This window comes from Lactuca sativa, chromosome 9 (assembly GCF_002870075.4).
Source record: "Lactuca sativa cultivar Salinas chromosome 9, Lsat_Salinas_v11, whole genome shotgun sequence".
NCBI classification, from domain to species: Eukaryota; Viridiplantae; Streptophyta; class Magnoliopsida; order Asterales; family Asteraceae; genus Lactuca; species Lactuca sativa.
The window spans coordinates 17,905,198-17,976,129 of record NC_056631.2 but is presented as its reverse complement, the minus strand read 5'-3'; the positions used below and the strand labels follow the sequence as shown (position 1 = coordinate 17,976,129).

The 70,932-nt window shown below is 34.2% G+C and overlaps 8 protein-coding genes and 1 non-coding gene across 12 annotated transcripts in view; 3 read left to right on the top strand and 6 right to left on the bottom strand.

The window, feature by feature from the left end:
• LOC111908444 (vacuolar protein sorting-associated protein 25) overlaps positions 1 to 106 on the top strand; it is a 2,695-nt gene extending 2,589 nt beyond the window's left edge. Inside the window, exon 7 of the mRNA XM_023904271.3 lies at positions 1 to 106. This exon is cut by the window's left edge and continues 111 nt beyond it. Coding sequence (XP_023760039.1) covers positions 1 to 11 — 11 coding nt within the window. The 3' untranslated portion in view covers positions 12 to 106.
• Positions 107 to 2,814: 2,708 nt separating this feature from the next.
• Positions 2,815 to 7,972, bottom strand: LOC111908443 (ABC transporter B family member 25, mitochondrial). 2 transcript variants are annotated; one of them, XM_023904269.3, is made up of 19 exons: positions 7,469 to 7,972; positions 7,002 to 7,223; positions 6,719 to 6,905; positions 6,500 to 6,605; positions 6,315 to 6,417; positions 6,121 to 6,228; positions 5,933 to 6,016; positions 5,770 to 5,830; positions 5,544 to 5,689; positions 5,339 to 5,455; positions 5,108 to 5,193; positions 4,942 to 5,030; positions 4,734 to 4,789; positions 4,046 to 4,126; positions 3,823 to 3,888; positions 3,633 to 3,725; positions 3,468 to 3,532; positions 3,252 to 3,387; positions 2,815 to 3,147 (listed from the first exon to the last, which is right to left on the bottom strand). In XM_023904269.3, exons 1-19 carry the CDS (start codon positions 7,760 to 7,762, stop codon positions 3,007 to 3,009), a joined length of 2,241 nt encoding a protein of 746 aa, XP_023760037.1. In that variant the 5' UTR covers positions 7,763 to 7,972; the 3' UTR covers positions 2,815 to 3,006. The 2 variants fall into 2 exon arrangements, with proteins under 2 accessions (XP_023760037.1, XP_023760038.1); XM_023904270.3 differs by having other exon boundaries at positions 7,002 to 7,220; positions 7,469 to 7,971.
• Positions 7,973 to 13,106: 5,134 nt separating this feature from the next.
• Positions 13,107 to 14,429, bottom strand: LOC111908445 (50S ribosomal protein L17, chloroplastic). The gene is made up of 2 exons (XM_023904272.3): positions 14,141 to 14,429; positions 13,107 to 13,647 (listed from the first exon to the last, which is right to left on the bottom strand). The coding sequence occupies exons 1-2, from the start codon at positions 14,349 to 14,351 to the stop codon at positions 13,238 to 13,240; spliced, it is 621 nt and encodes a 206-aa protein (XP_023760040.1). The 5' UTR covers positions 14,352 to 14,429; the 3' UTR covers positions 13,107 to 13,237.
• Positions 14,430 to 20,346: 5,917 nt separating this feature from the next.
• Positions 20,347 to 23,061, top strand: LOC111908447 (bifunctional bis(5'-adenosyl)-triphosphatase/adenylylsulfatase FHIT). Its single transcript, XM_052767530.1, has 6 exons — positions 20,347 to 20,405; positions 21,165 to 21,276; positions 21,388 to 21,496; positions 22,283 to 22,431; positions 22,580 to 22,678; positions 22,805 to 23,061. Exons 1-6 carry the CDS (start codon positions 20,347 to 20,349, stop codon positions 22,919 to 22,921), a joined length of 645 nt encoding a protein of 214 aa, XP_052623490.1. The 3' UTR covers positions 22,922 to 23,061.
• Positions 23,062 to 32,606: 9,545 nt separating this feature from the next.
• LOC111908448 (calcium uniporter protein 6, mitochondrial) lies at positions 32,607 to 34,991 on the bottom strand. Its single transcript, XM_023904274.3, has 2 exons — positions 34,339 to 34,991; positions 32,607 to 33,294 (listed from the first exon to the last, which is right to left on the bottom strand). Exons 1-2 carry the CDS (start codon positions 34,774 to 34,776, stop codon positions 32,806 to 32,808), a joined length of 927 nt encoding a protein of 308 aa, XP_023760042.1. The 5' UTR covers positions 34,777 to 34,991; the 3' UTR covers positions 32,607 to 32,805.
• A 916-nt stretch (positions 34,992 to 35,907) lies between these two features.
• On the bottom strand, positions 35,908 to 38,765 carry LOC111908449 (uncharacterized). Of its 2 annotated transcripts, none has more exons than XM_023904275.3 (9): positions 38,368 to 38,765; positions 38,096 to 38,248; positions 37,374 to 37,462; positions 37,023 to 37,149; positions 36,862 to 36,936; positions 36,672 to 36,793; positions 36,503 to 36,578; positions 36,352 to 36,411; positions 35,908 to 36,226 (listed from the first exon to the last, which is right to left on the bottom strand). In XM_023904275.3, exons 2-9 carry the CDS (start codon positions 38,210 to 38,212, stop codon positions 36,092 to 36,094), a joined length of 801 nt encoding a protein of 266 aa, XP_023760043.1. In that variant the 5' UTR covers positions 38,213 to 38,248; positions 38,368 to 38,765; the 3' UTR covers positions 35,908 to 36,091. The 2 variants fall into 2 exon arrangements, with proteins under 2 accessions (XP_023760043.1, XP_023760044.1); XM_023904276.3 differs by having other exon boundaries at positions 38,585 to 38,765.
• Positions 38,766 to 55,299: 16,534 nt separating this feature from the next.
• LOC111908451 (ubiquitin carboxyl-terminal hydrolase 2) lies at positions 55,300 to 57,644 on the top strand. 2 transcript variants are annotated; one of them, XM_023904277.2, is made up of 6 exons: positions 55,300 to 55,414; positions 55,997 to 56,048; positions 56,301 to 56,347; positions 56,419 to 56,465; positions 56,552 to 56,654; positions 56,737 to 57,644. In XM_023904277.2, exons 2-6 carry the CDS (start codon positions 56,018 to 56,020, stop codon positions 57,511 to 57,513), a joined length of 1,005 nt encoding a protein of 334 aa, XP_023760045.1. In that variant the 5' UTR covers positions 55,300 to 55,414; positions 55,997 to 56,017; the 3' UTR covers positions 57,514 to 57,644. The 2 variants fall into 2 exon arrangements, with proteins under 2 accessions (XP_023760045.1, XP_023760046.1); XM_023904278.3 differs by having other exon boundaries at positions 55,353 to 55,414; positions 56,003 to 56,048.
• A 6,869-nt stretch (positions 57,645 to 64,513) lies between these two features.
• LOC111908460 (U6 spliceosomal RNA) lies at positions 64,514 to 64,616 on the bottom strand. Its single transcript, XR_002855882.1, has one exon. It is a non-coding gene; the product is annotated as a U6 spliceosomal RNA (small nuclear RNA).
• Positions 64,617 to 65,180: 564 nt separating this feature from the next.
• On the bottom strand, positions 65,181 to 67,475 carry LOC111908452 (CBS domain-containing protein CBSX3, mitochondrial). The gene is made up of 6 exons (XM_023904279.3): positions 67,264 to 67,475; positions 66,081 to 66,357; positions 65,915 to 65,996; positions 65,760 to 65,833; positions 65,605 to 65,665; positions 65,181 to 65,534 (listed from the first exon to the last, which is right to left on the bottom strand). The coding sequence occupies exons 2-6, from the start codon at positions 66,342 to 66,344 to the stop codon at positions 65,392 to 65,394; spliced, it is 624 nt and encodes a 207-aa protein (XP_023760047.1). The 5' UTR covers positions 66,345 to 66,357; positions 67,264 to 67,475; the 3' UTR covers positions 65,181 to 65,391.
• Positions 67,476 to 70,932: the final 3,457 nt, after the last annotated feature.

Here is a 70,932-nt window from a genome sequence, read left to right as displayed (position 1 = left end):
TTTCTGTTTGATTTGTACTTCAATCATTACATTTCTTTTTGCAACACTTATTATATGCTGGATTGGATCATCTTTGTGATGGAAAAAAGATGACACAGTTATTATATTTTGTTTTTTATAATGAGGCAAATTGTAGGAAATAGCCACATGTTTTACTCTCTTTATCAATATAGGCAATGTACTTTATTTTTTACCCTTATTAGCAATATACTTAACATTTATTTACACATTTCTGTGATACATAAAAAATGAAGTACATTGCTCATATTGTATTTTTAGGGATGTAAGTGTGTTGTTATCATGGGTAAAAAAATATCAAGTACTTTGATGTTATAGGTAATAAATAAAGTAGGCTGAGCAATTAGGTTATTATTATGGGTAAAGAAATAAAAATACATTGCTTTTGCTTTTATACATTAAATTTCTTAGTAGCGAGAGGAAAGTAGGTTGCTATTCCACATAATTTGCCTTTTATAATGGTAGAGAAGTTGGGTTTATTTTAGTGGACAAAATGAAAATTGAGCCGCTGTTTACCAAATGAAACGGGTGTTGGGGAGGGTGGGGCCATATTGCCATAATAGCAAGTTGAGCTTGTGATAGATTGCATGTTTTGCATAAAGTTTTTGCAGAGGCCTTTGGATAATAGTAAGCGTCTAAAAAACTTAATGTTCAGATTTTCAAGCAATAAAAAGTTATCAAATATCTTGAATTCCAGTCTCAATTCTATATTTGTCACAATCTCTCTCTCTCTCTCTCTCTTTCTCGGTCTCATGTCACATATCTAACTTTTCTTATCTTTGCTTTTATAAAACATATAGAATAAATGGTGGTAGTATATAACTATAATATCGGGGAATAATATTTAAAGTAACCAATAAAGCATTCATCTTTAGCATAAAACTGACATTCCTATTGCCGTCTTGCAAAAATACCTTCACCCCCGCTTTTAGCATAAATTTTGAATCAAATTCCAATTTACATAAAACCATTCAACTTGCAACAACTTGTCTCCCATCTCCATAAATCCATTATAGGGAGTACTCATTGCATTGATAGTTGTACTATGAATTTATAATAGACCCTGAATATTCATTTTCTATTTCTCTTTTAATTATTTGCTTATAATTGTGGATGGAGAGTATTTTGAATTTTGATGCATAACTTGATAATGGACCCAAAATTTGCACTAAAGTTGACAAAAGCAATTCCTTTAAGACCAGGCTTGAAAGAATCTACAAGCTGCAAAGCCAATATCTCACAAGTTATTTTGAATTATAAGCTTCTATTTATATAACTAGTATAAAATGCTAAAGATTCAGATCATGACATTATATTCTACTTTAAGTGAGGAAGCAAGTGTATCTAATAAGTACATCACATTTGAATCTAACTTTTATGTACCCTTGCCAAAATCTTTATTATCCTTATTGAGATCAGATCAATAAACAATTATCATCTTCCCTTTGATCTTGAGACCCATCAAATCCGATCGATAAAGCATAAAAACATGAGCTTTAATTGGAATGTTCCACCTTGATGATGATGATGATGAGAGAGAGCACGATTAGTTTTGAATGAGAGCAAAATAAAGCAAAGCAAAGAAACACATTTAGCACAAGAAACCGAGACTGTTCTTTTTGTTGCATGGGAAACAGAGCTTGGAATGCTAAAGTGAGATCTTCAAAGCGCATAAAGTATATGTTTTTTATAAGTTTGTCTAATTTTTTTAATGCTTTTTCACTATTCTTCTTTCCGACTAGCCAAACACAAGGCCTATTTAGTGTTTTGCTGCTCATGTCTCTCTTTTCTTACTAACTAAGCAAAAGTAATAATACCAAAATACCCTTCATATTGCCACATGGGTATGCTGATGTGGCAAGATATATATGATGGAGTTGGAGACAATGGTTAATGGTTTGGTCTTTCATTAGTAGACAAAAGCAAAGAGGAAGGAAAAAGATGCCTAGCTTCTCAAGGGTACTGTTCAATTTTCCTTTATTCATCCTAGTCAGATTCTTTTACTTTCTTTATTCTGCTTATAGATTGAAGGCTTATGATTGGAATAAATCTGGAACTTCTTCTATGCCACGTGGGTCCTACACCTCATTTATTCTATATATAAATCCTTGTATTAGATGTACACATGTAAGACTAAGCTATCAGTCTTACTTGTTTCCTTCTTGTTTTAAAAGGAAACACACTCTCTCTCTCTCTTACCACTTATCTCGTTTACATATGAGCTATGATTCTTGGTAGTCATAAACTATTCATATTTCTTACCTTAATTGGGATATTAGCTGTTGAACCGTATACGGTTTCTGGCATCAGAAGTGTAGGGATTGAACTAAGATTCATGAAACAAGACCATGGAATAGTGATGAATCATCGCATGCTTAAGGCAGTAATCGACATGGATGATCTTAAAAGAAATCCATCATCTGAGGAAGCTGTAAACAAGAAATTCAGTCGTTGTCAATCAAGCAAAAGAACAGTTAGGAAAGGGTCAGACCCCATCCACAATCGAGCTTGATGTTTCGAAGACAACTTAGGGAAGAGATTAATTATATGAAGATGGAAGAAGTTGAAAACAAAAGGTCATGTGAATCTATAAATGTTTGTTTTATGATGTTTTACTACTTAGCATTGTGCATAATCAGTTTTTATTAATTTATTTTCTTTTTTGGAATTAAGAGAAGTGCTTGCGTTTTGATGTTGAGAGTTTTAAATACACAAAGGTATTATCTAACATTTCCTTCAACTGTAATGCAATCTTAACTAAAAGTTATAAACACTTACACTCGTTATGTGGCTTAGTTGAAACAAATTGGATGGATATATTGTAAAACTGAAGAAGATTTACACAATGTATCACACAACCATCAACATTAACACAAGAAAAACTATACAAGTAGCTGAAAAATGATTTGACTAGGTATGCTTTTTGTTTTCTAAATAAACAAAAATCCATCAACATGAAGAAGAATAATAATAATTTAAGCTTGTAATCTAATTTGATGGGATAGCTGCATCAAGAGCATCAACTGTGTTGTTTTGCTGTGACCAGAGTTGTGAATATCTACCACCATTTGACAACAGAGCTTCATGAGCACCCTGCTCCACCACCCTCCCGTTCTCCAGCACAATAATCTGAATCAAATAAATATTAATTTATTTATTTACTGATAACATAAGAAAATGTTTTTTTTTTTCTTTTTGAATTAAAAAATAAGAAGAAGGGGAGGGGGGGTTGCCTGGTCGCACTGCATTGCAGTTGTAAGCCTATGAGCAACAAAGACTGCTGTTCGGTTATTGGCAAGTGACCTCAATGCTGTCAGTATCTCTGCCTCTGTTGTGCTATCCAGAGCACTTGTTGCTTCATCACACAGCCTGTGTCAATCAAATGTTACAGTAATAATAATAATAATAAAATCATTTGCAATTACAGTTGAAAAGGGATGGAGACTTACAAAATAGGAGGAGCTTTCAGGAAGGCACGAGCCAGAGCCACTCTTTGTTTCTCACCCCCACTAAGCTGTTAACAATTAAGAATATGAAAAACAAACACATTATTTATGTTCATGTTGTGTATTTTAAGTTATCCACTCATCATCATAGTTTAATATGGTTGTTACCTTGAGACCACGTTCACCAACTAGAGTGGAGTATTTTTGGGGGAAGTTCATAATAGTGTCATGAATTGCTGCTTTTCGAGCAGCATCATACACCTGCATTAACCATCAAGTCAATTAAATTGGTTAGTCAAAAATCAAAATGACTAATACTATTAAGTCAGAAAGGAAGGCAAGGCAATAAGTTAAGCACCTCTTCAGGTGTAGCTGAAAGACGACCATAATGGATGTTGTGAAAAATTGTATCGTTGAATAATACCTGTGCTCAAAGAAACAAAGGCATGGGTGATTCAATCATGCTAAGCTCACTTAAAGACTTAAACACAAATGTAAATAACTTAACAACTCAAAACTTGAATAAATAAGTCAAAAAAAAAAAAAAAAAAGGTGTGTGATGTGATCTTTCTTGAACTTACCGTATCCTGCGGGACCACACCAATATATTTTCTAAGGCTTTCGAGCGTAACTTTTCGTACATCTTGACCATCTACTCTCACCTGTCATAATATATATAGGAAAGTCTTATACTTTCAGATATTATATACCTAGTAAGTAGTAAGTTAGGTGTGACTAAATCCTTTGACAAAGGATTGGAATTATTTATTCCATTGAATGAAGAAAAAAAAAAACTCTATGCATGATGGAATGGAATAGACCACTTTGAAGAAATGTGATCCCTTATTTGTTAATTTTCACTCTTTTTTTTATGGAATGGAATAAAAAACTGCAACAATACACAATTTCTTATTCAAGTAATTTTTAATAGAACAAGTCTTTTCTGTAAAAATAATTAGAAAGTATATTTTTTATTATAATTTCATTTTTTTTAATGTTAATTTGGTATTTTTGTAAGTAAAAAATAAAAATAAAATAATGTATATAGTAGAGTTAAAAATTATATATTGTATTTGGCACAAAATATGAAATATATTCCAGTTCCTACAGACAAACCAAACATCACATCATCATGGAATGTAACAACTCATTCCCATTACCATCATCCCATGAATCAATAAAAGCATAAAACCATAAAATAACATAAACATAAACTGGGGTGGATTGTAAGATTGACATTTGCATGAAGAATAATAAATAATCAGTTACCGTGCCAGAATTGGTGTCAAAGAACCTGAATATCATCCTAAGGACAGTTGATTTACCTGCACATTAAATATATATAAGAAACGTGACTTGATGCAAAAAAAATCAATATGTATGATTTTGAAGCCTGATTGTACTACGATCTCTAAATACATGTAATTCTTTAAAAAAAAAAAAAAAGGAGCAGATCGGATAAGATGAGAAAGTTTACCACTGCCACTAGTTCCAACAATAGCCACACTTTTCCCAGATGGAACCACAAAAGATATCCCATCAAGAATCTTTCTTTCTGGTAGATAACTAAAATAACCACACCAGACCACATATCAGCAACTTAAATCCAAAAATAATTACCTTTTATCAATCATTCTTATTACCTGAAATGAACATCTTCAAATTCAATGCTACCTCCTCCCAACTTTAAAGGCTTTGCATCATCTGCATTTCCCACTTCCGCCTTCTCCTGTACATTCAAAACAAAAAATCTTCTTTACTGACATATTTATCAAATAGGTTCCGATTTATATGAAATATAGGAAAAGTACATTGCTGTTTCTTGCATATATAAAATAACAATAAAACACTTAAAGCTATGGAAATGGAAGTACCTCAAGCAGCTGAAACATGGATTTCATGTCAACAAGACTCTGCACGGTTTCACGATACACACTTCCAAGGAAATTGAGAGGAAGAGAGAGTTGGAATAAGAGCCCATTCACCATAACCTGTGCATAATCTCAATCCATAGTTTATAACACCACTTGCATAAATTATATTTGTCAGAATTAAATGAGACTCAAAAATGTATAATACCAGATCACCAACAGTCATTTGACCATTCAATATGCCATTTGAAGTCAACACCATAGCAGCTGAAAGAGCAGTACTGAATACTAAACTTTGACCAAAGTTTAAAATAGCAAGACTACGTTGTGTCTTCAAGGCAGCATCTTCATACCCTGAGGTAAACATTATAAAACTTAATTTTTTTACCCTTTTCACATAAATAAATTTGTGTGAGGAAAGAAAAACTACTTACTCTTTAAATACTTATCATACTCATCAGCTTCAAACTGCTCATTGTTGAAATACTTCACAGTCTAAACGAGAAAAAGAAAAAGTTGTAAGATAAAGGACAAATAATGAAAGTTAAAATGTGATCTTACATATTAATATATTATACTTGCACAAGTACTCCTCACCTCATAATTTATAAGAGAATCGATTGCCCTTGTGCTTGCATCATTGTCAGCTTTGTTCATAATCTTCCTGAATTTAGTCCTCCACTAGAAAATTAAAATATAGAAAAGTTCACATAAGTGACATATTCTTCTCTCAACTTTCTTTAAAACTTAAAAGGCAATTTCATATTAAAAAAAAAAGGGCATACTTGTGTTATAGTCAAAGTGAAGGCAACGTATGCAGCAACAGACAAAGATGTAATCAATGCAAACACTGATCCAAATTTGTACGCGAGAATACCTCCTACCATCACAATCTGAAAACACATGTTAGAGTATTTTCACCATTTTAACAATCTTCTATAGTGATTAAATCATTATTACATAGATAAAGAAAGGTTACCTCTAATACTGTTGGAACAACATTGAATACCATGGCTGAAAGGATGAAATTAATAGCTCGACTACCACGATCAATAATTCGATTTAATGCCCCAGTTTCTCGACTGCAAACAAAAATATCAATAAGAAACAAATCCACTAATAGGATTTTAAAATAATGTTACATATATGGTTTTTATAATATACCTTAGATGATATCGTAGATCAAGTTCATGCAAATGTGCAAATACTTTCCTTGAAACTGATCTAATGGTCCGAAGTGCCACCTTTGAAAACACTGCAGTTCTCAATTCTGGAGCAAAACATAGCAACATACATTCATAGTTTGTTTTATTATTAGATATAATTTTTTAGATATATATAAATGTGAAGACAAGCATAAGCAATTACTTCATAGTGAAGTACCGTTGAAAGCAGAAGCCCCTGTTCTTGCTATACCATAACCAATCAAAACAGCTGCAGGACTCACGAAAACAGCTAAAGCTGTTGGATTAGAAGCTGCAAACTCTGCAATTGAAGTAGGATTCCCTGTTGCTGTTGTTAACCAATCAACAGCTAGCTTGAACAAGAATGGAACTTGAACATTCATTACCTGAAACAAAATGGGTATGGGTCAAAAAAAAGGTAAACTTTTGGGTCGGGTCAATAGGGGATGGATTGACCCGCCAGCAGGGCCCTGAACACTCACCTTGGCACCAACCAAGAAACCTAACGCAGTGAGTACTCGCAGCTTGAACTCCAAGTTATCTTTCATCCACAAGATTTTTGCAAGTGTACTAAGAATCTTGGTGTTACTAATTTCATCCCCTTTTGTAACAAGATTCTTTTCATCATCTTCCTTTTTCTGCTTTGTTCCTTGTTCTCCGCTTGATGTTGTTAATGAAGCAACCCCATTTGACACTGAACCCTGCTAATTACAATTATGTAAATTAGTAGCAAATTAAAACATGACTCACTTTGTAACATAAAAGTGCAACTTTCTTTTGCATAAATAAGTGTTTTATCTCAATATTAATCATCAGAAAACTAATTTAACTACAAAAAAGCTATGATACATTCGATTTTCATCAAACGCCATGACCAACCAACATTTTAATAACCTCCTGCCCAAGAAATTCTTGATAATCAATATCAAACGTAAACGCACAAACTTACAGGTTTTTTCGGGGGAATAGAGGAGAAATCCGAGACAAACGCAGTTAATTGTCTGAAAAAGCGCGTAGAGTTCCTTGAACCACCCCATGAATTTGGCGGTTGGATGGCAAGCTGTCTGACTAAAACACGATTACTGAAACTCTGTGAACCACTGATGAAAGTTTGTGGGAGGAGTGAACGAGAAATGCTACTACTACTACAGCTGTGGCTCGAACCCATCATCATCTTGTTGGTTGTAGTCCGAAGAATGAGTTCACGAGCCCTAATGCACCTTGTGGCCATCGTTGATTGCATATATGTTCAATTTAATGGAGCTGGCATTGGATTGAAAAGTCGTTGACTACGATGTGAACACGTCGTTGGATTAAAAAAATGGGTAGAACCCTAAATGGGTGTAGGAAAAGAGTTGTCAGCAAATTGAATTCGTGGCGGCGAGATCACCGGCGGGGACTTCAAAGGGTTTGTTTGAAGTATGCAATATTCAATCCGTTGAAGAAATGGACAAACTGAAATTGCTAAAAGGTAAAATTAAAATGAAAGGAGACCGTAATTTCGAGCATTTTGATTTTGATCAAATAATACTAAAAGCAGTTATTTTGAAAATATATAATATATTTAAATAATATGTTTGGTATTTTATTTATCAGATCTTATGCATAATTAAAAAAGAAAACTAAATTCTTGTTTGGTTCGCAAATGTTGAATTACAATTGAAATTGAAAAATGAATTTTCAAAAATTAGAATTCGTCTTATATCCTATTTGGTTGGCATGAAATAAAATTGAAATTAATTTCATATTCTATTTGATTCTAAGAATTAGAATTAAAATCCATGAAAAAATTATTTTTTTTTTGTTTATTTTGCTTAATTTTATTTTCTTTTTTAACTTATATATAAATATACATTATATAAATTATAAAAATAATAATATTTTATTTAATTAATTGAGTGTCCTTGTCAATATAATGCAAAAATAATGCAAAAACCTTCATAACTTAAAATCATTTCAATTCACGTCCTAATAATGTTATCCAAAAAGAATAACTTAAAAGATATCACCTTCTTCACTACATATCATAATATTGTTACAGAAAGAAAAGAAAAAAAAATAAAAGCATAACGTAAAATCTATAGTTACATCCCAATCGAAGACACAAAAACAAAAAAATTACAAATCCAAAATATCAAATCAACATCCTAATTGATAATATTACCCTTCCAAAATATATTTTACCAAAACCTCTCTGTCATCTTCTTCAATTTCCAAAAAAAAAAAACATTAATGAGATCACTTCTTATCTTGGTCAAAGCTTTGAATTTCTCAAGTTGACTTATTGAATTCATCTTTAAAATCTTGAGAGGGGTGTTCTCACTCAACTCGTCGATCTTCATTTCAAAATTAAAACCATGACTCAAGTCCTTTGATATTTCTCTAAGACTTTCTATAATTAAATCAACCGCATTGTTAAACCCCTTGTCGCTCCGATTTTTCCTCTTCTTGGAAGTTGGAACGAACACTTGGTTAATTTTCATCATGTTGCACGGCTAACTTCCGCTAAATCTAGAAAATCATCATTTGAATCTTGCGTTTCTTCTTCTATGTTCACATCTTGTTCTATCTTAATGAAATCTCTAACTCTATTTCCTTAAAAAGCTCTGTCTTTTCCAAAAGCAATGCAGAGATCTTCATAATAAAGAAATGTTTTGTGTTTCAATGTAGTCGCTTATTCATGTACCTCTAGGTACGCCTCCCATACCTGATCCTCAGCAGTAACGCAATGCTTTTCAGGGTCATCACCAAAACCTCTTGTGTTTGAATTGTTTACCATATCATAGACACATTGCCAATTTTTCTTCATGGTTTTTATCTTAAATTCAATATGTGGCTTACCTAAAAGACCTAAGTTCGTAACTGATTGTTTCAATGCTTACTCAAGCTGTTACAATGCTTGTCTCAACTAGCTTCGGTTCTTCATTACTTGTTCATGGCCTATAGTTTCTAATTTGGCTTGTCATACCTACAACATAACGAACAACAACATATAAGCAAAACAACATTTTTTTTATAAAATAGATAAGCAAAATAACAAAATGTCCAATACAACGATTGATATCAAAACGGAAACTGAATATACATTGCTTGAACCCGAACAAATCGATTTTTTCTGTCAGACTGATCTCACGACATGAGCTCAGTAGTATTGCCTGGATTGCTCCTAGCTTTGTTGGGTTCTGCACAAAGTAGTATTGCTTCAACCCAACCATACCATGTCGACATATGCAACTGATAAACATATAACCAACAACCAATAATCATGCAGATCTACCACTTTGACAAAACCAACAACCGATAATCATGCAAATCTACCAGTCTAACAGAACACTACATCATAGCAACATCTTATATACCAGGATACATCATACAACCTAGTGGGTCGACATTCGTGCCTTCGACCCACGAGTACAGTGAGGAAAACTCACATTAATCAGTTGTCATATAAAACACGAACTAGAGATGTTGACTCCCGAACTCCTCACACTATCAATTCACTAAAAAACCTTAAATCAAAACCGAGACAAAAACCTCAAACCGAGAAGTCCTTAGGCTAAGAATAACTCCTCAAAAGGAAAAAGACCATTTTGCCCTTCCAAGACCTACCTTAATAGTTGACTAAAAGTCAACAGGTCAAAAAGTCAACGACTGGACCTCTGCTGACCTACGTGTTGTGTACTCCAGCTCTACACTTGGCGTAGAGCCTTATCCTGAAAACGAGACTCCACCAGGCTATGTTGGGCGTAGCCTAGATTACATGCTGCATAATTACTCAGATTCTAAAACTCACATTAAGCACTTATTTCCTTAAGACCTTTCACCAAATACTCAGATCTAACCCCAGTGAGCATCCTAAATCATAAAGTCTCCAACTTTATGCCTTTTCATGGCTAAATAGAGTTCAAACGCAAAACCCTAACTTGTTACATATTTACAAGCTCCATATCTCATGTATGGATGGAAGGGACCAAGATTGCATTTTTATGATTCCATGAACACAAAAAACGTCTAAAAAGGCTACTAATAAGGCCTGGAGTTGATCATGCCCAATTAGACTAAGAATATGGGACAAAAGGGCATAAATATAAGGACTTACAAGATCTAATCAAAACATTATCAAGTTCTAAACTTTGTACCTCTTGGAGAATGTTTATGAGATGCAAGTTCCAGATCCACAAGGCTTGAAGCTTCCCAAGTGCTCTCCAATGCAATCCTTCCTTCAAAGATGAACATCAAACACTCAAAAAGCTCAAAACTCACAAATGGAGTTTAGGGATTGCAAAGGGGGTCGGTTGGGAGGACAGAGGTTGAGGATGGAAGGGTATCATGAAAGTTTAAGTCATTAAATATGGATCAAAACCCCGCAATTAGGGGTTGGGCTCTGGCCGAGTACGCCCTGCGTAAATCATTAAAGTCTCGTCTCCAAGTTTCCTTCTACACAACGTATATAAGGCTATCTACACCATGCGTAGATCAAAATTCAACACTTACACTTAAGAAACAGAGAAAGTAATTTACATGCAAGGACCGGGTGTTACGGCGCGACTAGTGGCTGATGGTCACAATCAACAGCAGGGTATTGAATGTGATGAGACCTGTAGTCTGATTGTTAAACCAAATGCTACACACATTGTTCTCAGTTTGACTGTTTCGAGACATTGGCTTATTCATCAGCTAGACGTGAAGAAAATATTTCTTCACAGTCACATTCAGGAGATAATATACATGAATTATCTACCTAGATTTCACGACCCGCGCCACTCGAATCATGTATGTCATATACAACTATCTCTTTACACTCTTAAATAAGCCTCATGGGCCTAGTACAAGATATTTGCTCAGCATGCCCTTCATAGGGATTTTGGCACACCGGACAAATTCATCTCTTGTTACCTTTCATCATGGTACATGTATAACATGTCTCTTACTATATGTAGATGACATTGTGTTCATTGCCTCCTCTACAACTCTTATCCAGTCAATTAGTGGTTAACTTAGCCACGAGTTCGTGATGACTGATATCGAGACACTTAACTACTTCTTGGGTATCTATGCTACTCGCACTTCACATGGTATTTTACTCTTTCAAAGAAAATATGCATCATAGATTCTAGAGCGAGCACACATACTTTAGTGCAACCCTGCTCGTACTCCATCCAAGACCATTAATAAGATGGATGCCACGGGCCCTCCGGTCTTCGACCAATCTCCATACCACAGTCTCACTGAAGCGCTTTACATTTACTCGTCTGGATATTGTGTTTGCGGTTCAACAAATATGTCTCTTCATGTATGACCCTAGAGAGCCTCACATGCATGCTCTCAAGTGCATCTTGCGCTATATCAGAGGCACCCTTGACCATATACTCCAACTCCATGTGTCCTCTTCTTCATATCTAGTTGCATATTCTGATGTTGATTGGGGTAGGTGCCTAGTCTTTCCTCGATGCACCTCCAGTTACTGTGTTTTTCTTGGGGATAATATAATATCCAAGTCGTCTAAATGTCAGGGGGGTTATCTCTCAGTCCAATGATGAGGTTGAGTACCATGGTGTAGCCAACACACTAACCGAAACATGCTGAGTTCGAAACCTTCTTCACGAGCTTCGGTGCCCACCAACCAAAGCCACTATTGTCTATTGTGACAACATCAGGTCTGTCAACATGTCCTTGAACTCGGTTCAACATCAATGAACCAAGCATATCGAGATTGACATTCACTTTGTTTGTGATCGGGTGGCTCGAGGTTTGGTCTATGTTTTCCATGGTTTGTCTTCCGCTCAGTACACTGCATCTTCACCAAAGGCATGCTTCACATCTCTTCAATGAACTCAAGACCAGTTTGAACATCCATAACCATCCTCCCGATCAAATTGTAGGGGGGTGTTTGCGGACTCATTTGTATACGTACTTTGTATGGCTCATGTCCATTGTGTTTATCAACCCAAGGCCTCTCCTGTATATGTATTTATATGTTCCTTGTATTCTTCGTAATGGAATGATAATCATAACCATTGTATATGTATTTATACGCTCATTGTATCTTGTAATGGAATGATAATCACAACCATTATCAAACAATCAAATTGATGGTTGTTATAAAACAAGTTTTAGGGGTGTTTGGACATGCATTGGAAATAAATTATATGATATTAATATTGACTATCTAAAAATCAAATTGATGGTTGTAACAAAACAAGTTTTATGGGCTTTTGGATGGTTATAATAATAATTACATAAAATGACCCAAAAGGGACTTCTGTTGAGATATAAGTATAGAACTTCGGAATTTGGCTAAAAGAATACGTAAATATATAAATTTAGATTACCATTCGATAATAATTTGACCTATCATAAAGAAAAAGTATTTGATCAATTATATAATAAGATAATAAGAACAATCAGTTGATTCAAACATTAAAAGATGATAATTGCTGACTTCACATCGGAATGACAACATAACCGGTTCTAAAAAGAGCATCCATAGGCCCTAAACAAAACTCCATATCACATTCAACAACAAAAACGACACAAGTTTGCATCTTTTAAAACAAATGGCCAAACCCGAACGTCAACAACGGTCAAAAATGATAAGTGCATTGAGCATAACCACCCTTAGAACACATTCAAAATCATATTATACACCGATAGAAGTTCAAAAAGAGTCTAAACAGTAACAGTAACAATAACAATAAAGATAACAGAATCACATAACCTAAACAAGCTCAATATATGCCATTGGTGCATTATCCCCTCTCCTAGGCAAAGTTCTTATAATTCTTGTATACCCTCCATTTCTTTCACCATACCTTTCAGGGACCTCTGCAAACAACGCATGCACGATTTGCTTTTCATAGATAAAGCCAAGAGCTTGTCTTCTTTTATGAAGTGAACCTTCTTTAGCCAAAGTGATCATCTTGTCCACATACTTTCTCACAGCACTGGCCCTTGCCCTTGTGGTTTTGATCCGCCCGTGCTTTAGAAGTTGAGTGGTTAGGCCACGAAGGAGTGCTTTGCGTTGGTCAGGTGGCCGATTCAGCTTCGGGACCCGCCTTCCATGTCTCATGGCAGACACACGGCCACCATTGTCAATAATGGTGAAGTTATGCTCAAAACCATTGTTTCCTATACCAAAATTGAACAAGATTATAGCAAGGCTAAACAAAGCTATGGTCAAAACCACTGTTTCATGCTAAAGATTTACATTCATGGTATGGAGATGATTGTTTGAGAAGAAAACATTCTCCAGACTCTGATTTTGCCTAATTTGATGCAAATATGGAATCTTTTTAGGGTAAGGTTTATCAGCAAGCTGATAACCTAAAACTTGCTTCCAATGTTCGACAATCATATTACTGTTTAAGACTATCATCAGCCCTCGCTATGTCCTTTATTCGATAAAACCTAGAATTTCTTCCTACTGTAACATCCTTCTAAGACCAGAATTCTATCCATCAAATTAATCAAACTTATGCAAGCAAACAAGGTTAAAACCAGCCTAAATTTGCACAAAATTATCAGCAATAACCAAATGCACAGCAGAAAATACATCAAACCGACACCATATTCTACATTATAGCACAGAAGAACAGACAGTCGAATAGATTATACACTTTACCTGAAGAAGTGAGATTCAGAAGTGGATGAAGAGGGGCGAGTCCAAGGAAAGATCCAAAAACAGGCTTCGAATTAGGTTTAGACCGCGTAAACGTTGGTGGCCGAAATGAACAGCGAACTGAAGAATGGGGATTTGAAGAAATCGAACAAGAAATCGAAGGGAGGGAAGATTTCAGAGACGACATGCTCCATGTAGTTGTGGCGCTGGCCATCTTTTTGCTTCGATTATGGCCCGAGGAGGGGGCGTTCACTCTGCAATTGTAGCTATGAATTTGTTGGTGATGGTGAAGATGGTGTTTTGTAATGGATAACTGGATATCTTTTCCCCATCCATTTTTATAATCTAACCCCCGAACTTAAAACATATTCTATATAGACCCCGATATCAATAAATTCTTTCATTTGGTGTTTACAAACACTTATCTCAAATTCTCAATACATATAGAAATTAGACAAAATTGAAAAAATGGTACCGCTTTATCATGTCATGATTAGGGTCCAAACATTTAAAAATATATAGATATGGTTTTTTGGCATAGTTTAGTTGTGGTTTTGATATTTAAAAAACTTGAAAGATCTATTTTATCCTTTTAATTTTTTTCCCATTATTTTTATCATTTTACCAAATTTTATTAATACAAACCAAAAAAAAACCCACCCCACCCTCTTCGTGTCCCACGAGGCACGATCTCCCTTCCCTCCCACACTCTAAATCGTTGACATTCTCCCTCATCACAATCCATGCCCATATTGGTCACTACCGCCCACATAATCTTTGACGTACAAACCCACACATGTGTATTTGTTTTTTTAAAACGAAAACGCATGAACTCTACGAACCACATTTATAACCCTCTGCAGCAGAAGATATGAACCAAACGATTGCAACTTATAATAACAAATATGTTTGTTTTTTAATGTCTACATGCTACTACAATAAACTGAAAATAACCATACAACAATTTAAAAATAATTCTAAATGAAAAAAAAATATTTAGTTTAATCATATACAAATCAAATATAAAGACCATTGATATGATATGACTTTTAAATATGTTTATATAAAATAATTAAACATAACATTTGTTAAATAACAATAAATAAAATTGTTAATTTAGCGAACAACATGTTCATTTTATAAATTTTAGAAGACAATAATTATTTTTCCGGTTAAGTTCATTAATTTTTTTAATTTTAATGATTAGCTTTATAAGTTATTAATATTTGGTTATAGACAATGTAACACACAAGAAATATTGATATGAAATTTACCCAACGGTTTTGAAATTATGTAAAATATACACGAATTGTTAATAATATCTTTCATAACATTATTAAAATAATAATCATGTTGTTGAAAAAAATTAAAACAAATTTATGTTGAATAATATAACTTAAAGTAAGGTGAGAAGTGGTTTGAAGAGGAGGGTCCAGTGTTGCGTCACGTAACACACACATAGTTTTAAGTCATAAATATTCTAAAAAAACAAACAATTATGAAATGTCAAGTGTTGTGTGAGTGCTGCTCGGCGTAGCTAGAAGTGGTTTTTCTTAAAAAAACAAACAACCCCATAATCTTTGACATCATCGGACTTGTACAAGCTCACATGTTAATAGAGTTGCGACAGACATCGTCGAAGCTGTGAAAAACCATATAAGCTTCATATGTTACAATCACCGACGCCTTCCTCCACCACAGATATGTCTACAAAAAAAACCTTGTCTCGAGATAATTACATGTTTCAGAAATCAATTTGGGGAAAATACTTGTAGGTTTTCGATAACGTTTTTGTTGGCTTTTGGACTGTTGATGGATTTTGTGTTGTTTATTTAGATAAAAGGAATTGTAAAGCACCAAAGACATTAAGTATATTGGAAATTAGGGCCTGTAGATTTTGTGTTATTTGGGGGGAAGGGCGAGAGTGGTTGTTGATGAAGGGGAGGTACTCTCCGGTGAAGGAAAATAGAAAGGCGAGGAGGAGATGCGGAAGCAAAAAACCATACACGCAATGTATTTGTGTGATTATAGAGAGAGGAAAAAAGGAAGGTGTTTTACCAGAGTTGGCCCAAGGGTGGTGGTGCAAGGTGACTACTGGTGAAGGCGGTGTGGTCGGGAGTTGGTGATGGGGAGGTATTCTCCGGTTAAGGGAAAGAGAATGGTGAGGGGGAAATGAGATTTGAAGAAAGAGTGAGAGGGCGTTGGTATTTTTTTTTATTTTAGTAATTATTAAATATTTAGAAAAATGTTTAAAATCATAGAAAATAAATAATTATGGTAAAATAGTCTTTTAGTTTGGATAGGGACAAAATCCAAAACTAAACTATGTTAAAAATATACAACTTTTTAAAAGTTTGGACCTTAACCATATAAAATTAGAAACCACAATGATCATTTTTGCAATTCTGTCTACAATTTATTGTAAATCTTCCTCGTATCAGTAGGGGTGCTAAAAAATATCCGTATCCGGGAAAACCGATCCGAAAACCGAAAGCCCGATCTGAAAGTATCTGTAAAACCGGATACCTGATTTTTCGGATATCCGGTTTTCCGGATACGGATTCGGATATTGATATTGAGGATTTTTGGGTTTTCGGATAATCCGAAGTATATATATACAAATTTGATATTTTTATGTTTTAAATAGGATAAATAATAATAAATATCATCATAAAAAGTAATAATAAAACTCAAAAGTTAAAAAGGGGTACGATGATCGATGGGGTTATGAAAGAAAGTTATCGACGTTTTAGGGTTTAGTCTGCACTCTCCAGTCTCCACTATTCTAATATCAAGTTCTTGCACTTCTTAACTCTTAAGTTGCTCAATTGATTCAAGCCTCGAGCATCGACTGGCGACATTCACCGAAGTCCACCCAAGTCCAACAGCCACCATTAAGGTCACCATTCACTCGCTCTAGATTTCACGTCATCGTTCCTAAGGATTTCACGTCATCGTTCCAAATTACTGTCGACTCCGAGTGCCGACCGGTAAAACCTAAAGGTAATTACTAATCACTAATTAGTAACTATGTTATTGTATATTGGTCTCGATTACATCATCAAATGTTGTGATTTCACTTAGGTTCTTGGATTTGAGCCTTGTCGGGAAATATAGAATGTGTATTGGAAAGAAACGCTATATAATATTATACTTAAGTGGGATGGAATGCGTATTTGTTTATCACATGTATTACTTTCAGTTACCACTTTCAATTTGTGATTCTAGATAATATTACACTTAAATTGTGATTCTCCACTTTCAATTCCCACAATATATTATTTATAGATACTTTCTAATAACCTATCAGGCCATCACAGCATATCAACAATTTCACATGTATTACTTTCAACTATTAAACAACAGATTCCGAAAAGTCATAACAGTTTCCATTTTTCAAAAGTTGTCATTTTAGACCATATTTAGTGTTTATGTTTTCAACTTCAATAACATGTATTATTTCAGTTTTTTCGCAATGGGAATTGTTGATGAAGTTAGCTCAGAATACGAATTTGTATCTGAAAACGAGGTGATGACTAATGACAAAGGGAAAAAGAAACAAAAGAAAAAGACCTCAAACCCGAAAAAGGATAAAAAACCACCTCGTACTCCTTCTACAAGTGAATCCCCTTCTATACATGTGAGCAAAGAAAATCTATTTGGTGGGGTCACTTTCAAGATACAAGCATTTCGGATTTGTAGAGTGTATACAGTGTCAACGTAGGATCAGTTGTGCAACTGTATATGGTACTTCCCTTCTGAAAAATCATATCTTGAGTTGGAAAAAAATACCAACCAAATATTGATAAGAAACAAAAGCTTATCGATCTCGAGTCCAAAACACATGCAAACGATGATGGTTCTGTTGAAACTGTAACAATACTTAAGCTGTGGGAGTTCAACCAAAACATAATTAGGAAATCCTTAGCTAAAATGTTAATCTTTGATGAGTTGCCATTTTCTTTTGTGGAACGTGAGGGTTTTCGTGAATTTATGAAGGTAGTTAATCCTCATTTTCTTGTTCCTTCACGTTCGACCTCTACTGATGATTGCTACACTTGTTTTTATTAATGAAAGGAGAAAGTTAACATAAATTTTTAAAAATTTGTCTTCCAGAGTTTGCCTAACCACAGATACTTGGACTTCAGGACAAAACTTATGTTATATGTGTTTGACCACACATTTCATTGATAACGATTGGAGTTTACATAAAAGAATTATCAATTTTTGTCCAATCATTAGTCATACAAGGGTACTAATTGGCATATCTGTTGAGCAATGATTGATTAAATGGGGATTGAAAAACATCTTGACTGTAACGGTTGATAATGCTAGCTCAGATGATGTAGCAATTAACCATTTGAAAAAGGTGTTTAACCATTGGGAAAGCGATGTGTTGAAAGGATCTTTTCTACATATGAGATGTGTTGCTCATGTATTAAATTTAGTTGTTAGGGACGCTTTAAGTGATATTCGTTCATCTATAAAGAAAATATGTGCACTTGTGAAATATATGAGGGCTTCTCCTGCAAGGCTTCAAAGATTTAAAAAGTGCATTCAAGAGGAAAAAATAGAAAGCAATAGTTTGGTTTCCATGGATGTTGAAACACGGTGGAATTCGACTTACCTGATGCTTGAGAGCGCAATTAAATTTAGGAAAGCGTTCTCAAACTTGATTTTGAAAGATTCAAGTGTTTGTGATTTTAGTGTCACCATGCCATTTTAAGTAACCAGAAATAACATGTGAGCTAAGGGGTTTCATGATTTGTACTCTAATACATGTACGGGGTTCGTGCGGAGTGCACGCATGTATAAGATCGAGTCAGAAGCCGGTTCGACGACTAGTCGGGGGTCCGGGGGCAGCGCCCCTTTGGCGGGGTCCAAGGGGCAGAGTCCCTGGCTGGGGTGATTTGCATGTGGGAACATAATGGAAAATTCAATTTCTTGAGGGTGATTATGGTAAAACTAATGAAACTCGTTAGTTTTTGGTAACCCTAATCCGGATTAATATTACTTGCTTCCTAAGCAAGTAATGACGACCCAACCCTAATGAAATCCTTATCGTGTTTAGTATATATACACAACTCTTCCTTTCCAGAAGACGGACGGTTTTAGCTCTCATTTTTCATCACACATTCACATAACCTTTTAGCATAATAGCTTACGTTTTCTGTGCCTAGAAACGTAGGTGTCCGCTTGGATTATCCTAGGCTGAATTTCTTGTAACCCAGACATAGGGTAGAAATATAAGTTCGGAAAGTGATATCACGATCCAAGCTGGTATCCAGATCTCCACCGCAAACCTAATTTTCCCAACATCAAGTTGTGTCAAGGAGCTAAAAAGATTGATGGTGGGTTGATTGGAGACATGGATTGGATGAATGTGCAAAGTTTGTTGCCTTTTTTGAAGGTACTTTTTGATACTACATCAAGGTTCTCTGGTTCAAAGTATGTAACATCAAATGCTTATGTACATGAAATATTTTGTATTGGTAATGTTATTGATGGTTTCACGATGCATCCCGACAAGTCCATCATGATTCATGGAAATGGCAAAAAAAAAAATGAAATTGAAATACAAGAAGTATTGGTATTGGTAATGTGATTGACAGTATCAGTCATTATAGTTGTCGAATCCTAACTCGAAAATACAATTTTTTTTACTCACGACTTGACTTGTAATTTTCGTGATAGTAAAAAAATTATATATATATATATATATATATATATATATATATATATATATATATATATATATATATATATATATATATCAATCTTTTGTTAACTTAAAATAACAATAATGTTTTTTTTTTTAAATTATTCACTGTTACTAATATTATATTTACAAGCCATTTCCTCGAGATCAAGATACCAACTCTGCTTACCTAACAACCAACACTCTATTCTTTACTTCAAACCTTGGGTTGGAATAAAGGTCAATGATATTCATGATTTATAGAGGTTTAGAAAGCTTACATGTTTCTCTTTTGTTTTCATTTTTATATAGAAAATGTTATCAGTGCTTCCTTGTAAAAAATATAGGTTATAGTCCACTCAATAACCAAATTACATGTTGGATAAATCGATTACATATGTGACATATTTCTCGACCGAGTCACGAGTCAAGCATCAACTCATGATTTTGACAGAATTACACTATCAAGTAAGCTCTTTTATGGTTCAAAATGAATCAACTTGTGACTTGTATGAGTTTGACAACTATGTCAGTCATCATTGCCATGTTGCTCATCACATCGTATTTTGGGTAAGTGGATTGGAAAATTGATAAACTGGATTAGAAGAATAATGTTTTTCAAAAATTATTCACCGTTACTAACATTATAAAATAATAAATAAAGTGTGATGTATTTTCACTTCTTAAGGTAAAGACCTTTCTTACTTTTTAAAAAAATCTCATGACTTTTTATTTACCAAAATATTTACCGGACATTTCCTTGAGATTTAGCCATCAACTTTGCTCACCGAACAACCAACACTTTCTTCCTTACTTCAACCTTAGCCCTTAGGTTGGAAGAAGGGTTGAATGATGTTCATGATTTGCGCACAGTCGGAAGCTTAGAAAACTTACATCCAAGAAAGTTTCTCCTTTGTTTTTCATTTTTATATAGAAAATGTCTATCATTGCCTAGGATATATAGCTTGTCTAAAAGAAATGTTAGGACCCACTCAATAACCAAATTACCTGCTTGATTACACACTTGACATATGGCTCGACCGAGTCATGAATCGACTCAACTCGGTCAGAGTCACGCACGACTCGCAATTTTTGGCCGAGTCATACTACCGAGTCGACGCTTTTATGGTTCAAAATGATTCGACTCATTACTCGTACGAATTTGATAAGAATGTTAGTCACCGTTGCTTTGTGTAATTGGATTAGAAAATTGATAAATTGGAAAATGTGTTCTGATTTCTTTTTAGTTAAACAAAAATATGTATTTTTTGTAAAATTGGAAAATAAAAATCAATTCTCCGTTGGACATTTTCACGTACAAATGGAAAGGCTACCATCGCTACTTTCACCACTCTCCTCTTTCCGTTCATCCGTAGCACTCCGACCGGCCACCGCTGCTCGTTTCCATATCGCAAGAGCATCATTTGCTTCATCCACTCAGGTGAGTGGCAACATATATTCACAGCTAGTAACATCAAAATTTTCCATTTTCTGTTTTCTTTGTAAATTCCAGTTTGCTCTTTTACCGATCATTGAAAATTGATGCGTGTAGATGGAGGCGGAACATTATAAATTTGGACCTTACAAGATTGATCAAAAGGAAGTATTTTATTCTACTGATCTTTCATATGCTTTGGTCAATCTCCGCCCTCTTCTTCCTGGTAATTGTTCGTTCCTGTAGTGCTAATTTTGGTTTGTTGTTTTAGGGTTTTGTTTTCGTTTTCATGCACTTGATGACGGAATCTCGTATGATCTCCCTAGTATCTTTATACCTGCTACCGCATTGATGCTAAATTGTTAATCCATGATTAGATGTTCTTTAAACAGTACCAATCATCGTCTGGTATTGAAGGTTCCTTTCATTCTCCTCGACCTAATGGTTGTGGATTAATTTCAAAGAAAAAAAATGTTGTATAAACCCTAGGTGTAAGAGGATTGTGTCCCAACACGCAATAGGATTCAGAAATGTTAACTGTGACTTCCATTATCATCTATTACTCATAAAATCATAATCCGTTGCTTTACACCATAGTTAATTCTGACTATTCCTCGTTTTCTTTTACAGGTCATATCCTTGAACAAGTTTACACTGGAATCAGCTTGAATATGTAGTAGTAGTACTTCATATATCTTTTAGTCCCTTTGAATGCCTGCTTATAGTTTTGCCCTATGTTGTTATTTGTCAACTGATACTGATTTTGTACACTCGAATGAAGTTGAATCAAACATAGATACAGATTAGGTGCATAAATAACTTAGTAGTTGCCTCCCATGATCAGTTTGTGCATTCAAGAAAAGGTGATGCAGACTTGATCGATTTTTTTTAGCATGCTAGTTAGTTTATACATTATAGAAATGGAGTTATATATATGCTCTTCATGTTGCCCATTCACATCACTATTTATTCTTTGAAATTTGGATCTCTTTGGTTTACTTAACAATAAAAGCACATGTGCTTGTTTGCCCAAAGCGTGAAGTAAAGCGATTTGTTGACCTCACCACAGAGGAGACCAGTGACTTGTGGATTTCGGCCCAAAAAATTGGGAGACAGCTTGAGAAGTACCACAAAGCTTCTTCACTTACATTTGCAATCCAAGTAAGCTTCAATTCCCAATTTTGTTATTTCTTGCTTCTGCCTTATATTATATATAGGTGGAATCAGGGAAGGAATGGAATGGAATGTGATTCCTTCCATTTTATATATGTGTGCGATCTTGAAGTTGACATGCTTCATGTTATTTCAGGATGGGCCCCAAGCAGGACAGACAGTTCCTCATGTTCACATCCACATTGTCCCTAGGAAAGGTGGGGATTTTGAGAACAATGATGAGATCTATGATGCTGTAAGTCCATACCTGCAACCACTTTCTATTTGCTCATTTTCAAGAATGAAGAAGGTTTATATGAATATGATTATGTTTGGAAATTGAATTACTGATTGTTATTATAATATTTATGTGTATGTGTAGATTGATGAGAAGGAGAAGGAACTGAAGAAGACACTTGACTTGGACAAGGAAAGAAAAGATAGAAGCATGGAGGAAATGGCTAAAGAGGCAGATGAATACAGGAAGCTTATTTTCTGATTAAACTAATGGTTTTTTCAATATCTTTTATTTTAAATTTTACAAATTGGATATGGAAATTTGATTCTGCCATTGGCTGCACCTTCAAACAAAACAGTTATATTTCCTGGAACTAACAAATGAAAGATAAGTTTGGTAAAGTATGTTGTTAATTTTCGCAATTAAACCCTATTTTGAGATATATTCTTTTGTCCAAACAAAGAAGTTTGTTCGTACTTTTAAATACAACATTTTAATAAGAAAAAAAAATACAATGTTGTAATATATAGGGTTATTGTCATTCTAGCCCAACCAAGTTTAGTATATTGGTTTAAAAGGTCCCTCACGATTTTTTTTTGCCTTTTAGGGTACGTACTTGTGTTTTACCGTTTTAAAAAAGCCATTATCAAAAATATGAAGGGGCCACCCGGTGAACCCCTTCCTAATCATCAATTTTGATATGCCACATGACATTTGTTCAACTTAAATGGTCCACGTGGAGCCTATGTGTCATCCACGTTGATTTTTCCTTTATCTTTCACCAAAATTTAAAAAGTACAAAGAAATTCCGAATGAAATTAGAGGATGGAACATATCAGTGATGAAATTGAAGAACCGAAAACGTTGTAGACGTTGACATAATCACCAATTTGAAGTTCAAACAAATAAGAGGGGCAACAAAATTAGCCAGATCGTCCACCTCAAACAAGTCGTGCAACGTTGGCTGTCGTTGCATCCCCTGCATCCCCTCTGTCAGATCTCTTGCCGTTTACGTTGGTGAAGAACACCGCTGCTTCGTCATTACACCCACTTTCTCAACCTACTTGTGTTCGTCTCCTTACTCAACAAAGTGGAGGAGGAGTTCGGATTCCAGACCACTGACAGATTCGTCCTCCCCTGCGACGTCGTTTTCTTCAAGGAGTTGTTGAACGTTCTGGAGAGAGAAAAAAGTGGATTCGGTGCGTTAGATTTGGATGATTTTTCGGAGATGTTTTCCGATTTGGCCTCCGATTCATATTCTCTTTGTAAAAAAGATACAATTTATGATGCTCATATCTTCACTTCGTTGTTGTAGAAAGCTAAAGTTAGAAGGTTCACCTCTTTCCTGCCTGAGGTTCAACTCTCTTCGTTTTTTTCTCATTAGAGAACATTGGAACTAGGGCTTAAATTGCAATTTTATATGTTTAGCGATTTAAGATTTGGGCTAGGGCTAGGGTTAGGGTTTCCATTTTTGTGTATACATGGTGGATGAAGTTGAACAGATGCAGGAAGTGAGTGGAGATGGACCCACACACTCATCTTCATCTCACTCCATCAAACCTGCAACTCGATTTCGATCGAAGGTAAGAAGGTTGGGTGAACTATGTTTCTGCAGTACGACATGAAGGAGAACAAGAGAGAGGAGGTTGTGAGATCGATTGGAGAGGAAGAGATAAAAAAGAAACCCGCGATCGTTAAAACCCAGAGCTACAAATCGATTCATAAGAGAAGAAGGAGGTTTATCGAAGAAAAAAACTCACATGGATTATTCTTTCAATTTTAGCTTTTAAAAAAAAAAAAAGTCAAATAAGCTTATTGTAACCGGTAAAACCGGCTTAAAATGTGGTCCATCCTTTTATTAGTAGGTACAACACAAGTTCGTACCCCTAAAAGGCAAAAAAAAAAAATCGCGAGGGACCTTTTAAACCAATATATTAAACATCGTTGGGCTATAATGACAATAACCCTAATATATATAAATGAAAGTATTATGCTAAAGTACAATATTAAATAAAAAGACATATATGTGTGTTTGACATCATCCATCTTTTAACTTTTAACAAAAAGCTCGATTTAAAGTTTAAACAAAAAAAAGTACATCTAGCTTTTAGTGTAAATTAAAAGCTCCAGATCTAAAGCATACTTCATGTAATGTTTAAGAAAAACTATTGAACTATTTTAATCAATTTTCAAAATTGCCCTTAAAAGTATATTTATATATTTATTTTTTTAAACAATTATCTTTTTATGTAATTTTATACATTTTAAAAGCTTTCAGTTATTTTTATAAAACATTCGTTTAACAATTTATTTTTGTAAAACACTTGTTTAACAAATAAAACATATGACTTGTAACTACCAATTAGTTTTGTCAAACACGTTCATAATCATTTTTGCATCTAGTCCATAGTCTCTAAAATATTTGTAACCATAACTAATATCTAACAAATTAATTGTTTATATAATATTTTAAAATGGACAAAAAATGCTTATAGATCATCATCCCTACTAAAAACTTAAACCGTTTTGACATATCCAATTGTTTGGCTTTGACATGTTAATTTGGGGTGTTGTTAAACACATATATTAGAAAACAATACAATTTGTCAGAAAAAAATAATAATACGTAGTTACAATAAAATAAAAGGGAAAAAAGTAAAAAGTAAAAATATAACACCTTACACTCTGAATCATTAAAATAGATGAAGTAAAAAGGAAGGAAATGAAAATATAAGACAATACAATTTAAATTGGTAAAATCGATTTGAATGTCTCGAATAGTCAACCATGTCATTTCAAATACATGTCATTTCAAATAAGATCATCATGACAAATTTCGGATGCTAATAAAATCTCTCATTATTTTGCTAGGGTTAAGGCTACCCAGAGTGGTAGGGGTAAAGATGTGTGGGAGCTGATGAGTCAGTCCCCTTCACGCGTGAACATCGTCCCAACCTTCGGTGGGTTCGGCGTGACGTGAAGCTGGATACGAGAGAAGACGCATGAGATGATTGGTTATTCCTTTCTTGACCGTTGAATTGTTACCGTTTGTAAAAAATTAATTAATTAATTAATTACCATACCCACTTTCTCTATATATATATATCAACCTTTTTTATCATTTCAAACACACAAACATATTTTCAACACAAACACTTCACCAAAAAAAAATTTCTTTCCTCATGGATCCAAACCAAAATAACCCACTCACCCGAAACACTCCAAATCCGCTAGCAAATATTGGCTACATGCAATTGTTATCATCCCCCATTCAACAACCTCTATTCACCGATCTTTCATACCACCCACATTACCACCACCACCAACAACAACCACCACAATTTGTTCAACTCGGATTTCAAGCCTTTCAACAACAACCTTCTCCGCAATTTCAACCCCAAACTTCCTAACATCAACAAACTTCACAACCATCTCAAGTTCCATTATCTCAATCTCAACCTGTAAACCTCGACAATGACGGCGACGATGAACGGGTTCAAGAAACACAACCAAGTCGTAGAAGGCAAAAACAATCAAAAGATCCAACAAAAAAGAAAAAATACGCAATGGACCGAGGAGGATGAGGCAACTTTAGCTAAAAGCTTAGATTTTCATATCACAAGACGGGGATGTCGGCAACGCGCAATCGGGTCAAAGCTTTTGAAATCGTGTTTTAGACCACTTCCACGCATTATTAGGAAGGCAAACGAGTCGGACATACGACTCGGTCAATGCAAAATGGTGTGACCATCGAGCGGCTTGCACCAAATTTAATGGCGTATTTGACAATCTTAAAAATATGCATCGAAGTGGTAGCAACGATTTCAACATTTTATCAACCGCGTTGTACCAATACAAAATTACCAACAATGGTAAATTGTTTGCCAACCAAAAAACATGGGAAGATTGTCGTAATGGTCCAAAATGGTTCCTTTATCCGGAAACGGTGCATTCGGGATCTACCACCGATTCCAACAAAAGGCCGAGAACATCCGAGTCGGACATTGGTGTGAACCTCGATCTCAATGATGAGTTCAACGCCACTGATGGGGAGGGTCCACCGGACGTCCAACTTCGTCGACCACCGGGAAGGAACAAAGCAAGAAAGGGGGCGTCTTCTAGCAGAAAATAACCAACGAGGACATACTAGTGGAGAAAATCAGCAAAACTCTAAATTTTTTACAAAAAAAAAAATTGTTTCGACGGAGGAACAGTGTGACAACCCGAAACTTCTATCTTGTACCTTAGTCAAATTCTATCAATGTTAAACTCGTTTCAGCTATCTTTAGCATTGTTTTGAGCCTGTTTGGATGATCTAAAGCCTTGTACAACCAAAATTTGAATTAGGGATGGGTTGGTTTAAGATTTAGGGTTGCATATAGGCCAAACACTCCATCAAAAGGAGTGTATGACCGCACACCCGAGTGTATGGCCGCACACATGGTTGTGTGGCCGCACACCCATCCTCCAGCCGCACACTCATCCCTATTTATATAGGGTGACCCCTTCATTCATTCCTTTCATTTGGCTGCACTCTACTTTCTCTCTCTAAAAACTTCATCCAAGAACGCTCTCAAATCCTCAAAAACGTGAGTTTTCCATCACCTAGCTTATCATACATGAAGGACCCATTGATCTAAGCCCTTAACCATCAAAGTTCATCATGTTCTTCATCACATGAAGGTGTACGGCCGCACACCTTCATAAGGTGGCCGTACACACCTTAAAGCTCTCCAAAGTGAAGAGTTTGGCCTTCATTCACTAATAGGACTTGGTATTAGCATGTGTACGGCCGCACACACCCTCTGTACGGCCGCACACTCCTGTGTGCAACCGCATACACAGCCTGGCCGTACACCCTGGCCGCACACACACCCTAATGACCATACACCTCCTTTGTTTGATCACATAAGGTCCCGAAAAGCATTTCCAAGTCTTTAGGGTGGTTTCCCGTCATGTTTTTTCATGGAATACCTAAATCTAATACATATATGTGCTATTATATGTTACTAGGATCCACTTGAGTGCGAAACCTCAATTGACACTCAACACTCGTAATCGATCATCCACTCGAATTATCCGTCAAACAGTGAGTTCATACCCCTACATTTTCCGTGTTTTTAATGTTTTCAGGGGGGAATACAAGCCAAACGCTAAGTATTTTGTTAAAGTTTTAAACTTATTAATGCAGTCCAACGATTTCCATGTTTAATAACATATTCAGATATTTTATCTCTTTTTGTAATATGTTGAACATAAGGGAAACTTCTATTTGGGAAATACAACTTCATAGCTTTCAGAAAGGTTTTTACAAAGCATTTTCCATATCAACTCTAATAAACTATAATAGGTATAGTTTGGGATAACCCTCTAGGCAGTCTCTACTTAATCAGATTTCATAAATAAATATATATAAACTACGACAAATTTAGTTTATGTTATATGTTTTCTCAGAAGTATAAAGTACATTTATTCAAGGATAATTATTGTTTTATGCTGATTTCTCGCTAGTAAACTAGATTATACAGAATTGTGAGGCGCTACTTCAATACTATACCCTTAGGTATATAGTGATAAATCCTTTTAGTATAACCAGAGTCTCCTGGAGGGAGAGCATGAGATTTGTGAATAGATCTATTCGGGACTGACAATCCCACACCTGGGTGAACAAATGTCATTTAGCTTAACGCCTGAAGAACGTTATAAATGTCTCTCGGTCATATCAAGTATGGTTATACGACTCACAAAATAAGTATAAACTAACTTTGTTTACGGACTCTATTCTTCATTTGTTTTATTTTAAGTAATGAAACTACTTTTATATATGCTGATAGCAATCAACGATTTCTAAACTGTCATCTCTACCTCTAGGACGAATAACATGTTTTTAGGGAAAATATAAGATTTTCCTAGGATAACACTAGCATTTCTAAAACTGATGGTTTGCATTCTACCGCTTGATACTCTTTTAACACTACTTTTCGTAAGAAAATATAGGATTTTCTTGAGGAACACTTTTCAAAAAGGATTTCGAAGAAACATTTTCCACAAAAACTAAATGCATATGAACTCACCAGCTTTATGCTGATATTCTTTCAAAACTGCTTTATTCTCAGGGAATCAGTAGACAGGTACCTGCTGGATTTTGAGGAGCCGGAGCAATAAGAGTTATATTTTTATATGACTACATACTTTTGATGTACTTAAAACCGGTTTTAAACTGATGTAATGTAACGACCCAAAATTCAAGACTAAAAAATTTCTTTTAATAAAACATTACTTAGAGCAAAAACGTAAATCCCAAAACATAATCAGAGTATTACTTCCCAAAACACATGTTCATTATCAGAGTAAAACATTCCCAGGCTGTCTAGTCTATGGTGTGTGCCATGCGATCACCCCGAGCTCTCCCCTCCGCTACCAGAAGTACCTGAAACCAAAACTGAAAACCGTAAGCACGAAGCTTGATGAGTTCCCCAGATACCACATACCATACAAACCATTCATAGCCAAGAACCATACATAACCGACTTATCCATAATCAAGTAAGGTGCTATGTGCCAAACATAGCCTTGCCATTATGCCACGGGCCGCGTGTGGTCTTCCTGGTCAAGCCTGGTCCGCTCCCTGGGTCTTACAGACAAGTGCCAAGGGCCACCCCCTGGTCTTACAGACATGTGCCAAGGGCCACCCCCTGGTCTTTTATGCAAGTATCACAAAGACAACCGTACATACTACTCTACTTAGCTAAACAGCATACAGTGTGCCAGAAGCCACCTCCTGGTCTTTCATATATAATAGCATACAATGCGCCAGGAGCCACCTCCTGGTCTTTCATACATATTGCCTAGGGCTAATCCCCGGGTCTTCCTATCTTCCATAATAACATATTGTGTGCCAGGAGCCGCCCCCTGGTCTTTCATGCATATTGCCTAGGGCTAACCCTCGGGTCTTCCTACCATACATAATAACATACTGTGTGCCAGGAGCCGCCCCTGGTCTTTCATGCATATTCTAAATGGGCCGGCATTGGTGCCTTAGACCCATACAAACAGTGAGGAGACTCACCTCGCACTGTTGAACTCTGCTGATAATCCTCTAGCTGTTGACCGACAGCTCTCTGAACTCCTGCTCCACTAGCTCCCCGAGCTACCAATATCAATGCAACAATTAGCCTAACTATCCCCCGAAAGTCAACTAAGTCAACTCTGGTCAAGGTCAAAGTCCTGGTCAAATTCAACCTTCCAGGTCAACCCTACTCGTCGAGTCACCCTATTGACTCGCCGAGTTCATATGTTAAGAGTCCTCCTCTTAGCGACTCGACTCGCCGAGTTAGTCCATGACTCGCCGAGTCTACCGATTACCGAGTCCTGACCCGTCCAACTCACCGAGTCTCCATTTGACTCACTGTTTCGAGTCTCAACTCGAAGGGTTTGGGGTTTCACGACCTGACTCGCCGAGTCCAAGAACAAACTTGCCGAGTCCAGGACAACCTTCAACAGACTCGCCGAGTTGTTCATCCAACTCGCCGAGTTCCTGCCCAACATCATCTGACTCGACGAGTTGTTCATCCCACTCGTCGAGTTCCTCCTCGTCTTCATGCTACTCGCCGAGTCCACTCAAAGGACTTGCCGAGTCCATTCAGATCTTCAAACATGCAGAGGACTTTTTAGTCATGCATGGACTCCAAACTGTAGATCCACCCTTCCCATGCCTATTCCTCACGTAAAGTTGCAAACTTTACGTGTAGAGATGGAGATCTAGGCAAAATACACCATAAACTAGGGTTTAAGGCCAAGGGGCTTCAAAAATTGACTCAAGAGCTGATACTTTATGCTTCTCTAGACCATAACACACTTGGATCTGAAGTAGCAACTCCAGATCCGACTTCTAAATCAAATGGGTGACAAACCATGGCTTAAAAGCCCCAAATCTCACAACCATGGAAGATCTAAAGGAGAGAAACGACTTATTACCTTCAATATCTCAGAAAGGCTCCACAAACTCCAGATCCGAAGCCAATCCTTGAAGCTTCACTGATTCCCCTCTTTCTTCTTCCTTCAATCCACCCAAAAATGGCTTGGAAGCTTGAATGCACAACAATGGAGGCTTAGGGTTCGCTTTCTGAATGAGGGAGGCTCTAAGGAACCCTAATGGAGAGAATAAGGAGCTTAAATAGCGCCCAAAGTCCCAGATTTAGGGTTTTCCTCGCACAGACCAGACTCGCCGAGTTGGTCACTTACACCTCGACCCGGATCCCGCTCGGACTCGCCGAGTTCCTCCTTGGACTCGCCGAGTCGCCCCTAAAAATTAGGGTTTTCTTTCCTTTCTTGGCCTTCAAAACTTTGGGTGTTACATGTAAACACTTTTTCATATCGTATTCAATGTTTGGTCGTGTTTACTATGCTTGCTATACGATTGTTGTGATACTACGCATGATGTCCTCCATCCCGGAATGATTCCGCCATCACGGTTTCGGGGTGTAACAAACAGAATCGACGACAATTGGCATTCACCAATCTTCAAATTATAAACACGGTGCCGCAACCGAATCTCGATCCGAAAATTTTAAGGGTGTTTTTGAAAATTCAACAAGAAGTTCTCGACCAATATCGCAACTAGATTCTATTCTATGTTTTTAGTAATTTAGGTTTAATTTTCTAAGTTAGTTTTATGTTTTTTTTAGTATTTTAGTTTTCATTTTCTATGTGTTTTTATGTTTTTTTAGTAATTTATGTTTAATTTTTTATGTTTTATATTATGTAATGTGGTTTTAATTAATATAAAATATTTTATTATGTTTTAAATTATGTTTTTATCTAATTTAATCATAAAAAATTTAAAAAAAAAAAAAAAGTAATTATGGAGTTGTGACCATTTCTTACTAGTGGGTTGGTGGTGAAGGTGACGTGGCGCAGAGGTGACACCACTTTTCTAATGGGTTGGTAATGACCACTCCTTAGAGCCTAATATAACGGGTAGACATTAAAGTTTGAACCATTTACAAGTTGCCCCTATTATTGTATTAATTTTTCTATTAATAAAATTTTAACCATTCTTTATCTAAAAAAGTAACACTCTTGTACACCTTGTTCTTGAATTTTTTTTAAGGAGAAGGAAATGAAAGAAAACACAATAAAGTGTGTTCTCGAGTTTCATTTAGACTATATTCTCGACTTGTTTTTAAAGAGAAAGAAAAAGAAAGGGAAGGAAAGTTGTGTTCTAGAGTTGTTTTTTAAAAATAAAAAGACAAAGAAAGAAAATGAAGTATGTTCTCAAAATTTATTTGAAAAGATGAATGCAAGAAAATAAGAAGAAAATATTTTTTCCCCTTTTCTTCCTCTCAATTTTAAACTCAAGAGGAGGACGTAACTCTTGGTCCACCTTTTGAATTTTTGCATGGACAATACTCATGGTGTTATTTTCTCACTTTTGGCGACTAGCACTGTAAAAAATAAATCATCAAGCCTTTATAAAATGACCAGGTTATTCTCATTTTTGTTTTTTTATGTTTTTTTTATTAGTATTCCTCAAGGCCCATCAACCCAACAAGCTCCTCAACACCAACGGTTAACCTGTCATCTTCTTCTCTCGTTGCATCTAAAACGGATTTCAGAGAAAAGTTGCATTTGCATCTAAATCGATTTTATCCACAACCAAAATCTTTAAACCAAAAAACGTATTTGCACAGATGAAACCCAAGACAGACTGTAATAGATGTATAGATGGTACATCTGTAGTCTGTATAAGAAATTCAAAAGTTGCACCAAAAAAGAAAATTTGAGCAAATCTTAGGGACCATTTCTGTAACAGGCTCTTAAAATTTTAATCACAGCACAAGAGATGAACAAGAACAAACAGTCAAAACAGTTTTATACTGTTCAACTTCAACTTCATATCAGAGCAAAAAAAAAAAACAAAAGCAAATTGCCAATTCAACCAAGTATTTAGTTAATATCTGAAATTTCCATTAATATACCGTTTTGATTCTCTTCTCCTATATTCTCAAAGAAAAACAAGTCATGAGTCAACCAAAAAAAGTCAAAGCTTCTATGTTAATGTCAAAAAGGGGCACCAATTTCCAACATAGAAGCAACATATGATGTAGAAGTTTTTATTTTATGTCAATGTCTAAACTCTAAACTCTAATGTCTATGTAAGAGATCCCGTGTTTCAAGTTCAACCCCTGCTATCTCATGTTTGGCTGCAGGATGTGAATCTAAAGGCGACTTGCATTTCTTCTGTAATTCCATGAATCGGACCATATCAAAGTTATGCTTCTTCATGAGCTTTCTTCTACGCGAAAGGAAGAGCCTTTTCAGCAGGTCTTGGTAAGTCGGGTCCCGCGAGGTAAACAGAAAGTAGGCATAACCGATGATTAGACCAGATGCAGTGGTAAAAAACGCGATTGGTTCCATAACGTCCCATGAGAGGTCCCAGAATGTCAGACGGAAAAAGAGGCTGATTTGGGCCAATGAAAGCCCAAGGCCCATCCACAGGATCCGGCGCACCTGTTTATGAGCCAACATGTCGATTTCGTCCTGTTTTGCTTGTAGGATTCTTAGCTCCTCCCTCCTTGGATCGTCTTCTGGTGTCAGCGCTAGCGGCACCGCCCTTCTTACCAGATCCACCACCTGAGAAAACAGTTAATGATGTTGCAGCAGTATATCCAAGACTGACACTAAAGGTGTTGCTTCACTTTAAAAATGGTACAAGCATAATGTCTAAAGAGACCCATGTGTTTTCTGCTCTTTGAATCAAGTATCAACTTCCCAAAACACAAAAGTAATCATTCCCTTTTGAGATAAATTCCAAATAGGGTCAAAAGATAAGACTTTACTTCAAAAATGGTACAAGTATAATGCATAAAGAGACCATGTGTTTCTTGCACTATAAAACAATTTCTCTCACCAAGCAAAAGCAATCACCGGTTCTATATTTGACTCATATTCTAAGCACTTGAAGCAGATATGTTATACCATGAGAGACAATAACCTAAATCAAAAATCAAGAAAAATAGAAATGTAGGCAATGTACTTTCCTCCTGCTATCAAATATAGGCCAAGAAGAGCAAATTCATTACATTTCTTTACCCATAATAAAGGATTTGAAGTACGTTGCTATTAGCCTATTGCAAATTTACAAGTAACAAAATGTAAGTATGTTGTCATTATGGATAAAGAAATCAAAGTACATTTCTCTTATGGGCAATAAATATAGAACATTTCACAATTTTCAGATTACATTTTGCTATTGTCGATAATGAGATGCAAGTATGGTGCTATTTTGAGTGAAAAATTAAGTGCATTGTCTGTACTGGTAATGAAAGTAAAATATCATGTTTCTCTCAATTCTTAAAATCCATTATTAGAACAGCTCCTTTATCCAAATAGCTATCAAGAGTGGTTCGCTATCTGTCTCTATCTTTAAGCATCTAATTATCTAATTAGGATCCATCGTGATATAATAATAATCATGCACAACTACTGCTTCTCAAATGAAAACAAAGAACTACGCCATTAATCACCAATCCCATAACCACTTCACAGATTATAGATCTAATTTTCATGCCCCAAAAGGATGCAACACTTATCGTCTACTTGAAGCAAAGAATCAGGTAGAAAATCCGACAAAACAGATGTAGAGATATGAAGAGAAGGATGGATGTTAGATTATACCTTGTCTGGATGAAGATAAACTTTATCTCTGAAAATAAGAACAACACCAGCCTCATCAAGAACTTTAACGAACGCCTTCGCTTCCTCGTTGGATTTCGTGACGCCCATACTCTCACACGCCTCCAAAAGTTCCGAATAACAAATCGTCTCCTTGCCTTCGGTAGTCAATTTCATCTTCAAGGACTCAACATTCACCAATCGCATTAGCTTCTTCGCCTCTGCAAACGTTATACTATCATTATTGTCATTACCCTTTTCCCCTTGCCCTAACCCTACCCCGCCGCAGCCGCCGGCGGCCGAAGTTGAGAACAAACAAGAACATAACTTGTTATTGGATTCAACGAAACCGGTTTTTCTCCATCCGAACGACACCGGCTTTGATCTAACAACCGCCGACGTCACCCCCTGCTTCAATAGCGAAAACGACGACCTCCACATTTTTTCTTGCAATTCCGATCTCGTCTTATAATGGCTTTTAAATCGACAAGAGCTTAGCCATGGCAGTGGTAAGAAGTGAAGAATGATAAGCCATTGGAATCCATGCCAATTTTAGAGAGAGAAAGCGTGTGTGTATCAGCGGGTGCGAGAGAAGAACGGGTGAGAATTCCCGTTTTGACCGTTTACACGGGTTCCCGCATCATATTGCGAGTTGAGTCGGCTGGATTATCTAAATATTATGACCTAAAAAGGAAATTGTTACTATTATTTAATACTCCACTATTTAATGCTTAAGTTAATCATTTTATAATCCTAATATATTTGATTTATTTGATTATAATAAAACCGAGATTTTTTTTTGGTAAGGCACCCGAAAACCGAGTATGTAAAAAAGACAAATATTGACCCCCATATTTTAAAGATTTCCCATCCATATTCTTTATTGTTAGTGATTCTATTAAAAGAAGGAATATAAGGATTTTAAACTACAAATCCTTTAACATGCTTGTTAATAAATAAATATGAAACGAATCTATTTCAATTCTCATTTTAAATGCTTTAATAAATAAATATATACTAGGAACTTAATTTTATCGTTTCTAATAGTATTTTAAGATATTTATAATTTGTGAATCACTTAAACAATTGATATTTCAATTGGTATATAAATAAAGTGATGGTGGTTATATTGTTATAATGGATTCAGATTGTTTGTTTTAGATAATCAAAACCATACAAGTTACAAAATAATTTAATTACTTAGGAACAACCAAAATTACTTATTTATTCTTTTCTTCTTATTTTAAAGACCTTGTTATAATACTTTTTTTTTATATAAATGACAAACACACTCTATTTCTACTTATAAACTAATTATTTTGTCTCAAACAATATTTGAACACTCAACTTATGGATGAGGGACACATCTCAACCAAATCAACTAATATCCAAATTACAAGTTTGGATTTTAGTTACAAAGATGTCCAGACGTAACCGATTAAACCAAGAAACCCGGAATTTTGATGTTTATATACAGCTCCTGTTTTGAAACACTAGTTACCCTCATATGGACATGTTTTTTTCTATATAATTTAAAGAATATATGTTTCAAACGTAATATAAAACCCACCATCACATAAACATGTTTTTTTATACCTTTGATTCAAAACAAAAAATTAAATATGTTTTTTTTTTAAAATAAACATTGCAACATTTATAATGCAGGCATAACACAAATAGAACTGTACAGGATTTGAATTCACAAGATGTATAATTACATAATTACCCTTTCCTTTTAGCTGGTGTAACTATGGGACTATTGCGCCTTCTTCTTCCTGAGAGTTCTTATCATCCCTTTCGCAATTTTAAAGAACCAGAACAAATTCATCACCGCCAACACTGGTGGGATCGTATGCAAGCTGTAAAACGCCGCGTTTTTAATTTGCCTCACCTGCAAATATCATTTCTCAACAACAATTTCCCAAAACTGATACCGAATTTTTAGGGCAAAAGAAGCCAAACACAACACGATTCTTGTAAAATTAACATAGTTTTACACACAATTAGATCATTTACCTGATCAATGTGGTTGTAGATGTGGTAGAAAAAGAAGACAAACAACACGATTCTTGCAACCTGCAAGAATCGGAAGCTTTTCATATCAACATTTTACTGTAAAAACGACACAAATTGATGATTTTTTTTTTTGGTTGTATTATACACGTACCAACCACCCTACGAACATTGCAATACCGTTCCACAAGTAAAGTTTTGAAGACTTCATGCCTGCAACATCAAGATGCCTGCATTTGTGTGGTGAATATGAGTTTTTTTCTGGAGTATGAAAGCAAAAAAGAAAAAGGAAAATTGTAAGTATATCCATACACTTTGGTTACCATCTTAAGTTCACAAAGGGCGTTGTAATTTCTGTGAAAAGAACCATGAAGATGTAAAACTCGGCTTCACCCGTTAAAACGGATTGCATGATTGAATACAATGAGAGCCCATGGTGCAAGACCTAAGAGAGGTAAATGTAAAATTACGAAACTGTCCCTAGCTGTAATCAAGTGAACAAGAGTTACTTACATATTCAAGACCACCTAAAGTTGGATATGCCCAAATAATCATGGCCACGTCTGACAAAAAATAACCGCAAGACATCTGGCAAAAGCACATGAATTAATCGGTTTCAGAGGAAGAATTCAATTTGTTTTGAGATGAATAAATTATGTGAAAATTGGACGTACACCGAGTATGGTGTCTGATAAGGTAGACCTTCTCTTGATGAACAACTCTTCATCATAAAGATCTGAAACAAGTAAAAGGTAAACAGAACCAATGGCCACAAAAAGTGCATGGAAGGTTGAGAAACCCCTGAAAAAAGAAGCTAATACCACATTAACTAACAGAATTGTAATAAAAATATAAAATTTGAAAATAAAAAAATAAGGCTATATGCAAGAAACAGCAGCGTACTTCCATGTATTTGTGTATCATAACATTCTATAACGGAAGAAACAAATATAATAAACAAATGAACGGGTGTACATTGCTATTTATTGCATATGACCCAAGATGCAAAGATAAAGGTAAATAACCGGTTTTTCCATTCAAGTTTTTGTGCGTTGTTGAGTTTGATAAAACCTCCGAAGACAAAGGGTGTAAATATTCCCGTAAATTCATAAGCCTTCAAAAGAAGAAATGTAATTGTATTAGTCCTTTTCCAAATATAACAAGAAGAGGACAAATGAATTGGCATCTACCTTCAAGAAAAGACAAGCACATGAAGCAGAAACGAATAAAAAAAAGAATTTAACTGCTCTTTATGAATTAATATGTATTGTAATGACACTGATTGATGAAAATAAAACTGATATTTCTTTGGTGTTCTGTATCAATTATGGATGGAACTTGTTCGTTATTTCCTTTTTTATATATATACCATTGCCACTTGAACCCACAATAATGTTTTTTTTGTTAAATTGACAAAAACTGATTATCGTTTTGATTTTCTGATTATCTAGTATCAGATATTTTACCGATTGTTGACATAAATACAGATTATCTAAACTAATCCTAGCTTTTATCAACTGATTATCATGATTATCTAATTTGATTTAGACTTTTAATAATCGCTTTGAAGACACAAGTCCAAACACCCCATTAGTGTGTATCATGTATGAACTACTTTACTCACAATCAAACTTAGAAGTTAAATGCTATATACAACAATCAAGTTATTATTTATAAAATCAGTCAATCAAAACACATATTCACTTCAAATATGTAAAAGAAGACAAAATCAGCAACAAATACTTACAACTTTACACATGATGATGCCTCCAAAAGCCGATATCAACCATCGAATTTCGGTACTTAAACCAGGATAATCGGCGATAATGCTTAAACCTTGGGAAGTATGATTCGAACCCAGCATGATTCTTCCGTATATGCGGTTTCAAAGCTCAATAAACTACGTCAGGAAAACATAACATACGAATCAACACAAACAAAACCAAAAGTGGAGATATAAAGCACGTATCATAGGTCAAGAGCTATAACATAACATGCGATAATAATCTATAAACCTACTGGGTTTTGTGAACCAATAGAAAATCTATCGAGCAAGAATCCCTCTGTTTATAATAAAAATGATTGGATGAGAGGGTCTTAGGAATTTATGAAAAGGGGATTGTCAGAATTGTTTTATGTTGGTCAATTTTATGAATGATTGAATGATATACGAAAGAGTATTGAAATGGATGAATTGGGGGCTGTAAAAAAGATGAAACGTCGATGGTGTTAATACCGCGATCGATGACCAATGGCGGATAAAGGTCTCTGGGTTGACAGAGAGAAGGGGTGAGGGTGGGTCGCCCATTGTTTTGGAGCCGGAGATATATACGGGAGTGAAAGTGCTGTTGTGATTACCGGACCTTCGAATTCGATAGCACTTCACATGATCCTCGCAACTTTGTTTCCCAATATTTTCAAATAGTTGTTTGAAAAAATATTATTATAATTATCTATTATCTATTATCTATATATTTATATTTGTTTATATCTATAACTTTTTTTAACTTCTATTTTCTAAACAAATCACTTATTTTTGAACATTTAAATTTGAAATCAATATACAATTTATCTGTTAACTCGTGGTGTGTCGTTGTTTCTTCGTGTGATATGTGGTGATGTGGAAGAAAATTTAATTATGTTTTATTGATTGTGAAGTGAGAAATCTCAAATAAAGTCCCAAAATTTTGATCTATTTTATATTTTAGTCTTACATTAATTTTTGTTTATGAAAAATTCCTAAAAACCGACAAAAATTTGCATTTTGATCCCTGAACCGGTAACAAATTAATTTCCGACTATTTCGTAAACTGACCCAAAATATTGTGACTTTTTTGCAAACAAAAATATTATGATTTTTCTGTAAACAAAAACTTTATTATATATTATTATTAAAAATATAAATAAGTATACTATTTTTTAAATTCATTATTATTAATATTGTTAATAATACATATAAATACGTTTAAATAAAAAAAATATATATTAAAGATATTATTTAAGGGTGAATGTGGAGTGGATGATAATGTTTTAAGCATTGAAATCATAAATTTTTGCTTGTATATTCTCATTTTGTATATGGTCATTTCATATTTGTTATTATTGTTTTCAATTCTGAATATTAACACTTAACAACTTAAAAGAAGTTGTCTATTTTTCAAATTGTTTATAAATAGTGATTTTGTGTCATGGACTATCAATATTATCATTAAATTCTCAAGTTTTGCTTATCATACTTAACTTGTAAGCAGACATTTCTTATATATATTTTCTTGAATCGAGTTTGGGTCCACAACTAGGATCAGGTCAAGATTATGATTGAGTCTGCTACCACATGTATTAGTGTGTGAGCGTATAGCGCTTGTTAGGAAGTAAAGCGGATAACTAGCAAAACCAAAAGCACACAAAACACAGTATTTACGTGGTTCAGTCAAGGAGACATACATCCACGGGCAAGAGGGGAATATTATTTATTTTAGAGCTCTCAACACAAAGGTTACAAGTACAATTACATAGAGATTCGCCTATCACTCAAGAATTCAAGATACTAGATAACCTAGCATGCATTCTTATTTATACTTGAGGGATCAGACCTAAAACCCTAATGGGCCAAGCCCATTGACCCATAAGCCCATGAAGGGTGTCAACCAATCACAATCCGCTATGCAGCATCTTCTGAAACATTCTTGAGCATTATCATCTTCTAGGCATACTTGGATAAACATGACACAACAAAGGAATCAATATGGCGCATCATGTACCGCTATGCCCCATGATGGCGCAATAGCTTCTTCATGGCGTAACATCAACCCTAGTTGGCGTAACATGGGATCTAAATGGCGCAAGAGCATCAAGTATGGCATATAACATCAATCTTAGAGCAATAACATCACCATGAACAACAGGCACATGCATGGCTCAACAAGGCCATTCATGGCTCAACAGGAAACAAGATGGATCTAGAGGAGAACAAGATGGTGCAAGAGCATCCTTCTTGACCCATCTCTTCATCATGTGGCGCAACAAGGACCCCTTATTTCTCCATATCCCTTCCAAGTGCTCCAAACCCCCCTTGTACACGATCCGTTCCTTTGGAACTTGATCAGTTCCTTTGTCTGATGATCCATTCCTCTCTTAGAAGATTTGTTCCTTTGTCACATGTTGCATGAACCCCAAGTGCTCCATTGAGGTCCATTAAGGTCCAAGTGCTCCAAATGCTTCAAGAACATGATCCAAATGCTCTAAATACTCGAGTCACATTTAACAATCTCCACCTTGACTTGAGCATCCTCTAAACTTCACCTCGAACAAGAACTTCCTCTCCCTTCGTGTTGGATGAAAGATTTAAACTTTTTTTTTTCAAATCTAAACTGTATATGTATTCTATATGTTGAGATCTATGTTGGATGAAAGATTTAATTTTTTTTTTCAGATCTAAATTGTATATGTATTTTATATCTTGAGATCTATGTTGGATGAAAGATTTAAACTTTTTTTTTCAGATCTAAACTGTATATGTATTTTATATCTTGAGATCTATGCTGGATGAAAGATTTAAACTTTTTATTTTCATATCTAAGCTAATATATGTATTTTATATCTCAAGATATATGATGGATGAAATATTTAAACTTTTTTTTTCAGATATAAACTGTATATGTATTTTATATCTACCAATATGTTGGGTAAGACATGGATAGATGAAGTGGTTGATCTGTGATAAAATGATGAGAGGCCTCGATGTTGATGATGATCCAATCATCTAGCGGAGTATGTAGACCTGGCAATGGGGCGGGTTTGGAGTGAATCGACCTTGATCCAAACCCTTTTAACAAATTTCAAAATCCGATCCAAACCCGCTTCGTAACCCGCAGGGTTTTGAATAATCAAACTCATACCCCTATCCACCGAATCAGCAAATATTCAAACCCGTCCCGTAACCCGTAGGTTTTTTGAATAATCAAACACATTTTACTTAAATAATAAAATCACATTTATTAAATAAAACTAAATTTTGATTTAGAAAACACATTATGTACTCGAGGACTTTCTATTGGAATTAAAATCATTATTTTAGTTACTCCCAATTGGTTTTTGATCGTTGATTGCATTGATAGAGAATAGCAATTACAAACTTTTTCCGGTTGATAAATGACCTTATTGATTTATAAAAGAAATTGGTGATTACATGATGAAATATAAATGAAATGAAATCATGACTCTTGGGAGGAGGCTAGAAGTCTACAAGTTGAGTCCTGGAGACCTATGTAAAAACAATTTAGTCTTTGACCTTTTCTCTTTGGACTTCTGATTGAAATTTAATGTAAACTTTAGGCAATATAAAATATAAATTTATATTTCTAAAATTTATATGGGGCGGGTTATAAACGGAGCGGATCGGTGATGATCCATACCCGACCCTTTTAATAAAAGGGTTAGCGGGTACGGGTCGTTAACGGGTAAACGGATTAAAAACTATGCTCTAAACCCATATAATTATTAAGGGTTTGGATCGGATCAGGGTCAAAACCCGCTCCATTGCCAGGCCTAGGAGTATGGATGACGACCATAGACTTTTCTAGACAGCCTAGTGGAACGCTAGTAGGCTCGCAACTTGTAGATGTTTATTTAAACTACGTGTTCACTAGGTGTACTTCATCCTCTTCATGGTTGCCTTATTTGACATGTATTGCTGAGGAATCCCTTAAGCAGTGTTGTCACCCGATGAAAAATCCTTAGGTTAAGTCCCTTATAATAAATGCTTTATGGACGTAAAGTGAGGATAATGGGAATGGATAATCGGGTTGAATGATTGTTGAAAATAATAAACTTATTTAATGTGGGTTGAAAACCCTATGTGCTCACCAAGCTCCTAAGCCTGACCCACTCAGTTTCTTATATTACAAGTAGTGACACAAAAGTATAGATGCGAAGGTCTGATGAGAGATTGTGGATTAGAGGCCAGTAGAAATAAATAGAATATTTATAATGCATATGTTGTTTTTGTTTACGCTTTTGATATGTATTGACAATGACATCCCGAGATTTGTAATTTAATGAAAATACATTTCTTCGAAAACGGTTTGATAAATTCTTTATCATATTTTTGGGAACAAAAATTTTGCAACATATTTCTTTAAAAGTACATTCTTATTTTCGAATAAAGCATAAACAGATCGGTCTTTTCTGGCCGTGAAATTTAGGGATGTCATAGTTGGTATCAGAGCATTAGTTTAAGCGAACTAAGAATTTGTAGGATTTCTAGACTTAAACTTAGAATGTTAAGTGATGATTGTGAGATGAGTGTCTACCATATTTTAGACACGAGCACTAGCTTACTTTAGGAAAGATGCCTAAAATGCTTTTATGTGCTAAATGATTTGTGTTATACCTATAAAGATGCCTTATATGCTATTATTTGATCGGATCTATGGTCTATTGCCGACTGGATCTAGAAACCTTATGTGTTCAGGATTCTAAACGTTCGACTACGATATTAGAACTAGCATGTAACGTTTTAGAGTGATCAGAAGAATTTAAAAATCTATCATAGATGAAGATCTAAATTCACCTACATTGGTGTATAGATCGAAATGGCAATAACCTGAAGTGGAGTCGGAAACGTGAATGGAAACAGGAATCAACAACTTCAACCCCAAGGGATTGAGCAAGTATCGATAGTAGAAGTTGCATCTGAGCCAGTCACGATGGTTGGAGTACAAGCCATGATTCGGGCTATGATGGTCGAACAGGTGGAAGAGATGAGGAAAATGTTGTTGAATAATCAGGATGAACCTTCGATTCTTGTTGAACAACCATAACTGAATGATAGACAATCAGAAGAAGGAGGTTACAGTAGGACCGTTGGTCAAGTTGAACCGCCAGTGGTTAGGAAGAACAACCAAGATGAAGGTGTTGAAAGGAACGGATGCAAGTATAAGGACTTCACAACTTGCAAGACATTGAATTTCACTGAGAAAGAAGATCCAGTTGGAGTTATGGTCTGGATCTCGGAGATGGAGTTGACCTTTATAACATGTGTAACATCCAAAAATACGACCCAAAATTTTTTGTTTTAATAATAATAAAAATCATAAAACCATGTGTCAAATATCTCAACCCATAATAAAATGTCATGAACATTAGTGCCAAATCAAACTATGAATCAAAACAAACTCCCAGGAATAAGACTGAAGTTGTGGTGTGTGCAATGTCATCATCCCAAACTCTCCCTTTACTTGCGGAAGTACCTGAAACCAAAACTGAAAATTGTAAGCACAAAGCTTAGTGAGCCCCCCCCCCCATAAATCTTTCACATACCATACAATAACATATAAAACACATATTGGGCCTTGCCCACTGCATCGGACCGAGGTCCGGACTAACTGGGGCCTTGCCCCCTGTATCGGACCGAAGTCCGGAAACTGACTGGGACCTTGTCCCCTACATCGGACCGAAGTCCGGACTAACTTGGCCTTGCCCCTGCATTGGACCGAAGTCCGGAAACTGACTGGGACCTTGTCCCCTGCATCGGACCGAAGTCCAAACTAACTGAGGCCTTGCCCCCTGCATTGGACCTAAGTCTGGAACTAACTAAACAAAGCATAACATAATCATATCAACTAGCATGAACACACATATATTGCATATTGCATCGGGCCGTAGCTCGGAACACATAACACATAAATCATGTTCGAGCCACGAAGGCATCAAACATCCTAACTACTGCATCGGACCGAAGTCCGGAAACTACTGCTAGCTAACCGGGCCGGCATTGTAGCCGTAGACCCGTTCCTACTGGAAGGAAACTCACCTCGTAGCCTAGCTGCTGAAAGAACTGCTCTGGAATCTGTCTGCTGCAGCTCCGGTTTCACCCCGGCTACAATTTCCATAAGTACCATCAATCAAATACTGATAATAATATTGAGGGTAAAATGACTCTCTTACCCCTGGTCAAAGTCAACATTCAGTTGACCTGACTCGTCGAGTTGGGTCACCAACTCGTCGAGTCCTTACTCTCACTTTCTTGCTTCTACTCGCTACTACTCGTCAAGTTTTGGCACAAACTCGGCGAGTTCCTCTTTGTTACTAACACTCCGACAATCTGCATCCGACTCGCCGAGTTGTATGAACAACTCGTCGAGTTTTCCTTCATCAGATGAACACTTTAGCTGTGACTCGCCGGAGTTGTATGAACAACTCGCCGAGTCTGTTCTTGAGGTATGAAGATTGCCTTGGACTCGCCGAGTCAGGGCATTGACTCGCTGAGTTCTTCCACGAATGAGTCTAACCCTCTAGCTCACCGAGTCCATCTCTCACTCACTGGTTCCACTCGGCATAACTCGAAAAGGGGAAAACAGTGGACTCGCGACTCGACTCGCCGAGTCGTATACATGCAAACACTATATACTCGATTCTGCTTGAACTAGTCCATTCCATTCATAGATCTGGGTTCTTGGGGCTTGATTAACACGTAAAGTTTCCAACTTTACGTGTAACTAACATCAAATGAAGGTTTTAGGGTTCAAAGCACACTATAAGAGTAGATCTAGAGCTTTCATGCAAAATGGCTCCATAAAGGTACTAGATCTAAGCTTCTGGAACTCAAACCTAGCTAGATCCGAAGGCTAATCATCTCAATCAATCCTCTATGCTACTACCAAGCCAAGAAATGGTTCAAAAATAGCTTTAATTGCTTTCAAAAGAGGATTTAAGCATAGAAATAGAAAAGGGCCAAGATATACCTTACTATATTATGAAATTCCACAAGGATCTAGGATCCCCTTCTTCTCCTCTTGATCTATCTTCCTTTTTCTCTCAAGATCTTCAAAGAAACACACCAAATCACACAAAAATGCTAAGAGGGATCTAGGGTTTCGAGAATGATGCTCTGAGGGGTGATGGGGGCTGACTTGAGGCCCCAAAAGTTGTTTAAATAGGGTGTAAACCCCTGAAATTAGGGTTTCATCCAGACTGGCGGACTCGCCAAGTCCGGAATATGGACTCGTCGAGTCGCCAACTTAAACATGCTTAAAATCCCGACTCTACTCGACGAGTCTGGCTACTGACTCGTCGAGTTCCTCCTAAAGCTTGAAGGAAATAAATATAAAAATATCATACCAGAATTGGGGTGTTACAACATGTGGTTGCAAGGGCTAGCTACAAAACACATATGCAATACGTCAATTCAGATGTGGTGTTGTTTGTTGGTGGAACACTCTATGGAAGACCATAAGCCCCAACGAGCCAATAAAGCTAACATGGGCAGAGTTTTGGTGCACTTTAAGCGCAAGTACTGCTCGACCCAAAATCTGCTTGAGTTGGAGAACCAATTCCTGGCATTGAAGAAGGGAAGCATGCCTATTGATGAATACACCAACGCCTTCACAAACAAAATGGAGTTTGCTTTGCGCATCGTCCCATACGAGCTGACAAAAATCGACAAATACGCCAAGGGACTTCCATGGGAGTATGCGGTACCAGTACGTCAGATACCTACTCTGGAGGTAGCTATCTGGGTTGCCAAGTCTGTTGAAGAGATGATCAAGGGAAGATCCGTCGGGAAAGTTGAGGTTGGTGAAAAGAGGAAGTTTGAGGGATCTACAAGGTCCAAAAAGAATAGCAAGTCTGGTTCATGGAAATTTGAAGGAGAAGGAGGCAAATCTAAGTGGTGTGAGAAGTGTAGAAAGAAACACTTTGGGAAATGTAGCGAGGAAGTAACTTGATACAAGTGTCGAATGATTGGGCATTAGGCCAATGAGTGCACATCCAACAAGAGGGTGTGCTATGGATGTAACGAAGAAGGGAACATTTCGAAAGACTACCCGAATAAGAAGGAGGCAACAAGGCCTAACGTTACACCAAAGCCAAAGGAAAGAGCATTCCACATGATCCTCGACGAAGCAGGTGACAATGCAAGAGATCGGGAGTGAGGCTCTATGTATATCCATAGACCGGGATATGGAGTAGCCATATAGATAGTATCACGTGGTATAGCCTATTATAAGAGGCCTAGTGTAAGGTGAATTTAAACACCTATGTAATCGTTTCAAGAAATAATATAAAGCTTGGTTATGTTATCTAATGTGTTAAATAACTATGTGAAATTATTGTATGATGACTTGGAAAACTGCGAGACAATACTTGGGACGAGTATGAGTAGGTGTGAATGGTAGTAGAGGCTTATACTACTGGAAGCATAGGACTCGCACTTGGATCAAGGAAAGTCACAAGGTTACCAAGAAGCTAGTAATTGATTCCGTTTTGTTCAAGCGTATCATTAACATCGTTTCGGTAATGACTAAGAATATGATTGTTATTTAGACCCTAGAGGTCATATCATATCGAGTCCGACTAAGATGAGTATGTTACGTGGTTCAGGGAACCAAGATCGATGTGGCATCTGACTTAAACCGGACGATTGAAGTAAGAGATAATCAAAGCGATCAATAGAAGTATCGCGATCATTGTTAAAGTAATAAGCTTGTAGCTAGAAGTGTTGCATGCTAGAATGTGATTATATCACATTAGAACATGAAGATAGGTATATTCTATTCTAGAATTTGACTCTAAGGGCCCAGAGTCTAAGCATTGCATCATATGATGAGAGGCCATTAGAATATGACCCATTGGTCTATTATGGTAATTGAAGGAAATAACTTATCTTAAGTTTGTTAAAAAGAAGAAGGATTCTCCAATAGGGATCGAGATTGTGACTAAAAAGGTCACGATTGAAAGTCCAACATGAGATAGAGAGCGGGTGCAAGATCGAGCACCGCCTGCAGTCAAGAAGTCCAAGAGTTAGTTACTCATTCGAAGGAACATAGAAATTGTAGTTATTACCTAGGATGAAGAGATAACGTATGAAGTCATTTTTGCAATACCTGTTTTGTTGATGATTCCGGGACAGAATCATCCTAAGGGGGAGAGAATTGTATCGCCCGCGTTTCTAGGCTAAGCATTAGTATGGCGATTTAATAGTTAGGGTCAACAAATGTAACTTATTTTGAAGTAATAAAGAGGAATTACTTGAATATTATGTGAATTATGTGATTTTATATGCATTATACTTATTTATAAGATATAACAAATTAAGAATGAAATAAGCATCAAAAATAAAAATATAGATAGACCCGATACCTATGAATAAAATTGTCGTGGTCGTGACAAGGATTCTGGAGATATAAAGAACATCAATATCCGAGTTACAAAGAAGAAGTTACGACATGTCGAATTTTTACGACTAAACTGCCACGACACCACGTAACGTAAAAAGTGAATTTTTGACAAATTACCTTTTTAGCCTTCACGATCTAAACAAAAGTTGTAGTATACGTAAAACAGAGAGTGTGCATAAAAAGAACGTCCAAATATGACTTTGAATGAGGAAGTTATGGATTTTCTAAGATTTTGCATAGCAGTGTGCAGCCCGGAGTTCGTATTTTAGATCGAGCGATTTTTAGCCGACACAACCTAAACGAGAATCGAAGATCTCGTCAATAGGAGCTCAACAATAAAAAGACAGAAGAAAACATAGTCCGTATGTAGAAGTTATGAATTTTACACGGTCGTTTAACAATGTAATCTTCTCATACTGTTAAATTAAAATTGGTCGAGAATTAGCCGATGGAGTCAAAAGAAGAGTTGTAGATCTTGTCAATACTTGCACGTGAATAGAAAGAACGTCGAAAACGAAGCTTGTATGCGGAGGTTATGGGGTTTAGAAGTCGGCAGAGTGCTGCTGCAAAAGGGGTGACATGGCATAATATAGGCCACTACTTATCCTCCACCAAAATGGTGACACTTGGTAGCTACTCGACGAGTTGGAGTCCCAAAACTCGTCAAGTTGAGCTATAAATAGAGGTGTGAGGCTTGCTTCATTCTTCACACCAAAAACCCATTATTTTTCTCTCTAAAGTTCCCAAACACCCCCCAAGCCTAGGAAACCTCCCTAGAACTAGAAGAAAGCCTCGGAGCGCCCGAAGGCTCCGAGAAAAAGAGTTTTACGGCTCGTAAATCTGTCCCCGCAGAGCCCGGTTTTCAAGCAAACTTCCCGGTTTCGTCGAAGCGAAACACTATCCAAGTTGGAATCACCACCTTATCAAGTGAGTGCATAGTTACTTTCATCCTACACATAGATATGAAGTATTTTATATAAATTACGTGACGTGCGTGCATATTATCTGTTTATCTTGAGATCTATGTTGGATTAAAGATTTAAACTTTTTTTTTCAGATCCAAACTGTATATGTATTTTATATTTTGAGATCTATGCTGGATGAAAGATTTAAACTTTTTTTTTTTTTCAGATCTAAATTGTATATGTATTTTATATCTTGAGATCTATGTTGGATGAAAGATTAATTTTTTTTAGATCTAAACTGTATATGTATTTTATATCTTGAGATCTATGTTGGATGCAAGATTTAAACTTTTTTTTTTCAGATCTAAACTGTATATGTATTTTATATATTGAGATCTATGATGGATGAAAGATTTAAACTTTTTTTTTTCAAATCTAGATTGTATATGTATTTTATATCTTCAGATCTATGCTGGATGAAAGATTTAAATTTTTTTTCAGATCTAAACTGTATATATATTTTATATCTTGAGATCTATGCTAGATGAAAGCTTTAAACTTTTTTTTTTTCAAATCTAAACTGTATATGTATTTTATATCTACCAATATGCTGGGTAAAACATGGATAGATGAAATAGTTGATGTGTGATAAAATGATGAGAGACATCGATGTTGCCGATGATCCAGTTATCTAGCGGAGTATGGATGATGACCACATACTTTTCTAGACAGTCCAGTGGAACGCTAGCATGCTCACAACCTATAGGTGTTTATTTGAACTACGTGTTCACCAAGTGTACTCCATCCCCCTCATGGTTGAACACAGTTGTTATGCGGGTCAATTCATCACCTACCAGGCAATGCGGGGGAGCCAGTGGCGTCACACCCTCCTTAATGATAAGCCAACACCGTGTTACAACCAACACCCCTCTTTTCATTCATGTCGTGGAGAATTGGAACCAGATACTGCATTCAAAGAAGTTGCTACATTGGACGACATTTATGAATATGGGTGTTCGTTTCGTATAGATGATATGGGTGTTCGTTTCATATAGATTAAACATCTATTTATAATAATAATAATAATAATAATAATAATAAAGAGTTAACAAGGACTTTACAAGTGTAGTGGAATCTCTATGTACTATAGTGAGTTATAATGTCAAATAATCATTTATGTGTAGTCATTTCCAAGTTTGACTACGATTTACAGGTTACTACAGTGACTTGTCATGTCAAACAATCATCTATGAATTCCAACTCTGACTACAAAATGGTTGCTTTTGGAATATGATTTGCAGATTACTAGGATGTATAAATATGACATATACGATCGTTTTCTTATTAAAAATACTATATATAATCTCAACTCTATTATGAGTTCATCCTCAAAGTTCAAAATTTGCTCATACGACGAAGTTGATTGTTACTACTGTGATCCAGTCGACCCCTTTGTTGCACCTTCTTCAGAAGGCTCATATATGTCGGATGAAAGTTTTCAAGAATTGAAAATGGCTAACGAACAACAAAAACAGTATAAAGAGTCGTCTCGACTTCTCAGTCAACGTCGTAAACTTATTGCATCAGAATGCAAACAAGCTTAAGAATGGATAAACCTTAATAAAAAGAAAATCAAAGAGCATGAAAAATGGATAAAAAAGACTAAGAAGACTATTAAAATGACTGAGAAATGGCTTGCTAACAAGGACACAAAGATGATACATCTTAGGGTGCAAAATGATCGTTTGGAAGATAAAATGAGAATTAGGGATAACCATATAACAATCGAGAAAGAGAAGTACTCATTGCAGTTCCATGAGGTTAATAATTAGTTAAAAATTTGTTGTAAGATTAGCATGTCTTGGGTTTGCTATATGATTTTTTTAGATTAATATGTTTGTTTATCGTTAATTTCCAAGTATTTTTAAAAATCATGTATAAAAACTACATTTTCTCTTATGATGTTCAAACTAAATTAAAATATAAAAGCATAAGAACAACATCTTAGAAAATTAATAAAAACATTACAATACATAATAAATTAACAACTCTTCAGTTTAAAGTAGTTTTAAATCATAATCGGCGTTATAGGTCTGTGAACAACTCACAGAAGCCCCAATATTAAATGTCGTCTCCATAGTAAGAAATCTCGTGCGATGTGCTCCATTGTCGGACGCCCTTCCAGAACAATTGTTTCTCGTGTGTCCTGCTTGACCGCATGTAGAACATTCTTTTCTAATTAGACCCTCGCCTTAGGATGAAATGCGTTCTATGTTTTTTGGCCTGCCTGCCTGGCGTTTATCCATTATATATGGCCTAAAAATCATCAAATCATCGAGGATCTCCCATGACTTTGGCAAAGAGTAAATTGATTCCTTATATGTTCTCCTTAATGTTTCGTTATGGTAAGCAGTCTTGGTAATTGTTGACTGTTAGCGCTCTTATGACATGAGCACAAGGTATGTCGTCAAGTTACCAATGCCTACATGTACATGTCATTTGATGGAAATCAACAATGACGTTTTGTGTCCCCTTTTGACCTCACATTTCTTACTTGAGATCTTGCGAACATCCCAATTATTAAAAGTATTTTTATTTTGTTTTACAATATCATCGGCCCAATGGGTGAGTGTTGTTATTGCTTCCGCTAAAAACTTAAGAAAATTACACAGTTAAGATCAATAACATTTAACACAAACATTAATATTACAACTTACTACCTGCAAAGTTATGTCTTTGAAACCACCACTTTTGCATTGTTACATGAAAAAAGTCGATCAACATCAGTATCAACACCTTATGTGCATGTCTAGATAATGCATTTATAGACTCCGCACCGTTGGACGACATAATATTGTATCGCTTGCCTCTAAAATGTACCCTAGACCAAGTTTCAGGATTTATACTTCGTAAGTATTCTCATAGTGGTTCTTTTATCTTTTTTCATAAGGTCCATGGCAACATTAAACCCATCAACTATATAGGCCATACAAGCCTCCAAAAAAAATCCTTTAACCGTCTTACTCTTCCCTTATCTAGCTACTATGTTGAAATACAAATGGACACAATATATTCCGTGATGAGCATGAGGAAAATTTTGGCAACAAATGTCGCTATAGACGGAGACCTATCAAATATAATTGTAGGCTCCTCCATATTGCCTATGCATTCACGTAAATTTTGAAAAAACCGTGTCCAAGAATATGTACACGCATTTTTGCATATACCATATGCAACCGGTAATATTTGGTTTTGTCCGTCCTTAGTAACTGCAAGTAACATGGTACCTTTGAACTCGCCTTTTAGGTGGGCTCCATTTGCTACAAGGGTCGGCTTACAACAATTGACAAAAACATGTACATACAATACATTGTATATCTATTCAAATACACTGATTATAGTTAGGTACACCAAAACAAAAAATAATAATAATAAAATATAGTAATACTAACCGAGCAACCAAGTGCGAAAGACAAGACTCAAACCGATCATCACCATCTATTTGAATATGTGTCACCGTGGCCGAATTATGTTTGACCAAATTGTGAAAATAAGCCGAAAGTTTGGTAAAAGAATCTTCTTTCGTACCCCTTAACAACAACAATGCATATTGCTTCGCATGTCAAACCTAATGGTATGATATATTGATTTTCAATTAAGCATCATATCATTAATAATACATTGTCCCTGATATACTCTACTATAATCTTCAGCCAAAACATCAACAATATATTCACCCAAAACATGTTTGTTTGTCTATCGACGATTAGGTTGCAACTTTGTTAAAGAACATGTGTGTACGTCAACAAATTTATTCACTAGGAAAAGCCCGCCATAATTTTTAATTCCTTTTGCTCTTAGTAACCAAAAACAACTTTTCCCAACACACATAGGGGTGGCAAATCGGACCATCGTGTCGTGTTTTTGTCTGACACGACACGGCAATGTTTTATGTAACACGAACACGACACGACACGATGTCGTGTTTTTTCTTACTAACACGAAAACGAACCAATTAAAAAACGACAAACACGACACAACATGAAAAAATAGCACAATATAACAATTAGTGTATTTAATTAATATTTAATAATACATAACACGACAAACACGAGAAACACAACAAATAAATGATAAATCGTGTAAATATCGTGTCGAATTTTGAACACGAGCACGACACGACACGACATCGTGTTTTTTACACTTGACAGGAACACGACATGAACACAAATTCGAATTTCAGTTTTGTCCAAATTTCCTTTTGTGTCGTGTATTTTTGATGTGTCGTGTCCATAATTGTCACCCCTAAACACACACAACCTCATATATTGATTTGGTCAATCTACTTGTCCTCGTTTGAAAACATTCCTGAAAACATTTTTTCCTAATTGTCCGTTTTATAAGGTCTTTGTTCTTAAATATACAGAGACATTCAATCTTTTGATGATTGATGTCTATCATTTGTGATGTGATATCTTCATTAACATCAATCGGACATGTTGGTAGAGGGGCATACTGTGAAAAAAATTATCGGGAAACTTAGCTTTACGTTCACCACCCAACTCATCTCCATCAGAATTGCTTTCTAAGTCGGTCATATCTAAAGTTGCATCAACAACATCAGCAAAATCCTCGTAACCATGTACATTTTCATATTTCTTAATCATATTTTTTTTTTCTTTTTACTATTATCTACTACACCCCTGTTCATAACTTTAATTTCTTGTTGGGGAACATTAACATAACGACCACGCACATCATCTGCAATTTTAGTCAGAGATGGAGGTATTTATACATAAAAAATAAAAAACTAAAAAAAAAAACCACCTGCGAACGTACAAGTCGCTAAAGCACAACTATATTATAGCGACTTGTACATTCGCAGACGGAATGCTAAAATCGCATATGGGCTTAATCTAGGGGTGAGCATTTGGACCGGACCGGACCATCTTTTGGACCGAACCAGTTATGGAGAATTTTGTGGACCATGGACCGGACCGGATGAGTCGTGTCCGTGTCCGTGTCCGGGTCCGGGTCCAGGTCCGGGTTTTCCGGTTTTTGGACCCGTTTGGATCGGTACAACTTTAATTGCATAGAGTATAATAAGTAATCTACATTGATGTATAATATTATAACTTGCAAAATTAATATGTTTCCGTTTCATGCCTAACTAATCTACATTGATGTATAATATTATAACTTGCAATTTGCAAAAATTAATTTTCCAAATAAAAGCAACTAACATATAAATCAAGTTCACCAACAAAAGTTAAACAATTTTAAGACAAACATACAAAAGTATCACCGTAACAACAAAAATCATAGTTTAAACTTTAAAATCAATATGTAACATATTTAAAGCTTGTGCAATCTCTAAATAAACACAAATGAAAATGTTGTTAGTATTTAATAAAAAGTAATAATTGTATAAAAAAAGAATAAATATTGTAATTTTTTTTATCCAAAGCTATATCATCATCGTTCAAGATGTCACCAACGTTGTCAACTATCGGATTTGTAAACTTTATCACGCAATCATGGGTGCATAACAAAGCTTCAACTATCAATGTTGATAAACTAGTTTGATACTCACTTACAACTCTACCACAAGTGCTAAACGCGGACTCGGAATTATAGTATAAAATAATACTAAAAAGCTGAAATATTTCAGCTTTGATAGCTCTACTTTAAAGGATTGTAACTCAATGAATATAATACCAAAATAAACAAAATTATAGTCTAAATTCATCTACAAATTGTAAACTAAATGTTGGAAAAAACCGTAGGTCAATCCGACTTAAAACGAATGAGTTATGGGTGTTTAAAAAACGTCACAGATTATAAAATCTTGCTAAAAAGCTGAATTTTTTCAACTTTGATAGCTCTACTTTAAAGGATTGTAGCTCAGTGAATATAATACCAAAATAAACAAAATTATAGTCTAAACTCATCTACAAACTGTAAACTAAATGTTGGAAAAAATCGGAGGTCAATCCGACTTAAAACGAATGAGTTATGGGTGTTTAAAAACCGTCACAGCTTACAAAATGTTGTTGAAAAGCTGAATTTTTTCAGCTTTGATAGCTTTACTTTGAAGGATTGTAACACGGTGAATATAATACCAAAATAAACAAAATTATAGTCTAAATTCATCTACAAACTGTAAACTAAATGTTGGAAAAAACCGTAGGTCAATCCGACTTAAAACGAATGAGTTATGTGCGTTTAAAAAATGTCACAAAAATCTTAATCATGTCCAACCGATTCTAAACCCGGTAAAAACCGGACCGGACCGGGAAAAAAACCGGACCGGACCGGCAAGAAATCTTAGAACCGAGAACCGGCCCGGGGGTCCAAAAAAACGGTCCGGTCCGGTCCGGTCCGGTCCGGTCCGGTCCACCGGTCCAAATGCTCACCCCTAGCTTAATCCATCTGCGATTTTCATGATTATATTTATTTGGGTTTTTTCGGTTATTTTCCATAAAGTAACGAATTAGCCTATATTTTTAATTTTTTCTCTAAATTTAATAGTTTAAAAACTTAATTAGTATGATTAAAATTTGAGAAATTAAATATTATCTTACTTTTTGTTTTATAGATCGTTTCTATCCATTTGAATGATGACATTTATTATATTAATATAGTAAAATATTATTAAATTACATTAAATTAATATTAAATATTAAACGTGTCACTATTTAATTAGTTAAAAAAATTTATAGGAACAAAAAAGTAAAAAGTATTAGGATATTTAATTTTTTCTGCAAATTTTGGTGGCTAAACTGTACAAAATACTTATACGGTAAGAAAAAAAAATGAATACTCCTTTAAAGTTTAAACCATCGGGAAGAGTATAGACCCGTTTCAAGAAAACCCGTAAGATATATTCGGATCCATACTCTTTCTTCCCCCTTTTAATCTTCTGCTAATTCTTCCCCCACACGCATCCTCCATAGCCGTCTCAGTTCTCCATTAGAAACACAGGTATCTAAACTCTCATACGTTAATGCACGACAAGCCTCTATATTTTGACTAATAATCTCTCTATTTTTACTTATAATATGTTAAGATTGATTTTTAAAAAAAAGTTCTATACAGATTTGCCGTATGTAAGCACAAAAACAGTAATCGCATCTAATTTGCGTTGTATATATAAATAGTTTGCCCTAATTATCTAAATCTTACTACGCCATACTGAAGCTGGATTAATTCAATTATGTTCAAATAGAAATCAATAATTTTGTTTCTAGGGTTTGTGTCCTTCATGTAACAATGTAATTTTGACGCGAGTAAGGTCAGGTATCGTGGAAATTGGGTAATCAGTGGTTTGGCTTTATTTATGAAGTGGTAAATAGTAAACAACTTTTCGTTTAGCTTGTTTTTGCAGTTAAACGTAGAGTTGCATCTGGTAACTTTGTTTGCTTCTATTTATATGCTCCATGAGTTTTACAGTCTTTGTTACTTTTATTGGGCATACACGTAACAATTAGAAGTAGAAGTATAAGAAACTTTGATGCCATATTAACTACTTAAACAAGTTAATTGATGATTTGTGTTTTTCTGTAGCTGCAGATTCTATTTGACATCATGTCTTGGTGCACCATTGAGTCTGATCCTGGTATGTTGCTCTTCTGGATTCTTGTTCTCCATATAAACAAGGCATATGCCTTTCAAGATTAATGCAGGCTGTTTAATAGAATTGTTGTCACTAATCCTTGAAAACCTAGAGACATGTTTGAACCATATTAATCTTTACATTTTGCAAATAATGGACTGAACTTGTTTCATACTCAAAATTACGTATCTGTTCCATTAGTTTAAGCTTTGAAATTTAGTTGGTTGTAATCGAAACCATCATCTTCTTTTATAGGTGTTTTTACCGAACTTATACAACAAATGCAAGTAAAAGGCGTGCAGGTAATATTTGCAGTTATAAATGTCTATAAACAAAAAAAACACAAACCGAATTAAATGGATTGTGTATGCAGGTTGAAGAGTTATATTCTTTAGATCTTGATTCTCTAAACAGTCTTAGGTACATCTTTCAAATTCATCCTAGTTATATTCTTTGATTCGTATTCTTCAAATCTCATATTTCTATCATATTTCTTAAATCAACAGGCCGGTTTACGGATTGATATTCCTATTTAAATGGCGTGCTGGTGAAAAAGACGAACGTCTCGTTATCAAAGATCCAAACCCTAATTTGTTTTTCGCCAGCCAGGTCAATAGCAACATACCTACATCAACATACTTACAATTTCTATTATCGATAAAAAAATATATATAATAACAACATTTTCCAGGTCATCAACAACGCATGTGCCACGCAAGCGATCCTTTCAATTCTGATGAACTGTCCAGATGTCGACATCGGGCCCGAATTATCCGCATTAAAAGACTTTTCAAAAAACTTTCCTCCGGAGCTCAAAGGGCTCGCGATCAACAACAGCGACGCGATCCGAACCGCGCACAACAGTTTCGCGAGGCCCGAACCGTTCATCCCGGACGAACAAAAATCTGCGGGAAAAGACGATGACGTGTACCATTTCATCAGCTACATTCCCGTGGACGGGGTTCTATACGAGCTTGATGGGCTCAAAGAAGGCCCAATAAGTTTGGGCCAGTGTTCAGGTGGACAAGGTGACATGGACTGGCTGAAACTGGTGCAGCCCGTGATCCAGGAAAGGATTGAGAGGTATTCACAGAGTGAGATACGGTTTAATTTGATGGCGATTATAAAGAATAGGAAGGAGATGTATACGGTTGAGTTGAAGGAGTTGCAGAGGAGGAGGGAGCGGTTGTTGCAGCAGCTGGCGGCGTTGCAGGCGGAGAGGGTGGTGGATGGTGGTAATGTGGAGGCGTTGAATAAGTCTTTGTTGGAAGTGAATGTTGGGATTGAAAGTGCGACTGAGAAGATTTTGGTGGAGGAGGAGAAGTTTAAGAAATGGAGGACAGAGAATATAAGGAGGAAGCATAATTATATTCCGTTTTTGTTTAATTTTTTGAAGATTCTCGCGGAGAAGAAGCAGTTGAGACCTTTGATTGAAAAAGCCAAACAGAAAACCAGTGGGCCCAGGTAAGTTTTTTAATGTTTTGGTAATTGTGTTTGAAAAAGGATGTTTTAATTTTAGGGAACACGTGTTGTTTGGATTATTGTATGGAGTTTGAGGATGATGTTGAATTATTAGTGGTTTATTTAATTTTTGTTTCATTTTGTTTTTGCTATAAATGGATGTTTGTTTAGTTTGCATATCATCTAAAACGTGAAACGTGGAAACGCAAGTAGAAAATGTATGGAAGGGGCCACGAGTGCAAATTGTTAATATTATTGTTCTTTAGGGGGCCAAAGTTGTTTATTTTAGATAAAATTTAACGACTGTCCTTACCACGCTGGTCATCCTGGTTTCATTTTTTGTTGCATGATTGTTACGTGTGTATGGTGCTTTTGGTCTGCTATTTGGTATTTGGAAAAGTTAAAAAACTTCAAAAAATACAATAGAAAAGAAACTTGTATTTACTTATAAACTTGAGATCCTTTATATCTTCGGATAGAAAATATAGACATTACAAACTTACATAGGATAAATTACATACTATCGTTCTGCATTATACGACTATATACATTCTACATTGAACGAATATATAATTGGTTGACAGACTACTATTCATACACTATATCACAAATACTCATTTTAACAACCTACTCACATTATTACACACATCATCAATCATCACGCTTTTGATGACATGTTTTACAAATGACTTGACATTTGATTGACAAGATGTTTTTATTCGTTCCCTTCGGATTACCTACAACAAAATTGAAGATATTCTAGCAAGCACAACCTTTTCCATCCTCCCACCTAGCCTCGGTCTTCACGAAAATGCTTTTGTACGGATTTGTTTTTGGATCAATAAATGGTCAAAGGTCATCAAGATTTCCGATGAATTTAACAAAAGATCCACGCAATAAAATTAAACCATGAGAACCAACGATATATCATACTTAATAGTTGTCCTCAAAGTGATATCGTTCACAAACATGTACTAATGGTGAAATTTTGTCTTTATGTTATGATCTTATACTGAAAACTTATAATACCTTACTAATAACAAAAATAAAATAATGTAATTACGTTTGTTAGTATGTTTGTGTCTCCATTGTCTTACGAAACGAATATGTAGATGCAATTTATGTTTTTTTTTTTTTTAATGAAAATGTCAATTTGGATTATATGTGATCTTAATTGGGTCCAAATCAGTTGATAGTGACCCAAAATGTATTTTAAGTTAATACGGTTTTGAATTTGGTGTGTGTGTGGGGGAGGGGGGGACTATACATATAAAAACCCAACCTATCATGTATTTTTATGTTTTGGCATCTTATTAAACACGTGTTATCAAACTCCTCCGTTATTGTTGCATAAAGCTATTTACTTGATAAGATACTCATAAAGAAAATTCAATGTTGAACTTTGATGCTAAATATAGTGATCAAATATTTGAAAATTCAAATATTTCTGTGTTATGTCCTATTATTATTATTATTACTAGGTGTGAAACCCGTATATTACACGAGTTGATTTAAAAAAGAATTAAACATTAAAGTGTAAATAAAAAATATTTTTAATATACAACTTTAAAATAAGAAAGAAACATATTTATTACAATTTAATATCATATATATGATATTTAATACTTTATATATATAAGTATATGATTTTAATTTTAAAAATTGAAACAAACCAAAAATTTACAATTAAATAATATTTATTTCAAAAATACCACAAAATAACAAGTGTCAAAACTGATGAGAGATTTACATGTATCAAAAAAAGCTTTCATTTATTAAGGATTATTATTATTATTATTATTATTAGAATTATTCGTTGGCATTTATTGTAAAATAAGCTAGAAAGGTTGATGTTTAACTTGTAAATATTTTGTAGGAAAAAACTAAAGAGATATCATTTATGTAATGGGTCTCCGTATTGAAAGGCCGAAAGGGTAAAGAAAAGGAGAGAAGGAAATTTTGAAAGGAGTTTTTGCATCGGGGAGCAAGTGGGTAAAGATAACAAGGAAAGCATTTACATTATACACAAGTTTTTGGAAAGATTGGAGATTGAAAGATAAAAAGCAAAGAAGAAGATTCTCCGACAACTAGTTTAATTTCATCTCCCTTTTTGTTCTTTTTATCACTTCAATGATCATGTATAGGAATATTTTATAGATTAGGTGTCTTTCAAAAGATCATGAGTTAATTTTATATTGTTAAAATATTTTTAACTTTTAAAAATAGTAGGTGAAGTTGTTATGAATATATGATGCATTTTGTATTGAATTATATGTTAGAAATAGAGTATATTAAAAAGAAAATTCAGAAACCAAATAAAAAAGGACGTGATAAAATCATTATCCTTAAAGAATATTAGCTCCCACTAGTTAGTTGATGTGCTTATAAATTGTAGGTGATGATCCTACACATTCTTCTCGTTTATATGATTTTGAACATTTATGTGACAATATGAAGAATACAGAACTTTTTTCTCAAGTGAAATGAAGACAAGCATCATGTATTTTAGCATTAAATACCAAACAATTGCAACTTTTCATGAATAGATGCAATGATTAGAGAATAACCAACATAACTGCGAGTTCAATTTTCCTTTTAAAAATAACTGAATTAATTGTTAACAATTAATTGTTAACAAGTTAGGAGAAAAGTTGTTAATGAACCGATGACTAAATTTCATTATAGAAAACAATTCATGAGCATCTTTAAAAAGTTATAATATTCTTTCCTAAAAGTAAAAATTAGAATTAAACAAAAAAAAATCAAAAGATATGCCAAATAAAACTCTATAATCACATAAACTATTTTGAATCAAAATTCATATTTACAATAATTTGAAGTGAACGTTAAATAATACTAAACAATTTAATAACAACTAAATAAAGAAAACAATATGGAAAAGAAATCAAAAAAATCATAAAATATTAAATACTTTTTTTATCCAACGGCGGGTTTAGATGTCTTCAGGGCCACCACTTGATTTTTTGTCATAGTATAATTTTTTTTCTATGAAGGTGTATCCACTAAAGAAAATATACATGTAAAGTGTTTTTTTGTTTTTCCGGAACAAAAATTCATGAAGTCTGTGGACCATCTATATAATTCTCTGTAACAGAAGAGGTGGACTAAATGGTTGCACACTGTAATAAGAAGTGTATTTGTTTTTTAACATCTGCATGCTGCTGCAGATATTTAAAAAATAAAATAAACTGATTTTATATAACGAAATAGTTTTTTAATACCGAAATTTAATAATGTATGATATTTCAGTAAAAAATTATGATATTTCAACTAAGAAAATAATGTTATTTCAACAAAAAAAATAATGATATTTCAGCAAGAAATTATCAAGTATTCAATGTAAAAAAAAATGAAAAATATCTTTTAGCAAGAATAAACAAAAAAAAAAGAAACGGAAAAAAGAAGGTGAAACAAGAATTCAATAAGATTTCAACAACATATAATCAATGTTTATCAAGATTTCAGCAAGAAAAAAAAAAGAGGTTGGAAGAGACAATGCAAGTGTTGCCCCCAAATAGAACCTGCGCATATGTTTTTTATTCTGAAGACTTTCAAAAAACAAACAGTTACAAAATAAAAAGTGTTGCGCGCGTGCTGTGCCGCGCAACAATAAAATGCATGAAAAATGGTTTTTACGAAAAACAAACAACACCTAAGATGCAACTACAACAAAAATTCATGTGTCGGACCACACCTTTTACCAACACAAACTAAAAAAATCATATTTATGCAATGATTTATAGTCATATACAATTATAATAACTTATAATCATATATAATTCAATTTAATCAATAATACACATAAAATATAGACGCTTTATAATTAAATCTTTAAAATTAGATTTGCAGGTTTAACATGATATTTTAATTATATGATATAATATTTTTTTAAATAGTTGATTTATTATATACTATTTAATAAAATATATACTTATTTTATACAATAAAATATATCCAAGATCCAATACCCTCAAATTTTATATAGTCATTAATTTATTATCCACTAATAATCATTTTCTAGAACAAACATAAAACTAGGGTTGTTCATTATTTATATAAAACCGAATTGTCCAATTGACAATTTGGATTAGACTATTTGGTTTGAATATAAAGACTTTTAGATTGGATTTCACGAAAACCAAATTATTATTTTGGATTTCGGATTGGTTTTGGTTTATAAAATAAGAACCGAATATTCCAAAAAAACCAAATAACAATTTATTATTATTATTTTTTAATATATCTATAATTATTTATTAATTTTATAATTTATTTTTTTCAAAAAAATTCAAAAGATTTCGCCTAATAAAAAAAATCAATATGCATTTTCTCTCAAAACATTTTTATCTATTAAATATTAAATTATAATATACCTTCTTAGTAGATGTTTATAAAATTTAAATTACAATTAAACAATTTATTTTTGCTTCTCCTGTAAAAATTAAATAATATTATAACTATATGTCGTTTTAAAATGTTATGCTTTTTGAAAACCGAATTATAAAAACCGATCCAACCGAATTGTAATTGGATTAGATCGGATCAGATAAGATTTGAATTTAGTTTAGACAATTCAGATTTATATTTTGAAAACAAAAATCAATTTAGATTTACTTAAGTGGATCATATCAAACTGATCCATTCAAACGAACATCCCTACATAAAACACGAAGCTTTATTTTTGAAACAAGCATGCAAAAAGAAGCTATAAAGCAAAAATTGAAAAGATACACATATCATGTTATTAGTTTATTAATTTAAGAAAAGTTTGAATGTAATATAAGTCTAAAATGATATTATTAAAAACAATATAAATATTATAATACTATATAAATATATAATTAAGTATTATAAATACAAAACCTCTTGAGTTATAAGACCATCTCCAACCCATCTCCATTTTTTTTCTCTATAAATGGAGTAAAAAATAGAGTAAATAGTGTTTCATCTCCAACCCTACTCCATTTTCTACCCCATTTTTTACCCTAAAAAATATATTCCTAGAATATTCCATTTTCATAACTTATATAGATTGTCAAATACACTCTTCTATTAATTAAACTATATATTTATGATTAATTAATATAAATTAGTATATAACATGATATTATAAATATCAAATATTACATTTAAATTATAATTAGTAGATAATATAAACTAGAAATGTATAAAATTAAAATGAGAGAGACTAAAATTGACAACCAAACTTCACCTCCATTTTTGGAGATATAAGTAGTATGCCCCCATATATGGGGACATACTATTTATATCTTCAAAAATAGAGGTGAAAATGAGGTAGGGTTGGAGAAAAAATGGGGGAAGAAATAGAGTTTGGGGGTGGGTTGGAGATGCCCTAAGATCATCTTTAATCCACTTCCATTTTTTTTCCAAAATAATTGAGTAAGAAATAGGGTAAATAGTGTTTCATCTTAAACCATACTTCATTTCTTACCCCAATTTTATCCACAAAAAAAATATTCAAATTTTCTAACTTATAAAATTGTCAAACACATCCCTTCTATTTATTTGCTTTTAACAAATATATAATCTATATTTTTCATTACAATAATATTAAATAAATAAGATTATATTTATAACATTTAACTATAAACTTTTGTAAAAAATACGTTATCGCGTTTTAAAATTTCAATATGTATTTAAATTTTAATATGAATTTGATAAACAAAAAATAAACTTTATATTTATAATTAATTAATATAATTTAATATATAAAACAATATTATAAGTATTAAATATTACATTTTACAAAACACATACATCAAAAGAGCTGAAAATATGTGAGTTACAGTAGGAGGGATCTCAAGTTCAGAGGCGAGTATTTTTGCCAAGGAAAAAAAGAGGAGACTATGTGTTTTGTAATATTTTATTTTATTTTTAAAAAAATGAACAAGTGAAATGGTGTTTTCTTTCTTTCTCTGGAATTATATTGATTGGAAAAGATGACCAAAAATTTGATATTGGTTGGAAAAATGATTAGAGGTGTCATGGTTGTTTTTTGAACAACAAATGTTAGTTTAATAGTATGGGATAATGACCTAGGAGGGTAATTAGGTTTCCATTTTGTCCGTATTAGGTCACTAAGGGTTTTTTTTGTGCGTATTAAAATAATATGGTTGTTATTACCGTTTAAAAATAGTCTTTTTTATCGGTTTTTTCCTGTTTAACTGGTAAAAAAAATACTATTTCTAAACGGTAATAACAACAATATTTGTCTAATACGCACAAAAAAACCTTAGTGACCTAATATGGATAAACTGGAAACCTAATTACCCTCCAAAGTCATTAACCCTAATTATTTAGAAAACATGTTTACTAATCAATGTGACTGACTTGTTTGACTGAAAATAGTTGCTTCCATTTAAACTTACCAAACAACCCTTCCAGAATTTCCAAGTCCAAAAACTCATATGATTGATGATCTTCATTACACAAATATGTAACATTTTATCAATAACTTATTTTTTGTCATTTAAATGTTTACATGAACACGTCCATATGTACAAAAACAATCTCACTTTGATACCTCCCATCAATGTCTGCATTTGATAACGAATGGAAATGTAAAACCGACAGGGACTTGCAAAAGATGCCTATTATCAATTATTTTATAAACAGCAAAACCACAACATGAACTAAGAAACTGAAGTTGCAAAATGAATAAAAAGCCAGCACATAAACAAACATAGACAAACTATATACAACACATAAACATAAGTTTCTAAAGCATGAAACTTAATGACAGGAAAAGTAAAAAACTTAAAGAAAACTTTATAGAGAGAAATATCACCCTTACTTGCCACAAATAGTTGAAGACATCAACAAGAAGATCAATCTGACCATGAAATCCACATGTTGTCTGATCATGACTTCAGTAGTTCATCTAGTGAAACGTAAGAATTGCAATTGAACTCTATTAGCATTTGAAAAGGGAATTAAGGTTTCAGAGAAGACGACGAAGGGTTTAAAAAAAATTGGACCATTTCTCGATTTGTGCGTGTCATCCTTGTGCAGGGGCCATGTTAATCTTCTCTGTATCGTTCCAATTTTATCAGATGTCCCCGAAGGGACGACTATAGATGAAGAGCTTCGCCATATAGAGGAGTAGCAGGTTATTCTTCTGGTCGATATGGGACGACGCGAGTTCTAAACGAACTAGTTTACTGTTGATGACTTGATGGTCATATATTTTCAATGTCTTTAAAATTAGGATTAACGACTTAGGAGGGTAATTAGGTTTTCAGTTTGTCCGTATTAGGTCATTAAATTTTTTTTTGTACGTATTAGACCAATATGATTGTTATTACCGTATAAAAATAATCCTTTTTACCGGTTAAACAGGAAGAAACCGGTAAAATTGATTATTTCTAAATGGTAATAACAATCATATTGGTCTAATACGCAAAAAAAAACTTTAATGACCTAATACGGACAAACTGGAAACCTAATTACCGTCATAAGTCTCTATCCCTTAATAGTATTTCTTAAACTAAACCGGCTAGACCTACAATAACAACAATTAAAATTATTAACAAATATAAGTTTAATAGTAAGTTATGTCATAAAAAAGTAGTGTAATACTAATAGAAAACCTTTATTTTTCAAAATAAAACATAAAAGTAAAGATAAAAATGGTTGAAGCATCAAAAAGTTTTGTTATTATCAAGTCTATCGAGCAACATAACATCGTCGATAACAGTACAAGAACCATAAAAAAAAACGTTTTAAAAATATCTACAGACTCCTAAGATGTTATTAAAGCACAAACACACAAAAGGTGCAACCATCTGATGTGGTCAACTCCAGCAGCTTCTTATAAATAAATGATGATATGCATTTTCTTTCTTTAGTAGCCACCCTGTATGAATGCATTCAGACGGTTGAGCTCCTCCCTGTGTTCACTCACCACAGCACGAACCACATCCCCAATCGACACCATCCCCAGCATCTCCTTCTCACTAATCACAGGAATGTGTCTGATACGATTATCTGCCAAATACCCAAAATAAAAATCCATTAATCTTTCTTGACTTAATGCATACAGACATAACAGATATACCTGTCATTAGCTGCATTGCTTTCAGAACTTTGGTATCTGGAGTTACTGTGATAAGTTTGTTCTGCAACCAGCCAACCATAAACATATTTTAATAAATCTGGATGAACCGATTAATTGGATATGTAGTGTGAAAAATAATTAATATCTACATATACCTCTTCAGTCATGATATCTCCGACCTTAGTTGACTTTGAAGATCTTCCCTGAACAATGATTTTCCTCAGATAATCTGAAAATAAAACCTGTTACTGTTATAACTAAAACAAGAAAGAGGTAGTAAAGTTGTGATCATAACATTAATTGGGGTCACCTCTTTCTGTAATAATTCCAGCAATGGATGATTGTTCCCCAGGTTTGACCACAACCAATGCACCAACATTGTGTTGTGTCATCTGCAATTAATATATACATGTTTTCAATTCAACCATTGATATTTTTGTGTGTGTGTGTGTGTGTGAAATGAAAGAGTGGAATACCGATTTGACAGCATCATAAACAGAATCATCAGTGGTGCACCAGAGCCATGAGCCATCAGCACCTTTTCCTTTTCCTTTCAAGATATCAGAAATGGTGGTGCTTTCAAAGCCATGTTCTTCCATACGAGGAGCAGCTGAAGTTGACTCATGGCGTGACAACATAAGTGATTGAAGGGGGTTCACCTTCATCACACGAACATGTTGGAGGACTGCTTGTTTCACAAGGCTTCCATGTGACACCAAGGATCTGATTCCTCCTTGCATATCCTCTTTTTAACTATCATCACAAAAAGATTAACAAAAAAATCTTTTAGCTAAAAGTCAAATGTGATATTAAATGTTTTAGCTACAACATCTGTGATGTGTCACTATACCCATTAATATATAGACCAAGAAAACTAAAACAACTGAGCTCAAGTGCACTTCGAATGGTCATTTTGTTTTGAAAAGTCCGATGGTCAAATCACTTTCAATAGTCCTTCCACCCAATTTGAACACTAGTTAAATAATAACAAACAGTATGATGATAGTAGCCTCAACGATAAACAAATTGTTTTGAATCTTTCTAATTAAAATGATTCCATGCCAGATGCGCATGAGTATTGCGATGTTTGACCAAACAGTTTTGACTATCAAAGTGATGTCTCAAATACCTTTCACGACAGAGTAAGAGGATTAGAGGAATATGTTTGACCAAAACTGACGCTATATCAACAAATCTATAATGATTATGAACAGAGAAGCAAGTTTCGCTTCAGATTTGACTATTTTAAGATACATACGGAATTTGTTGCGATTTTAATGGCACAAAAAGAGAGTGCTTATTAAGCATACTTTTCAGAACAAAGAAATGAAAGAAAAAATCGTACGACTTCTAAGGATTTATATTTACTCATTCTGACGATGCTAGCTAATCATACATCCATACGTTTTTTGTACTACTTTTCAAATTTTCCAATTAGATTCAGCTTCTTCTAAACACATCTTCTTAATCTTATTTAATCCAATCAAATAAAGCCAGAGAAAGGTAGATCGATATTCATCAGCTCTTGAAGATCTATGTTTCACAAATACTTAAAATACAACCCTAAAATTAATGGACTACGTATATGCGAATCAGGAGATGCAGAAATTAAGATCGGTAAAGTAGTATGCATTTACAGAAGAAGATGAAGTGATATACCTGATTGGAGAAGATCACACACAGAGACACACAGTAGCACACAGACTCGAGTAGTGAAAGAAGAAGGTGGAGGCCACACTTTCACGGGCAGAAGCAGAAGGTGAGTTTTAGTTAAATGAATCTATTCAGGCAGCCTGAGGTTTATCCATTTGGTAGTTTTTATAGAAAAGCCAAGGCTATGTTACCCTGCATCTTATCCGCACATATATTTCCATGCACCTGCACCTTCACCTTCAAATACACTTAAAATGAAAGGATAGCGCTTTATTATTTTAGATTTAGACTATCTCCGAAAGAATGAATTTTATCTCATTAATGGAGAGCCACAGATCATCTCATTAACTCTATTATTTTATCCGTTAAATTTTAAATTTCATTAAACTCTATCAAAAATTTAATGAATTATTATATCAATATTTTTTTATAGATAATATTAATATATAAAACTCGATTATTACCTTAATTAGAAATTAGAAATAAAATTAAAAAAATTGCAAGTTAAAAATTACAGTTAGGCATCTCCAACCCACCCCAAACTCCATTTCTTCCTTTGTTTATTTCCCTATTCTTCTCCAACTCTACCCCATTTTCACCTCCATTTTTGGAGATATCAATAATATTCCCACATATATGGGGGAATACTATTCATATCTCCAAAAATGAAGGTGAATTTTGGTTGTCAATTTTAGTCATTCTCATTTTTATTTTATATATTTCTAGTTTATTTTATCTACTAATAATAATTTAAATACAATATTTAATATTTATAATATAATGTTATATACTAATTTATATTAATTAATCATAAATATAAAGTTTAATTAGTAGAGGGGTGTATTTGACAATATATATAAGTTATAAAAATGGAATATTCCAATAATATATTTTTTGGGTAAAAAATGGGGTAGAAAATGGAGTAGGGTTGGAGATGAAACACTGATTACTTCATTTTTTACTCAATTTATGGGGGGAAATGGAGATGGGTTGGAGATGGTCTTAGAAATTAAAAATTACGAATAATATATTAACTAAAAAAATATGATCTCTAAAATATAAATTCTATTACATATTGTATTTTAAATAGAATATAAATTAAAAAATAGTGATATATAGTTTCTCCATGACAAAGAATTAGATGTTGTCTTCTTTATAACAAAAATACAAGATCGGTTATTTAGATTTTAGATTGGGTAAAGAAAAAAAACATTCACCGTTTATCATTTATTAACTCTACAATAGTCGGTTTAATGCATCGAATGTTATCTCTACACTTTTTTGCCTATTAAATCCCCATTGAAGATGATCTTAGATAGAATTTTATTTTTGATAATCGACTAAATTAACTATATGTTTATGACAATTTTGAAAAATAATTATATATTTTATTCTTATTCTTATTATTTTGTTAAATAACAATTATTTCTATAGGTATTTCGTAGTATAATTCAAAATCGGCATATATGGTTCATTAAACTCTTATTATGGTCTCTATATACTATTTCGGAGAATCTGTCCATCATAATCACATTGAAGTCTCTATTTTTAACGTTTCAGACTATAATAACACATTTCGTACTTATGAAATTACAATTTTGTCAAGAATGTCACTTGATAGAGTTGAAGAGCTCAAAGTTTTGTGGGTATATGTCGTCACTTTAATCATATTATTTCGTTTTTATATTATTATTTGAACTGTTTAATGTCCGAAATGTTTCAGACTATAATAACAAATTTCGTACTTACGAAATTACAATTTTGTCAAGAATATCATTTGATATAGTTGAAGAGCTCAAAGTTATACCGATATATGTCGTCACTTTAATCATATTATTTCGTTTTTATGTTATTATGAGCTCAAAGTAACACTAATACAACTTCTCATTAATATTATGTCACAAGATGTAAAACTCATGTATTACATGGGTTCACTTAAAAGATATTAAATATAAAATTCTAAACATTTAAGAAGTTTGAATTTATAAGAAAAATTAAAAAATATTAAATTATTAAAATTAAAGTGTTTTTTTTTCTCTTTTAAACTTAAATAAATAATTTAGATAAATAAACAAAGTAAACTAATAGGGTTTTAATTTAGAAATTTAGAAATTAGAAGGATAGTCAATTAATGAAATTGATATACATTTATTATAATAAATAAATTTAATTAAATATTATATGAAATTTAATAAAAATGAAACAACCACAAAATGCCAAGTGGAAAAATTTTAATTGAAAATAACCATAAAATGACATGTGGCCAAATAAATGAAAGTGTGACATGTGGCAAAAAAAATTTCATTTATTAAAGAGGATGTGTCATGTGGATATATTAGGCAACTCATTTCAAAATTCAAATTTACATTTTCTAATTATATATTAAATTTGAAGTTATACTAACTTTAAAATTTTGATATATCTCTTAACTAATAATTTATTTAAAATGACTTATTTAAAATAATTGATTAATAATTAAAAATGTTTTTTATAAAAGTTTAATTAATTTTATAAACGTGGTTCCCACTGGTTATATATATATATATATATATATATATATATATATATAGAGAGAGAGAGAGAGAGAGAGCTAGGTTCATTTGTTTAAACTAAGTATTGTGTTATCGTATGCATAAATGTGGGTCAATCAAAATTAAATAAAAAATTAAATAATTAAATAAATAAATAAGGGTAGTTTAGTAATTTGTTTAGTAACTTCCAAAATTAATTCCTATAATCATGGTATTGACCTAATCTCTCCAATTTAAATCATGGACTACAAAACCGACTATCATCGACATTTTCTTTCTTTTCTTTCTGGCCCAATCAGCAGCCACACGAATGGGGAAGGTAAAGAAGATCTAATCTCCAAGGGGGTGTTTTAGGTGGTTTAATCGACATAATCTGATGGAGAGGAGGGTGAAGCGAGGGTAGCAAGGGTTGATTAGCAACTCTCCGCTTATTCTCTTCTAATTCTAACAGCGAGGGGTGAGACTAGAAGAGGGTCCGACTGTAACGCCCGTAGATCCGGGCTAGTCAATTTAGAGATGATAAGCATAAAAAATGACTTTTTGAAGGAAGATTATTTAGAAGGATTAATCTTAACCAAGTTGTAGTATATGTCACAAGGTTTCCGTGCATATAAATAACGCCAAAATCCGAGTTATAACGAAGAAGTTATGACCTGTCGAAGTTTCGCGACAGAACCGGCACGACCCAACGCAACGTAAATAGTGAATTTAAGGTAGATAGATATCTATAGTTAGTGATCTAAACAAGAGCATAAGTTGGCTGACATAACGAGAGATTTTGGATTATAGGCCAGTAGTTATGAATAACTGTTGTAAGGTCTATTTTGTTCTGTTTATACTTTTGGTCTGTATTGAACATGACATCCCGAGATTTTGTTATTTAATGAAAATACATTCTCTTTGAGAAATGTTTTGATAAATATTATCATATTTTGTTTTGGGAACAAATTCTGCAACTCTTTTAATCAAAGGATTACTCTGATTTTATAAAACAAAGCATAAACAAATCGGTCTTTTTTGGCCGTGAAATTGGGGATGTCACAGTTGGTATCAGAGCATTAGTTTAAGCGAACTAGGAATTTGTAGGAAATTTCTAGACTTAAACTTAGAATGGTAAGTAATGATTGTGAGGAGTGTGTCTAAA

Bases quoted from the DNA above. Each gene is read 5' to 3' on its own strand.
- LOC111908443 (XM_023904269.3), bottom strand. From the start codon at position 7,762: ATGCAATCAACGATGGCCACAAGGTGCATTAGGGCTCGTGAACTCATT. The intron at 5,831-5,932 runs GTGAGGAGTACT...TTTCTCGTTTAG, and splicing joins ATTCTCTTATAAATTATGAG to ACTGTGAAGTATTTCAACAA. The intron at 3,726-3,822 runs GTGCTTAACTTA...TGGTTAATGCAG, and splicing joins TTTCAGCTACACCTGAAGAG to GTGTATGATGCTGCTCGAAA.
- LOC111908445 (XM_023904272.3), bottom strand. From the start codon at position 14,351: ATGGCCAGCGCCACAACTACATGGAGCATGTCGTCTCTGAAATCTTCC. The intron at 13,648-14,140 runs GTAAAGTGTATA...ATTTTGGTATAG, and splicing joins TCTGAATCTCACTTCTTCAG to GAAACAATGGTTTTGAGCAT.
- LOC111908447 (XM_052767530.1), top strand. From the start codon at position 20,347: ATGAGTTTGACAACTATGTCAGTCATCATTGCCATGTTGCTCATCACA. The intron at 22,432-22,579 runs GTAAGCTTCAAT...ATGTTATTTCAG, and splicing joins CACTTACATTTGCAATCCAA to GATGGGCCCCAAGCAGGACA. The intron at 22,679-22,804 runs GTAAGTCCATAC...GTGTATGTGTAG, and splicing joins ATGATGAGATCTATGATGCT to ATTGATGAGAAGGAGAAGGA.
- LOC111908448 (XM_023904274.3), bottom strand. From the start codon at position 34,776: ATGTGGAGGTCGTCGTTTTCGCTATTGAAGCAGGGGGTGACGTCGGCG. The intron at 33,295-34,338 runs GTATAATCTAAC...CTGTTTTCTCAG, and splicing joins TTTATCTTCATCCAGACAAG to GTGGTGGATCTGGTAAGAAG.
- LOC111908449 (XM_023904275.3), bottom strand. From the start codon at position 38,212: ATGCTGGGTTCGAATCATACTTCCCAAGGTTTAAGCATTATCGCCGAT. The intron at 37,463-38,095 runs GTAAGTATTTGT...CTTCTTTTGAAG, and splicing joins GCATCATCATGTGTAAAGTT to GCTTATGAATTTACGGGAAT. The intron at 36,794-36,861 runs GTAAGTAACTCT...TACCTCTCTTAG, and splicing joins CTTTAGGTGGTCTTGAATAT to GTCTTGCACCATGGGCTCTC.
- LOC111908451 (XM_023904277.2), top strand. From the start codon at position 56,018: ATGTCTTGGTGCACCATTGAGTCTGATCCTG. The intron at 56,049-56,300 runs GTATGTTGCTCT...CTTCTTTTATAG, and splicing joins CACCATTGAGTCTGATCCTG to GTGTTTTTACCGAACTTATA. The intron at 56,348-56,418 runs GTAATATTTGCA...TTGTGTATGCAG, and splicing joins TGCAAGTAAAAGGCGTGCAG to GTTGAAGAGTTATATTCTTT.
- LOC111908452 (XM_023904279.3), bottom strand. From the start codon at position 66,344: ATGCAAGGAGGAATCAGATCCTTGGTGTCACATGGAAGCCTTGTGAAA. The intron at 65,997-66,080 runs GTATTCCACTCT...TATTAATTGCAG, and splicing joins TTTATGATGCTGTCAAATCG to ATGACACAACACAATGTTGG. The intron at 65,834-65,914 runs GTGACCCCAATT...TTTTATTTTCAG, and splicing joins TGGAATTATTACAGAAAGAG to ATTATCTGAGGAAAATCATT.